This window comes from Colius striatus, chromosome Z (assembly GCF_028858725.1).
Source record: "Colius striatus isolate bColStr4 chromosome Z, bColStr4.1.hap1, whole genome shotgun sequence".
NCBI lineage: Eukaryota > Metazoa > Chordata > Aves > Coliiformes > Coliidae > Colius > Colius striatus.
Genome location: NC_084790.1, coordinates 80,306,142 through 80,378,230, shown reverse-complemented (window position 1 = coordinate 80,378,230; position 72,089 = coordinate 80,306,142).

Sequence of the window (72,089 nt, the reverse complement as noted above, 5' to 3'; positions counted from 1 at the left end):
ACTGCTGATTGATTATAAATAGATACAGAGAACGATGCTTTTAGGATTCCGTTCATAATCTGAAGTTCTATTGTACATATGCACATTCAATACAGTGAGAATGAATGGTAATTAATGCTAAATTACTTAGTTTAAATGCAAAAATTCAGAGGCTCACCCTGCATTAGGTTACATATATGGATATGTCTCTGCTGTGTCTTTTTTTTTATTGAGGGTTTTCTATGGTTATATTTAGCTTTGTATAACATTACTGGTATGTTGTGAAGAGGTAAGGACTGTAACTTGATACCTTGTGATCTATTATGGTCTTGAGACTGAGTGTCCACATTGTGTTTCTACTGTCCATGAGTTCTCTGACAGCTTCCAATCACACATGCTCCACACATACACACAGCTCACTTTTGGAGGACCTTACATGCATTCCCCTTGCAAATAGTGAGCTTCAGATGATGTCATGCTTCAGTTGCATTGAGAGGGAAACAATTTTGCCTGTGCCAGCAGAGCACTAGAGTTTGGTTCCATAAGACTCCCAGTATAGATGTAAGACAAATTCACATCAAGAATAACCTCTCCTTTGCACTAAATCACTAATGTAGTCATACCCAGTGAGTTTGCCTTCCCAGTCAAACTCTTCAGTAAAGTAGGATTCATCCAGCTACTGATATTTTCATTGTACATATGCAAAGATGAGAAAAACATCCAAAATTCATGTTATAGTCTGTGAAAGAAACCAAGTATTTTAAAATAGCATTATATCTTTTCTCCAGAAGAGGTATTTAACAGAAATCTGGTGAGTTATGTTCAAAGTGCCTATTTCTTATTGCCTGTGGAAAGAACTTAAAATGACTGCTTCTGATGGTGATGTCTACTTTGTAGGCATTGGAAATTAGATGCTATGAGCCCTTCTTTTCACTTCTGAGTTCTTTTTTCATCTTACTTGTATTTTCAGTTTCCTGCCATGTTTCTATCCATTCACATCTCTAGCTGTAAGAAATATTCTAGCTTTATTTAAGTAACTATTTGAACATAACACATGCCCTGAAACTTCTTCAGCGAGTCATTTCCCTGGTCACCCTTGCTGTTGTTTTGTCCATTGCTATTTCAGACACCGTTACCAGTTTTTCTTCCTTGTATATGCATTTAATGGCAGAAGAATGCCAAAAAACAGAATTTCCCCAGCAGAGATACATAAAAATGTGCAAACAAATAAACTCCTTAAAACAACAACCACAAAAAGCCTCACCTTTTTTTTTATGAGTCTTTGTCAATTTCCTTAAGCCTTGCCAGCTTTATTTTCTTAAGACTACTGTGCAGATTCAGTCCATTTTTAAGCTTACGGTTAAACTGAACACAAGCTTGTTGAGAAGGTGAGTTCTCCTTGAAGTTGCAAGGCTGTTGTCTACTGACTGCATACTGCCCAGACAGAGCTTTGCAAGCCAAAAACCCAGAGCAGCCAGACTGCCTGGCTATAGACAAAAAGGAACATTCACTTACCTGCAAGGATTTATTCTTTTCTCACCATGGAATAGGTTGAAGGTTTAACGTTTGATCTCTGTTGGTATTTGAATGCAATTTTTCTCTTCAAGAAGCCTGTGCAGCATCAAATCTGTTACTATGTCACTTTGTATACTGTCAACTTTTTCCATTTTTAAGGCAGTAAGACAGATCACAAGTGAACTTTTAACACCTTTAGGATGTTTGAAAAATAAGAAAACTGCAAAGAAATGGAATGAAGGAATCTTCCTAATTGCACTTTTTTGCTCTCAGTACAGATAATTTCTCTTCAAATTTTATTCAGTTGGAAACCTTCTATGGAAAGTTGAGAATAAAATTATATATCACAGAAACTAGCCTTTAAGTGTGGAGCTTTGTTTGGGTGCTGTCTCCAGGTTCTTACTGCTTTACCTACCCAGTGAAAGGAAGAAAAACAATTTTAATTGATCCCAAAGCAATCAAGGGATCAGTCAAGTACTGATACAAAAGGTGTTGTAACACTGGTGGTTCAATAGGCCTCCCCTAAAGTAATCTTATCTGTGAGAAAAAAAGTAAATAGTCAAAAAAACAATAAATTCTCTTATCCAAACAAATGCTGAGAGGTAGAGTGCTGACAAAAATACACAAAAATGAAATCAAAATATTAGAACAAGCAAACAAAAAATTGAACAAACAAATAAAAATAGTTAGACTAAAACTAATATCTTGTCTAATTATTATAAATTGGAAAACTCATCTATTAATTGACATATTTGCAAAAATGCATGCATTACATGAATGTGGAAAATTCTGTTGTATGGGACAAAAAAAAAAAATCTTTCCTTCAGGTCACTCTTTGCCTCATGCACCATCAAATCTTCATAAACATTGTAACTTCAGTGACACAGCAGAGAGATTTACCACTGAATTAACAAAGAACTAAACTTCCTCTTTCCTTCTATTCTAATTCTTTCCCAACTATTTTACTCCTTTTATGTGAGTTTTTCTTTGCTTTTCATCTGACTCTGAGAACTACTGTAGTGCACAGTTATCAGCATGATGAGAGCAGACAGCCTGTCTAGCTCTGCCCAATCTTAAAAAGATTGGTAAAGGGGTCTGCCTAGATAAGCCAGATGACATCCCAGACCTGGGAAGTGAGCCAGGGTCCAGCACAACATCTGCTGTGGCCAGGCTGCCAGCCCAAAGCATCCATCCGTGACTGACCAGTCGCCTTGGATCCTGAGAACGTCAACAAGCACTTTATTTCCCCTACCTTTACCATCCCCTCATCTTTTCCCCACTGCTGTCTAGTGTTTTGACAAAGGCATGGGAAATGACCATAGTTCACAACTCAGAATTAAATGCAAAAAACCAACCCTTTTCTCCTCACCGAGAAAAAGTATTTGACAAAATAAGAGACAGTAATACTGTCCTTTATTCTAAATAAAGGAATCTGGCACATTGTGAGTGTGTACTGTTTTCATATGCAATCAATTTTGTTATAAGGTTTGTTTTCATTCTTTATGTGCTGGTGGTTAATTCATCCTATTCAGGGACAGATGTAACATGGATAGAAATAAGGAGGTTGTCTCAATCTAGCTTTCAAACCAGTATTGCACTATAGGGGTACCATCTGCTATATTAAGCAGAACCGGTATAGGAGATCTAAAGTCTTGTTTTCTAATGGATAAATAAATACTTGCTATTCAGACTTTATCTAAAAGTCAGTATGAATTTTTTAACATATTTTTCATCAGTTGAAACCCATAAGTCATGCTTGACTGTTTCTGTGACAGAAGCATCTTAAGACATTTTTCTGTCTTGAGCTAATTTATTCTAGCTAAACTAGAAAAATATAGGAAGCCATGGCAAACTTCTTCTCTGTCATTTGTTCTCATGACAAAAATTCATAAGTTAGGTTTTATCCCTGGGGGAACATATGCAGAGAGTATGTGGGACAAAAAGGAAGATGGGATGTGAGTATAACTTTGTTATAAATTTGATCCACTGAGGACTTCCCTATATAACACCACATTTGGTTTAGAATCTCGTGCCTCATGTTCATTTTATTTTAGCTTGAACTCATGCTCAAAAGATATTTGGATGTACACTATCCCCCTCCCTGTTCATTTTTTTTTCAAGGAGAGAGATAAGTCATGGATGAAGTAACCCAACTCTTCGGTGTGGACAATGAGGGGAACAGGACTGTGGGACAAACCAGAAAGAGTGCTTGTACCAACGTGTGGATTCAGCTCTACAGTCTGGTCATCCTTTCTGCCAAGATAAGAAGGATCAGAGAGAGAAAACTGCCAGTTAAGTACAATCTCAGTCAAGAGATACCTTGTAAATAACCCAGGAAAGATGTGGATCCATTCCTGACAGTGCTTGAAAGTTTGATCCAAGTTACTCTGCCGCCAATATAAATACAGAAATTGTTTTCAAAGAGTGTTTGAAGTGATGTGAACTCATTACACTGAAATAAATGGATTGAATCAGATACAGGAACATGAAGGGTGAGAGGAAGGAATCCTAAGGACCTGAAAAGTGTTAAGAATAATCAAAAAGGAGGGGACAGGAGGGCAAGAGCTGGGTGGCAGATGTTTGCTTGCTCTAAAGAATAAAAGTAGCAATCATAAAAATCGATAGTGAGCCTTATTAAAGGTGAGCTAGGTGCCTTCACTCTGAGATTTTGTATGGTTATATTAGGCTTAGATACCTCACAGGTCAGGTATTTCAAACCCAGCATCTCTGGAGATCCCCTTCTTGTATTGTAAGGCATTCCCTCCAGAAATCTGCCACTGTTTCAAATGCACTTTCTAGTTCTAGTCAGAGGTGAAAAAGTCAGAAAAAAGGGAAAGAAAAGGGGAAAAGAAGTTCAAGAAAAGGAAAGAGAGAGAGAGAGAAGAGTTAAAGATGAAGAGGAAGAAGACAGGTAAGGAAGGAGGCAGGGAGGGAAGGAAGAGAGGAAAGAGAAGGCAGCAAGAGTCTCCTTGTTACATGGTAGTGTATGTCTTCTTATTTTCGATTTTTACTCTCAGACCATGTGCTCCTGAACAATCTGTACAATTTCCCTAAGGTGAAAACCTCTTCTTAGAGAGCTGTAGCAAATATTATCCCAGGGTCTCAAAAATGCCAATAAGAGAACACATAATATTTGTTCATAATAGTGTTCAGTGCAAACCATGACTGATTAGTGCAATGTGTGACATCAACAGAGACAGTAATCAAGGTTACTTTAGCATTGATTTTTTACAGAGGTGAAGCCTTTTTGATGTATTACTCCATCAACACCTTCAGAGCCAAACTTTGCACACAAAATTAATCCAAATTAATTAGAACGTTTGTAGATAGTGCTGGGCTCTTTTATGTTACAAAATAAATATTAATTCAATGGCATCTTTTTCACCTTGTGTGGCTAGGAAGCAAAAAAGAACCCTATTGATCAGTGAGCACACTGAAATATGTTAGAAAGTTTCAGGACTTGAGGTGGTCTGAGAGGCTGCTTGCCTGGAATCAGCTCAAGGCCTAATAGAGAAATTCAGGAAATTGGACGTGAATTGTATTGACTTTACTGGTATACATAGTTGTGGAAAAAATATTATTTCCAATATATGAAAGAGGTTAAAGTTACCCTTGAGCTTTTCTCAAAACATACATAAAATCATGCACTGTGTCACTGCCCTTCAGGGAAGATGTATCCTGAGGGCACTAATTCAAAGGTATCTTTGTAATTCAGACACATTTATTCAGGAACTTCTTCTAGTATTAGCAATTTTTTTCTAGTCACTGTAGTGAACAAATTCCCATGACTTATGTTGGGCTATCTTCAGCTGGTCTGCTCTGGAATTGGAAGAAGCCAAGTGGAGCACTACTACTTTTTCAGAAAATGACTCCAAATACTCTTTGCTTGTGCAGTACCATTTTCTTCTTATGCTCAGAGTCTGGGACTTTGGTTCCTAGAAGATTGTGGTATGGGACTGGGAGAAAAGGTAGACAAGGCAGAGAGGATTCTTATTGTTTACTACTTTAGACATTTAGTACCTAAATCCTGTTCTGGAACATGCTTCTTCATACTGAATATATGGGGAGACTTGACTGTGAAATTCTATGACAGTCTCAACTTACTTAGGCCCTTGAACTCACTACAGTCAGACAATACAAATATCAATCATGTCCTCAGATACAATCTCCTATCTCGATTCTTTAGGTGTGGAGAGGTAGCAAGAAAACTACATCAGTTTTTCAGCATGTGTTGCAGGTCAGAATCATGTTATAGTCACTTTCATTTTTCACTGAATTGAAAAATACAAAAAAAATCCCAAACTACTAGTTGAAAAGATTCAGCTTTAAACATCAAATAAGTTGTCAAAATCCTGCCTAGGAAAAGTTAACAATAAAGAGTCTCTAACTTGATTAGGCTCTTTGGAACCTCATCAAAGGATAAATAAAAGAGTACTTGCACTATTACAGTAATGCTTGGATGGCCATTTCCTCACCAAATTTAGTCATCATATAGCATTATCCCAGGAACAATAAACCCTGTTTTGCAGCCCATTATTCTCTGAAAAGAAAAATGTGAGACCATTCTATGCTCATATCCCAGTTTATGTTATCTGAGTGGCACCAGAGAGGTGAGTCATTGAAACATTGGTCCCATCCTGGGGAAGAAATGCAAAAAAGCAAAGTGGTGTAGAATAACAGGCTGCAAGAGAAGAGGGTTTCAAAGAGTCTGTGCTTCCTTCTAAATCAAGAAAGGAAAATCATCTGGGGAGTACATTCCCCTCAGCTTCAGTGAGTAGAGCATGTCCGTGTTGCTCTCTAGTGATGACTGTGGCAGGGGCTCAGCAGGAGCATGTGCTGCCGCAGGCACATAGTCAGGACTATTAGTATTAGCCTGAGGCAGCAGTAACTCCTACTGGAATATCAGTCACTTTGGGCCAAAAGTTGATTCTATATGTCAATCTAATTCTTAATGATGCCTCAGATGAATATGAAGGGTAGAACAACCTGGAAGCAACTCTAACATTACATTAATCTCCAGAAAATCATCTACATTTCTCATTTGTCATCCTGCTCTTTTAAGCAGTGGTTTGAGCCAACAGGTTTAGTAGGAGAGCAGAAGAAAGGACCTAGTCCTCTCTGCTCTATACCAGCTACTCATTCCTGAACACATGAAGAATAACCCAAGAAGAATATGAACTTGGATTCTTGCTCTTTGCCACAAAGTAGCACAACAGGAATGGAGCTTATTGTGCAAACTGTTGGAAACTACAGTGTGCACACACTGATTATGCATGTAATTTAGTCTTGTTAGAAAGATGGTGGATAGTCTGACTGTCCACCTTGTTTTCATGTATGAATGAATTCTTCCGGTAAAAGATTCTGAGTCTGGCTAGATGTGCATGCACTATGCAAAACAAAGAGGATCTATACATAACAAATAAGTTTCTGCTGATAATAAGTCAGCAGTTTTATACTGTGGAACTCTTGTTAATTTACATCTGATTCATCGTGGTGTAAACAAGAGGAGAAATACAGTCTATGCATCTATACAATGTTAGTATTTTGGGTGAATGCATGTCTTTGGATTTACATGTGAATATGAAATAATTCTATGCAAGTATGGGATGGGATTTAATTGTTTTCTCAAACAATGTATTCTTATCTTTCTAGAAGCAGTTCAGACCATGAAAGAATTGTTGCTGATGAACTCACTAATTAGTTTCCAATACTTAACCTTGTATTTCACTTCATTACTGGTGCTCTACTCCCTCTAGTTTTGCATTTCGTATCAGAAAGTTCATTTAGAATCCAGTCAATCTTCCAATGCCAGCTCTGCACTTGAAATTTTTCATTCAATAAGGACACAATGGGAATAATGTTTGTATCTGTCAAGGAGACATATGAAAACTTTTGCATTGCATTGTCTAGAGGAAAAATACTTCAAACAACGAAAAAACAAAACCCAGGAAGATGGGACTTAGGAAAGAATAGAATAGAATAAAGTCACCAAGGACTGACTGGCTATTATGGTAAAATAGGCAACCAATACTTTTATAAAAGTAGAAAGCCGAATTCCTTAGATTAAGATTTCATTTTAAAATGACACCATTAAATAATTGTTTTTATTATATTTCCTTTGATGCTTCATTGTTTGCATTTTTGTCTTAGAAATTAGTAGATAGATGTCTTCAAAAAGGAGAAAAGTGGCAATTTAGTGTTTGTCAGCATTTCATATGATGCCCATGCATGAGGTACAGGATATCTGGATCTCCTTCTGAGTCCTTCTGAGTGCCTGGTGGGCTTCTACTCTGCTCTATAAAAGAGGAAATGAAAACGTGTTTCAAATGGTCAGTCCTCTGCTGTCCGGTTTGTGTAACTTTTTGAAAACCAACTCACACAAGAAATAGGGTCTAATAGCACACAATGAGGCTAATTCATCAACAGAGCAGCATAAGGTTGAGGTCAATTCTCATTCAGTGGAGATCTTTAAATGAAGATTAGATATTTTCTGTTTTGGCTACAAGAAAGATGTGCTCTTGGATTTGGAACAGAATCAAAGTCAGGAAGTCTTCTAGACAGGAAATCTTCTCACTGCCCTTTCATTTTATGAATTCTTTTTTTTTTTTCTGCAGTGTGTATTAGTACATTGTAGATCTTCATGTACAAGGGCTACTGTTGTCAATGACATTAAGCCTTCATACCTCAGCAGTACTTCTGGTATAAACAGACCTTATCTCCACAAGGTGTCCTCTCACCACTTCTGGGATCTGGGAAAGGTTGTACATCTTGGCTGTGATTTGCTCCTTAGTGGGAACAAGACCTGAATTTGTCCCAGTGCTTTTACTCCCTTCCTTCTCTTCTGTACACTGATTTTCACAGAAGGAAAGCATATGTCCTGGTTTAGGCCCATCTAAGGACAAAAGAACACAATCAGCCTTAAGTACCATGAGCCTTGGAAAGTCCTAAGGACAGAGAGGGCTCTGTTACCATTTATGGTCCTGGACAAAACAGGACTTCTCAGTTTGGGGAAAAAAACAAAGCTTAGCTTAATCCAACTCTAACCAAAATGGAGCAAACAAAAATATCCAAAGGGGAAACAATACAGTGTAGGAAAAGCTATGAGAGTGCAAGGAGCTCTTTAAGATCCCCTTTCTCCCAATCCTCCTCTCTTCCTGGACTCTTCCCTCCTCCACACCATAAGTGGTGCTGGGGGCAGGGACTGGGGGGTGCAATCAGTCCTTTTTTGATGTCCCGTGCTTCTTATCATGTTCCTAAGGAGAAAGTCTCCTCACTAGTTCTCCCTCTCTGCAGTATGTGGTCCCCCACATGCCAGCAGCCCTATATGGGCTGCTCTGATGGGGCACTGCAACTCCAGCTCATCTCCTTTGAGTCAAGGTCCAACGTATTCTCCCCCTTTGACTCAGGATCTCCAACTGTCATGGACCCTCTCTCTTATCCTGTCACGGGGTCTCAGTTTCTCACTGCGGGCTGCAAGGGTGTCTCTTCTCTTCTCCTTTTCTTTTTTGGCTGCTGGGTCCACATGGCTGCCTCCATTTTGCCTTTCCTTTCCACCTCCTCCTATCCACTCCAAATTTCCCTTAGTGGTTGCAGAGGGGCCACATTGGCCTGGCCAAGCCAGAGGTGGGTCCAAACCCAGGGCTAGGGGAAAGTCCAAGAACCCTTTAGAAGGGCTGCACTACTCGCCTCTAGCCCTGTTACCAAGCAAAAGCGGCTCCTCAAAAATCAATGACAGTAGGCAATCCAGAAGGACTGAAATCATGGTGGGCCTGGTCAGCTTCCCAATCTGCATGATCAGGGAAATCAGGATCTCAAGGCACAACATTGGTTACATCACAGGTCATCTGAGATTTTTCTTCATCTAACATATTTTTCTATCTTGAATAGGTATCTATCACTCTGATTACCTTTCTTTAGAGTCATCCATTATTTTAGCTTCTAGAAGACAGAGATAGCTCCAGACTTCGCAGATCTGACTATGTAGGGCTTAATGCAAATGTGTGAGGAATGCCACAAAAGCATTTTCAGTATTGTGTGAGGCCTAGATGATTGAGTGAAGAAGTAAGATAACAGATGAATCAGGAGGAGTAAAAGAGTGGTGAGAGGGTATGTGATTCAGGGCCACGATGATAAGCTTCAACCTGAAGAAGTCATGAAGAAACTCCTGCTGACTTTGGTATTGAATGAGATAGTTTAGGTATAGTCAGTGTGTTTCTACTAATTTTTTTTTTCATACACAGATATAAAGGAGATACTGTTGTATCCTTGTTGAGTTCATTCTTACATATTATAAAAATGTACTATCAACATGATAATGATTCCCTAGGCAGTTCCTCCAGGGACTTTTCACAATTTACTAAAACCACTCATTGGACATGACTGCCTTTGGGACTTATTAATTGCTGATACTTTTCTGCTTTAGGGAAATTTTACGGTGGAACTTATTCTATCTTTTCAACCACACATAAAGTATTTCAATTGCTTAAATTATGTGTCTCAATATTTGTATGTTGTGAGCAAAGAGTCATCTTGTGATTGAATTCCTATCAACTTGTGAATTTCATAGATTGCATGCTACATTTTTACTACCTAGCAAAGATTATCAAAGATTCCACTACCGCTCAGATAGCCTAATATCTTTCTGGAGAAAGTAAAGAGGAGAAATCATTAACTACTTTTAAGGGTAGTTAATCTGCTGGGACAGAGATGATATCTAATTTCATCAGTGGTGCCTAAGCCATTCTCTTCATTTGCCGGGTTTGAAGACAGAGTTCCTTTAGACTTTCACAGTAAGTATGAAGTCATATATGTTTCAGTAGAACAAAAATATGTAGGTGAAAAGGTAATTTCCACTTTCTTCATTTTGCCTTGCTTTTTAAATGGATCAAAATTTGTGGACTCAAACTCCACAATAAGATAAATCCTGTTAGAGCCGTAAAACCAGGGGCAAGATCAGACACAGTTGTCACTGACGATCAAAATAAAAGACTCTAATCTAATGGAAGAATTGAAGAAATATCGTTTTGTCTTCACTTCTTTGAGCATTCAGATTTGATCTTTATTGGCCTGAATGCAAAAGCATAGTACAAATTTGAATGCTTGAAATTGCACAAAGTGAATTTCAAATTGCATATTAATTTAGAATAATCTGAATTTGCAAATCATGCTGTACTAGTTACTCCCACAGTTTACAGAAGGGAATGATATGGCAGGAGAGATGTAATTATCCAAAGCAAACAACCAAATGAACAATCTCACATTCAAAGTAAAAACAAATTACCGTGGACTCTGAAAAATCCTCATATAGAAACATAGAATCATAGAATAGTAGAGGTTGGAAGGGACCTTTAGAGATCATCTAGTCCAACCCCCTGCCAACTATTTGAAATAATAAAGCGAAAAAGGCCAAACTCAGTAGATTAGTTCTTTGGAATTAGATTTTATTTACAGTTTTATTCTATTATCTTACAGTTTCCCACCACATGCTGCCTGTAATCATCAGCTAGGACTGTTTATTGTTGTCTAATGAACCACTTCTGTCCATGAAAAATAGTCTCACTAATTCTGAGATAACTTAGCTATTTCTTTCCCCTTCAAAGATTTTGTATTTTACATGTTTGAGAGAGTCTTGTTTAACTTTAAAACTGTCCAGGAGTCTTACTTCTGTCAAGAGGTTTTGTTCCAGTGCTTAACTGTATTTGAAACATAGTGGCCAAGAAATTTTTGTAATTGATATTATATTGATATTATATTAGGACTTTTTCAACGAGAGAGTTGCTAAATATTAGAACGGGCAGCCCAGGGAGTTACTCTCTCTGGATATATTTAAAAGATGTATAGATGAGGTTCTGAGAGATATGGTTTAGTTTAGTGATAGACTTGGCAGTGAGAGGTTAGTGATTGGACTTAATGAGCTTAAAGGTCTTTTCCAACTGAAATAATTCCGTGATTCTATCATGATTTCTTATATGCTATGAATGCCTAAGTTAACCTGAAAAAAGTGTGCTATGTCAGTAAAGTCTAGAGCTGTAATCACACTCACTGCAATCAGCCTTCGGAGACAGAGTGGACTGTCCCTGGGCAGTCAGCAGAGTGGCAGAACCAATGCTGAGGGGTTCATTTTTCTGAGGCGGGGCTACATGTGGCTACACAGGAATCCTTGCAAGGGAGATAGGGCCAGATGTTGAGGGTACTGTCGCAGCTATAGTGGGGGATTTAAATGCTTCAAGAGCACCGGGATCCACGATCCCTGGGTATAGAATAAACTCGAGTACAGGGGCATGGCTGGTGAGTCATCTGGGAGGGAGGAGTCACTGTGAGCAGCTGGTGGTGTGGACAACTATGGTAGTAACCCAGGCAAAACATGCTTTTCAAAGAAATTTGGTGACCCAGACAGAGATTCCATGTAAATCTGCAGATCTTCAGGTCTCTGGCTGCAGGGAGTGTCAGAGCCTGGCACTACTAATGGATGACATAAAAGACAACACTTGTGTTCAGTGTGATCAGGTTAATAATCTGCTTAGCCTAGTGGCTGAATTGAAGGAGGAGGGGGAAAGGCTCAGGAGTGTCAGTAAGTGTGAGAGAGAGACATATTGGTGGACTGAGTATCTGTGATCCCTGAGGTGTAAGCAAGTTGAGGCTTCACAAGAAGTACTGGATCTCCTAGCCAGGTTAAAAGAGGGGACCTAAGAAAAGAAAGGAAATAGATACAAATCCCTTCTCAGGGAGGCAAGCAAATCCCTTCCCAGTGTCCCATGCCTCCCTAGTTGCCATTGCATAACAGGTATGGGACTTTGGAAGTTGGGGACTGGGCAGTGAAATATGAAGATGTAGGTCCACTTGCAGAGTTACACAGGGAGAGTCAGTCACCAACATGACTCAGGATTGCCTCAATTAAAAATAAAAGGATGGCTATAGTAGTAGATGATTCATTTTGAAGGGAACTGAAGACTCCATATGTAAACTGGAGAATGCTAGATGGCTTGGGAGCACAAGTAGTGTTCTCTTCTATCCCTCTCATGGAAGGGAGGAACATTGAACGAATAAAGAAAACCCACCTGACTAACAGGTGAATCAGACACTGGTGTCACCAACAGAACTTTGGATTTTCCTACCATGGCGAAATTTTCATGATGCCAGATCTAGTGACAGATGAAGTTAATTTGTCACAGAATCATAAAATCACAGAACTCAAGGGCTGAAAGGGACTTTGAAAGATCATGCAGTCCAAATCCCCTACCAGAGCAGGACCACCTAGAGAAGGTCACACAGGAACTCATCCAGGTAGGTTTTGAATGTCTCTGGAGGAGACTCAATAACCCATCTGAGAAGCCTGTTCCAGTGCTCCCTCACCTGAATAGTAAAGACATTTTTCCCTGTGTTTCTCTGGAACCTCTTATGTTGCAGCTTATACCCATTGCCTCTTGTCCTATCATTGGACACCACTGAGAACAGCCTCGCTTCATCCTCCTGACACCCTTTATGTATTTGTAAACATTAATGAGGTCACCCCTCAGTCTTCTCCAAGCTAAAGAGCCCCAGCTTCCTCAGCTTTTCATCATAAGGGAGATGCTTCACTCCTTCATTGTCTTGATGGCCCTGCACTGAACTCTCTCCAGCAGCACCCTGTCCTTCTTGAACTGAGGTGCCCAGAACTGGACGCAAGATTCTAGATGCAGTCTCACGAGGGCAGAGTAGAGGGGGAGGAGAACCTCTCTTGAGAAGAAGAGAATGAGGAATGACTTCTTTAATGTTTAGAAATATATAAAGTGTGGGTGTAAGGAGGATGGAGCCAGTCTTTTCTCAGTGATGTACAATCACTGTGAGGAGACAAGACGCAATGGGTATAAGCTGCAACATAAGAGGTTCCAGAGAAACACGGGGAAAAATTTCTTTAATATTTCTTCCCTGTTCAGATAAGGGAGCACTGAAACAGGCTGACCAGAGAGGTTGTGGCGTTTCTTTTGCTGGAGACATTCAAAACCCACCTGCACAAGTCCCTGATTGACCTGCTCTAGGTGATGCTGATCTGGCAAAGGGGTTTGGACTAGACAAACTTTCAAAGTCCCTTCCAACCCTGGAGATTCTGTGATTCTTTGATCTATGTATATAAAAACATATTCTGTTTACCTACCTATTCAGTATAGATCATCCAGTTAGCTCTAGATTTATTAGTTCACTGTCACAGTACTTACCAGAGAAAATGAAGGGAAGCCCCTTTTGGTTCAGTTAGTGTGTACACTGTTTAGCTTATTGATAAATGGTTTGTAAGAAGAGTTTAACAGTGAAAATATTTTGGATGATACTTAAAAAATCCCAAATCAGGTGTGTCAGATTTGAAACTGCCTCTGAGGAACTGTAGGAAGATCTCCAGTGTTTGCCAGATGGGTAGTGAACTAGCAGATCAAATTCAGTAGTAATTAGTGCTCAGTGGTAGGACCAGGCTCTTGGGATCAGCCGTACATGAGTACTTGGGCACCTCATTCCCATTGACTCCTGAGGTTGTAGATCACCAAATCCTTTGAGAATCTTGGTTAAAGTAGATTATCCAAAGTAATGTAAAAAAGCTTGTGGCAAAGTGAAATACTCAACCAAGTTTTACTGAGGCCTCCTACAATGACTTTAAGCATAAGCTTAAGCATAAAGTTGACCTGCTGCAGAGCAGCTCTGTGGTAAAGGACCTGAGAGTTCTGGTGGCCAACAAACTAAACATGAGCTGTGTGACTTGATCTAGCGGTCCTTCTTTACCCAGAGTGCTGGACTGGGAGATCTCTAAAGAACCTTTCCAAAGTCTATCATTCTGGGATTCTATGGTTCTAAAAGGTTATCTTTATTGTCCTTCAACAGGCTTAAGATTGGGGTACTTTTCCAATTATTCATAGACATCAATAAAATTCCATGATAGATAGCATTAAAGAAAATCTATTTATCCTTATTCCAAATAAAGTAAAATATCTCCCAGAGCTTTATTCTTGCTGGCAGGGCTCTCCCAAACTCCTCTCAGCTGCACATTGCAGACTCAGTATTTAATACTAGTGATTCAGTTGCATTTCCATAATTCAGCTGTTCAATCAAGGTCCTTCACCTTTTTAAATGTGTAAGTCATAAATATGAAAAAAAGAAAAAAATACTGTGTGCAATCTCTGCTGACTGAATTAAAAGTCTTAAAGAAACTTTCCATGCTATGAGGACTGTGAAGGATTTGGCAGAAACGGTGCTAACAATTAAAGCAGCCAGAGACAGATTAAATTTGCTGATGACAGCTCATTTCTGAGATGGTTACAGCAAAAGTCTGATAAAAGCTTATCTGAAATTCACAGTTTTGATGAGGCTTCTGCTTGTACCAGAAGAAAATGAAACACTTTAAATAGCATGTGATCTTAGGAAAAGGTCTGCTTGGGATTGCAGAAGGAAGCTAGGCATTCCTGCTGCAGTTAAGATTGTGAAGTATTATTATCCTTTGTTTTCACAGCAGGAAAAATAAGTCTAAACTGTATCTCATAAGCAAAACAAAGGGCAACTTTAATCTTCATAAAAAATTTTCAGTATTTGAAAAAAGGGGAAAAAAAAAAGGAAAGGAGATATATTTGAATGAATAGGAAAATAAATGAGAGGTTTTCAATACATTTACTGAGAGAAAGAATCAGCCATCTCTGTGTTGTGAATTCCTTTATAGACAACCATCATAACATACTGAGTGGAATAGCCCTGGTACTACTACTGTCTGATATATACCTGTACATGTGAAGCATCACAGGAAAACCTGCTGAACCTGGAAGTGTGTACTCAACTTGTACGTGTCTATGTGATTCCTACAAGAGAGTCCTGTACAACCAGCTCTGTAACTCTCTGTATAACACTGCACTGGAAAGTTTAGCAGAAAAATGAAAACACTGTGTCTGATGTATTGGGCTAAACATAAATATGAGGTTTAAATCAACTACTGTTGTTTTTTATCATACCTTTCACAGGTGAAATGCTAGTATGCCATACAGCAGAATCATTTAGCAGAAAAATCTAAATATAGGCAGACAGGTGTTATTCCAGGCAGTAATCACAACCATAGAGATATTAAATGAAACAGAGCTAACTAAAAATAAAATGATGAAAAAACCACTTTTGCACACATGGTACAAATAGACAATAGCATTCATTGTCATGGGACCAAGGATTTATGAACAGTTCTTGAAATTACTAGCTACTTTAACGGATAACATATCCTCTAGAGGATATTTCTAAAGGATTGTCAGAAAATATTAAACATTGGTTACAAAAATTAGTAGGGAATATCCTCCCTACTTATTTAGTAGGGAGATTATTTTTTCAAGTCAGAGCAATGTCTAACTTAGAGATAATATCTATAGAAAAAAACTCAAGTGTTCTACTTTGTCTACAAAGGGTGTTTTTGCACCTTTGACTCATAGAATCATAGAATGGTAGGTTTAGAAGGGATCTTTAGAGATCATCTAGTACAACTCCCCTGCAGAAGCAGATAAACCTAGATCAAGTCGCATAGGAAAATATGTACAACTCTTGAAGACCTCCAAGGAAGGAGACTTCACAACTTCCCTGGGCAGCCTGTTCCACTGCTCCCTCACCCTCACAGTGAAATTATTTTTTTCCTCTATTTAAATTGAAATTTTTGTGTTCCAGCGTCATCCCATTACTCCTTGTCCTGTTGCTAGCTACTATAGAAAAGGGATGCCCTAACCTCCTGATACCCACCATTTAGATACTTGTAAATATTAACAAGATCTCCCCTCAGTCTCTAGACTAAACAGCCCCAGTTTCTGTAGCCTTTCCTTATATGAAAGATGTTCCGGTCCCCTGATCATCTTGGTGGCCCTGTGCCGGACTCTCTTCAGAAGTTCTCTGTCCCTCTTGAGCTGAGGAGCCCAGAACTGGACACAGGACTGCAGATGAGGCCTCACCAGGGCAGAGTAGAGGGGGAGCAGAACCTCCCTTGACCTGCTGTCCACACTCTTCTTGATGCATCCCAGGATGCCACTGGAGTTCTTGGTCACAAGAGTATATTGCTGGCTCACGTTCAGTTTAGTATTCTGTCAGATTAGTTACATTTCTGAACCAGAAAGGCAAAGCTTGTCCCTATTATATTCTGTCTAAAGGATTTAAGAAAAAGGGAGATGGGGAAAGAAGAATATGAAGAAGAGAAGGAGGTAATAATCTTTTTGAAAGGAAAACACAGTTAGTTAAAGCTGTAGCACATAGATAACTTTCTCATAGAATATTTTTATATTTCTTTACTCACACAGGAATTTTAACAAGAAACATATCTTTTATTAAAATCATATAAACAAAAATATGTCCTTTTGCCCTCCAGTATGTTTACAGATGCATTTATTTATTTTACAATATTCTATTTAATTAAAGATCTGCTGTTAGAGGGATAAAACTTCCTGAGATTCTTATACCTTTAAGATAAAACCAGGCAGGTTTGCAGCATCACAAGTGACAACTAAAACCACTGTCTGCACTTTTGATTTGTGCAGAAGTTAACTGTCACACCATTATGTTGTCAACTCAACAGGGACTTACAAAGTCAGCATTCAGTAAATTTAAATATCTCAGTGGCTGTATCTCGAAAGCTCCTTCTCAGTGGAAACAGAGATTTTTATTTGTGGGAAGCACTTAATTTTAATCAGTGTAGCTCAGTCAGAAATGCAAGAGCAAAAATTCATATGTGGATGTGAATTTTGGTTTATTTGGCCTTCTAGAGGAAAAATGAGCAAAAAAAAATTGAATGAGTCACACTTTGTGAGAGCTTCAGACATCAAGCTTTTTTGACTTTGCTCAAGGGCTACTTTCAATTAAAAAGTTGACTTGCCCATGACAAAGAGCTTTTACCCACATTTTATTGGCCATTTACTACTCTGCAATTCTGATGACTCTGCATCAGTCTGATAGCTCCAGATAAGGAGTTAATACACTTTTCAAATACACAAAATGCTTCATGTTTCCTACAAATTTATTGTGGTTGACTGACCAATTCAGATTTTCCTATGAAAGAAAGGTGATTTTCACTTGTGACATTGTAATTAGATCTTTTTTGATAATAACCAGATTTTTGTCATAAGTGTATGTAGGTCTTAGATTTTTACTTGGAGCTGGTCTATTTTAGATGACTCCCAAAATTTTTCTTTGGGATATTTTATGATTACAAAAATACATGGAGAATGTAAGGATTTAGTCTTCTGTGCAACAGAATAACCCCTTGCTATACGTATGGACATTATTTACAATATAATTATCGTATTCATGTTTCTGACTTGTAATTCATCTTTGAAATTCTCAATAATCTGTCTTTCTGTGAAGTAATAGCAAGAATACAATTCAAGTACTAAAAATGTAAAAAAATAGAATGAATGCTTCCTATATAACCACTTTAATGTCCTCTTGAATGGTCTATATTAAATAATATTTATTTACCTGTTTTTTTTTTCAGGTTTTTCTTTGTTTTTTTTTTAAATTATGTGGGAAGCCTTGAATAAAGGATGCCGCTTTCTCCATTTTGTTTCCCCCAACTAGGTAAAAACTTAAATTCTGAAAAATTCATGGAAAAATATAAGAAAGAGGAAATCAATCTAAGTAAAAAGAAATATGTTAAAACAGGCTTATAAAATTTTAAAACCAACAAAATCCCAGAATTTAAACTTTTAATATACAATTATTAATTCAATTGGAATGATAAGATTATATTATGATGTTGTAATATAAATTTGGAAAACATGTCATGGCCTGTCCAGGAAATTTTCCAGAAGAGCATAAATTACTAGTTTAACTTTCCCCATATATTTTCTATTAAACATCTAAAACTCATAAATAATAAATTGTATTTGCAAACTGAATTCGTTTACAGAGAAGTTCAGATAAAGGTTCATTTACCTTTTTTCTTTATTTACCTTCTATTTTCCCTTTTTCACTGGGGAAAGGAAACAAAAAAACAAAACAGAAACCAAAATTAAAAAAAAGAGAAATTTCTGACAAGTTTATTTATATTTCACAACAAAAAAAGAGGAGTAACAAAGAAGAGTATTATTATATCTCAGAATGTGAATTTTTCTGTATTTTACTACACCTGTACACAAATACATGAGAATAGAAATATGCAAAGGCAGAGTCATTGTGCTTACAGAAGAAAAATGCTGTACTCATCACATGATGGGCATGCTTTTCTCGTTGTAGCTTTTGTGTATCAACAATGACTTGTTTCTATAAGTAGAGAAGTCAAGCAAATCCGTGTACTTGTGAAAAAATGCAATAACTTCATATTTTTAAAAAGTAATTGACCTTGTTGCATCAGAATGTTTTCAGTCTCTTTATCTGCTGTTATTTATGAATGGACAGAGAGTAGCTCAACAGCCAAGTGATCAGACAAATACATATGAATGAAATAACAGTAATCAGTGTTAGCTGCTGAAATAAATATTTGCATCAGGTTGCTGACAGGCAAGTGCTATAAAAATAAATTATAGCTAAAACTTTATTTTCCACTCAGGTTTTCAATTTAGGGATTGTTATCACAGTAGATTTAGTAGAGTTAATAACATCCCAAAATTTTAGAGTTAAAATTTACCCTAAGTATATGATGCTATGATTAGAATAGTCCTCTTATTCATTATAAAGAATTAGTACGATAGCAGTGGAAACTTACTGACAACAAGGTACAAATAAAAAAACCCCTCCCTAAAGGGCTCATAGTCTAACTGTCATCAAACTCATTACAAATATTCTGTTTACTTGATGTTATGGAATTTTATGCACACAAAAAGATTTTTTTCTGAATTTTTTAACTTTTAATGAACATTTTACTTTTTTTTTCTCTTGAAAGAGTCTTACAGACTGAAGAGATCTGCACCTCGTGTATTTTAACATCATCTCTGTGTCTTTGAAAAATGCACATATATTACTTGGTTTTTTATGCTTTCCAAAAATTATTGATAGATACATCAAGTTCAATTTGGTTTTCAAAAGTTCCTCATATTGAAAAATAGAATTACTAAAAAGAAATGCCTGTATGATGTTATTCTATGCTATTTTACTCTCTTATTTTTTTAAAAAAAAGAGTATTTACCTTTTAGTTAAAGCAGCTATAATGTCACATCATAGGATATCCACACCTCCAGTTTCCCATATATTGTACTTAGTTTGAAACTTTATTTTCCCTTTTTCAATTTCTCTTTATTTCCCCTCTTTATTTAAGTGTTTGTCTTTAACATTTTAATACTTTATCAGTTTCTCATTTCTTTCCAATTTCAAAAAGGTTAATGTAAAGATGTATAAGGATTTTGACACTTCATTACTTTCTGAACACAGAAGAGATTTTGCAGGTATCAAGACACTGTATTTTAGATTGGGTTTACTACTCTACTATTCTTCTAAAACTGGAGAAATTTTAAGACACTAAGAGTAGTAAAGATGAGGAAAACAGGAAAATATCACAAAATCTGTAACTTTAACTCTTTTAATATACTCTGATTTTTTTTTAAAAAAGAGGTTTAATAGGAAGCAAATGATATCATTATCTAGGATTTCTTCTTTCTAATAAGTATAAAATGAAGGTAAACATTTGTTTTAAATAGAACTATGTGAATGTCATTTAACATTTAATCTGTAGCTCCAAGGTAATAAAGAACAAAGAGGTGAGTATATCAATCTGAAGAGTTCCTAGGGAGTAGAAGTGGAACTCTGCATTTGCTGTGTCCATGCAAAGAGGGGTAGGTAGGGATCTTTGTGTATGTATTAGGTGGGGTAGGAAGTGAAAGACTTATAGTATTTTGTAAAGTACTATACAATATACCTACTAATGAGTAACAAAACTGCACTGAAATTACTTTATATTACTTTACATTGTAAATTCACATCTCATTTGCTGCTCTAACAAAACCCTTTTCAGACCTTTCCAGGGTTTTGTGGTATCAGTTACTGACATACTATTATATAACTTAATTGAATTGTTATTATTTTTTTAAACAGATAGTTTAATATGTAGCAAATCTCATGTAGATTCCATTCTTCTCATACTCTGGTACGTTCGGTCTTGTTTATACTGTATTATTCTAAAATACTGTTAAAGGAGGAAGAATATGCAAACTTCTACCCACAATGCTAACTGGACATTGAAAATAAATATGCATGTAAAATTTGGTTTATTTTCTTTACATATTTTAGTGGGATAATTTCTTTCCCCTGTCAAGCTATCTCCATAGTTTTTCTGTACTACTGCAAAATATGGCTTTGCAGTTCTTCTTTATCGGCATTAGCAACATTTTCCTGGCATAACAGCACTTCTGTGCTAACAGACAATTTGTTAAGACCCATAGAGTTTTTCGACACTGTCTCTTTCTCAAGCACCTATGGGGTTTTGTTTGCTTGTTTGTTTGTGAGTTGTGGGGTTTTCTTTTTGCTATGTACAGAGCACACAAAAGTATGGAAAGTCAATATTATATCTATAATAATAAATAATTCCAATTCTCAGAAGCTTTACAAGGCTTTGATCTGTTAGTGGGTTGTACCTCATTTGGAGGATTGACAGCAAATATTACCCTTCTCTTGATTTTCACAGCTGATACAATAGAAGACCAGAGCTCATATAATACCTGATTTCCCAAGCTCCCAACCTTATGGATAATTGTTGCCCAGAGGGGAAATTTCTTCCCAGGCTACATCAGCAAATGGTAGGTTTCTATCACAAAACATGAGGATTTATGCTCCAATCTATTCCATGGCACTATCAAAGTCGAAAACCTTCATTTGAGGAACAGAGTTAATGTGCAGTTAGCAGTTTTGCTCTATCTCACCTATTTGTCCTGAATTTAGTGAGATATCCTAAAAATATAAGTAGGACTGCAGGAAACAGACATTCAACCTTACTGAACTCGAGCAAAGGAGAAGTTACAAAAGCAGTATAGGATCTTATCAGGAGTGCTTCTCATATCCTCAGGAGATCTATCTGTCAGTTGCTGGTCATCTTAACAGTGTGGATCAATATATATTAAAAATAAGTGAGTAAAAACCTTGCGAACTTTATTTCCTTTTTTTTTTTCTGATGTGGGGGTTATGGAAAGAAGACTTGTTCAGCGGAATGTTAGTAGTAAATTTGTTATGCCACTAAGACTGGCATGAGGGCACACATTTCTGATGGTTATGTAAGGTCAAAGTAGGAGATACACTTTCTTGTTCAGGCTGAGTAAGAAAAGCAGCACAGATGTGTTTGTGAGCCTGCCACAAATGCTCCTTTGTATCTCTAGCAGCCTTTAAACTGCTACTGAAATGACTTCAGAGACTGGTCTGGTGCAATAAAGAGTGGTCTGTGGCAACTTTATCAAATCGTAATTAAACAAGAATCGTCTGTACTTTGTTTAGCAATTTAAAAGCAAAGTGTCTGGTCTGAAACAGTCATGTGTACTACTTATAGATCAATGGAAAGACACAAGCAATTCATCCCATCCTAAACAGAGAATGGGACAACTGATCCTTTTAGGGAGTATCTGTGTCTTTCCATTTGCTACGGAGTGACCAGGTAAAAATAGATAATTAATTTCTAGTGAAATTTAAATAAGATGTATCCTTATACATCAAATATATTCTCTTGCACTAACTGGATGAAAATATTTGCTTATATACCAGATATTTCCAGATATTTCATTGCATTCTGCAATACATCTTACTATCTAACAGAACTGGAAATACAGAAGTCTAATCTCTGATGCACACAACAGCTTTAAGCTTATCTTCTTTGATATTTGCCTTTAACAATAGCAAAGTCAATCTGATTTTGTTCACTTTTTTTCACTTCATCCATGCTGAGGATGGCATCCAGCCATCTGTGATACTACTGAGATGGAAAGCAACAAATTCAAGGCCAACAGAACAAGATAGATCCAGTAAGAAGACACTGCAGAAGGATTTTTTGCCACCTTTTGAGCTTTTCTGGCCTCACAGTCTCTGATCTCCCCATAGAACACAGAATGGAAGAAAAGATGCTAAAACAAGATGACCATTTGTCTGTAAAGATTACACTATTTGTAAGACATTGTCTGATCTATGTTGGTCCATGTGTCTGAAAGAATTCTGAAGGTGAACTATGACCTTCTCTGGTAGGACAAAATCCAGTCACCAGAAAAATTCAATGTTCTAAAGATCTGGTTATTATTTTTGAAAGCTAGTGTCAGAGTCAAAGTTAAGCATATGATCAGTACTTTAGTTCAAAAAGTTCTCTTGTCAAAAACACCTCCTAAATGACATTGAATTCCAATTCATTGCACAGGTTTCCTCATTATGGCTGCTTCAGTGTGGTAACTTTCTATGAACTGTGATTTTAACTACTTTTTAATCTAAATTCCACTGCAAACCAGCATGCCAATCCTGTACAGACCATTTAGACAGTTGCAGTGACACTAGTTTCCTTGGAGTACCAGTTCATTTCACCATCTCTGATTTGGAAAGGAGGAGGTCATCTTCATTTAAGAAAACCAGGTTGAAATGTAAGAGACTGCATCCCAGAGGATTTTCTCCATCTATTAATAATATCCAGTTACCCATTGTAAATGTATATTGAAACAACATATGTGCCAATTTACTTTCCTTTTTTCTCTTGGCAACTCTACTTGCCTCACAAACTGCTGATATACCCAAACAAACCAGATTGATAAGTGATTGCTGCTTGATTGTCATCAGTGGTGCTATGCAGAAGAATCTCTATTGAATCCAGTGTAGCATTGAAGACATCAAGTTTATTTTCCGTAACAGATGAATTCTCACATAACAATAACAAAAAAAAAAAAAAGGTGGGAAAAGAAAGTCAATAACCTTCTGTGTCTTCACACATAAATGCTGTTGGGTCTTCAAAATTAATGGCTGCCACTGTACCTGCTTCAAAGACAAAATGGTCATGGTCTAGATGGGGTAGTTCTAATTGCAGTTTACAACAAACCAGAGTCTTCAGATTACTGCATGCAGAAGCAACCAGAAACATCTCTGATCAGCCCTTGAAATGCACTGTATTTGTCACTGCCCTGTAGAACTTGCAGTTCATGCAAAGGAAGATGATTTACATCTCTGTGTTACAGAGAACTGCTGAGGCAATGGAGTGAACTTCTCATAAGTAATGCATAGTAGAGAAGGCTTCCCTGCTTTCACTCACCTCTGATCTCATGTGCCCTAAGTGTGAGTAAAGGAAGCTAACAAATACCAGTTCATCTCTTATCTGTTACTAATTATTGTTAACTAAAAACTAGCAGGGCTGTGAAAACCAGTTATCAGAAAGGAACAGTCAGAAAGTTTATCTCTAAGAGGGAAGAGCAATTTTAACTTCTGCTCAGTAATTCAGTTTCCACAAAAAAAAAAAAAGTTAAATGATAGGCAAGGTAACTAATATGAAATTTGCAGTCTGTACACAGACTTATTTAAAAGGAGTACATTGAGAAAGATCTTCTTCTCTCCTCATAGAAGGCTATCAGGTTGGTCAAACAGGATTTCCCCTTGGTGAATGCACGGAGACTCCCTCTCATAACCATCTTTTCCTTCATATGTTTAGTGACGACATTCAGGACGAGTTGTTCCATAACTTTTCCAGGGATGGAAGTGAGTCTGGCCTGCCTGTAGTTTCCTGGGTCATATTTCCTGCCTTTTTTTGTAGACTGGCGTGACATTGCCCTTTCTCCAGTTCTCAGGTACCTCGCCTGTCCTCCATGATTGTTCAAAAACAATGGAGAGCAGCTTAGCAATTGTATTAGCAGCTCCCTCAGCACTCTTGAATCCATCCCATCAGGTCCCATTGACTTATGAGCCTTAAGCTTGGCCAACATGTTTTTAACCTCTTCCACCCAGGGCAAGTCCTCTGCTGTCCGAATCGTTCTACTCTCCTCACTGGACTGGGCTTCCCAAGGGCTGGCCTTGGTTGTAAACACAGAAGCAAAGAAGACATTCATTAGCTTGGCCTTCTCTGCATCCTCTGTCACCTGGGCACCCTCTGTGTTCAGCAGTGTTTGTCTTTGTAACTTTGAGCAGCAGAACACAGTAGTATCATGGACCACATTCACATCCTTTTTTTAGTAAAAATTAGTTGTTTCAGGACAAATGCCCTACTATCCAAATCTAGCTTGAATCTAGCTTTCTTTCTTCTGATCTTTCTTAAATTATTCCTTTCCCCAAGGAAATTATGAAAGTTTCCCATGTATAGTGCTGCCTTGGAAGCTTTCTGGCATTCCACTTTGGTTAATCAATTGCCTGCTTGGAGTCAGAAGGAAGATAAAATGTTTTTTTTTAAATAGGAAGAAAAAAGAAATGGGCTCTTTAGGCAAGAGTACTCATTTTCTATATAACCTTTTGACACTCACAGTCCTTATTTGAACAGAATACTAATATTTTGAAGGCAGGTACAGAAAAGAAAGACATATTCCTGATTCCTTTTCCATACATGTTGGCTGCTGTAGATGCTTTTGTTCTGGGAGTAGACGCAGTCTCTTTCAAGATAGTTTATTCCCTGGAGGCTCATTTATGCTAGATAATTATGCTTACAGTTATTTTAAGCTAAAGTTCATCATGGAATACTATCTGCTTGTAAATCTGCAGTGACACCTTCATTATCTCAAACCTCACAAAGACATTCAGAAGATCTTCACAAGCACTGATGGGGATCTAGTGATAGACTTTCAATAAAAATGTCTAATTTCCATCTGTATGTTTTGGAATTTTTGTTAAAAAAAAATAAAATTTCCAGAGCTATGAAGCAGAAAATAAGGAAAGCAAACTCTTTGCTCTCAGATATTACACAGATTGTTCTTTCTATTGCTTTGAGCTACAGATAGATCATGGTCATCTATTACTTTTATAATTAAGTACTTAGTAAATGTGTGATTCATTTATAATATCCCAGTTGTACCATACTTGTTAGTAGAGAAACACATGAACAGAGACAGTAGATATAAGCTTTTTATCTTTAACATATATTTTGGAGATCTGGAACACAGGATTTTGTTGTTGTGGTTGTTGTTACTGATTCTGTCAGACCTTCTAAATGACCTTGAACAAGTCACTTCACCTTTTGCGCCTCAATTTCCATCATGCTAAATGAAGAAGATAATGACAAAAGGAAGGAATTATGAGGATAAATTTGAACAGACATATAAACTGCATACACACTGGGGCACTGAGTACTGTGGAGTGACTGTACAGAGAGAAATAAAAAGCATCCAATGGCAAAGGCATAGTTAACTGCTGTTTCTATGGTAGGGGAGGAAGAATATGATGACTACCACATTTTTCAGAGTATGTATGGTGTTACATATAGTAGTATACAGTGGCAATGCCTCTTTTTTGTTTTATTTTGTTTGGAGACAGCATAGATGCATTGTTTAGAAGGAGTCTACTAATGCTTGGATAAGGTTGAATCTCTTTGTTATTACACAACTGAGATCACGTAAATTATACCATCATGAAAGATGTTTCTGTTGTACAGCATTTCCTTGTTCTGATCTGTGACAGGAAAAACAAAGGAGGATAAACTATTATTAAACAAAGAAGTTATCCTATTGGCTCAGTTTAAAAAAAAAAACACATCTGAATTCAGCAAAGTCAGAATTTGTTCCCACTGATACCTGTTGAGATTATTTACTGCTTCAGACAATGCTGAAAACAAAGGGATGAGGACGCTGGTCAGCAGCATGCAAGAGATGGGATGAAACAATGAATAGAATTTGAATACTCTAGGTAAACACCTGGAGGCAAACTGTGATTTTAGTAATCCAGTTCACCTTACTACACCTCATTTCAATTTACCTCACCAAGACTGAGTCTCTTCCCCACAGTCCTCCTCACTTCTTAACATTGTGGTGCAGGAATCACAGTCTGGATACTTAATAGGAACATATCTGACATGACTGCATGCAATCTATCTATAAAACATGGTAGTATTATTTTTATTTCGATTATTGCTGTTTGTTGTTGCTGTTGCAGTCCAAATGCACCATGTGAACATGAGTGAAATATATGAACACTTAAAAGTATAGCAAACCTTTCCCCTTGCTCAAAGTACTGGTAAGAGCTGCTTTTTTATTAGATTTCTGATCCTTCTGGTTGACATAAAAATCCCACAATAAGAGCTTTTCTCAGGATATCTCAGTCATTTCTTTTCTGCCATGGCTAGAACCAAAGGATGCAATAAAATAGAAAACAACTGAGAAAAATAAAAGGTAACTGAATATTTCACAACCCTTAAAGGTGTTCATTCAAAGCTAGGTACTTCAGAACACGATAAAGGCTCTAAGGGAAAGGGACGCTGCTTGTATACTTGTGCTCTCTATATTCGTATAAATTGCCTTGGAAATGGCTGACTTTACTAATGCTTCTATTGCTTGTTTTACATGACTGTCACTTGCATTGTGAGGTCACTAATGCAGCTAACAGATGGTGCAGCAGGACTAGCAGCCATGAGGGATAGTTTACTAACAAAAGAGGAAATGATTTTCAGGATTTCCCTTGCATATTGCAGGCTTTTTCTTTCTGGACAGCCCTCATCTTCTTGGTCTCTGCTTCACGGCATTTTGTTTGTGGATGAAGATAAGTCCAATACTAGCAACAAATCTGTTTTATTTTCTCCCACTGGACTATATTAGGGTTATAGCTTTGGAAAGCAAGTAACACCAGCTGGGTTATCTCTGTTGCCTGTACCTTGAGTGGCTCAGGGTGTTGTTATGGCAAGACATTTACAGATCTCTGAATTGTTGTCAGTCTTAGCTCCTGACCAAACACCATCTTGTTGTTTTATTTAGCAGGTGTTGCTGGAACACAACAAAAGGTCTCTAAAAGGTATTGGTACATGGAATACTGGGTCTTATGGCAAAATACTGCAGTGAGCTTCCAAAGGCCTTGATGCTGGTAGCATAAGGACGTGGTAAAGCAGGCTACTGGACCAGCCATTTTGTATCTAATATTAGCTCAAAATCCGCTTTGACTGTAAGAATCTCTTTGTCAAAGGATGTCTTAAAAAAAAGGTGTGTTGAGACTTTATGATTTCCTCTTACATTGCAACTACAGAAACTTTATCCAGGCCCAAATCTCTGTAGCCTGTATTAAACAAGCAAGAGTTTGTGCATATGCCTGAGTTTTAATGTTACAAAATCAATAAGATGCTGAGCAATGTACCACGAAACAATGAAGCTGATAATTAAATAACAGAGAATTTATGCATATAGGGAAATTCATTACTGAAGTGAGATGTCAGAATTATTAACTGTGGTCTTCCCCAAGGTTTTCTAATTCAGTATCCCTCTTCATTTCTTAAAAAAAAAAAATCCAGGAGGTGAAATTAAGCCTTGTCATACTATACTGATGTCTACATGTCAACAACTACACGCAATCCAGATTTGTATTATGTTTGCATTAGCATATGAATGCATGACTTCATAAGTTATGCAGATTAATCACTGAGTCACTCCAGTAATGCCTCTGTAAGGAACTTTGTAACTCATCTGTTCATAAAGCAGCAAAAAAATTTCCAATGTACACTTCAAGATGTACACTGTCAGAAGGAATTCACTTTGTATGGAAGATTCCATCTAAATATAATTTGATGCATCCAGAGTCAATTCTCATTGCCATGTTATTTATTATACCAAGTTCAGCCACTATTATAGATGATGTCTAACCTCATCACAGGTCCTCAGAGATGACAGTGTGTTGTTTCATATAGCTATAACTGTAAATGGAAGTTAAAGAGTTATAAAAAGTACTTCCTGAGAAGTAAATGCATGTTTTGCCTGATAGCACTGTCAAAAAAGTTAAGGTAATATTACTGATCAGAAAAGTGGGAGCAAATTCTCAGGGTCTGGAACACTAGATTTTAACAATATGTTTCTGTGAACCCTTGACTAGGTAAGTAGATTTGACTGCCTCTCTGTCTAGCAAAAAAAAGAGTGAAACATTTCATTTCATGAAGGACTGGGAGACCCAGCTCAGGAACTTCTCTCTCAGCCTTTACCCAAATAGGATGATGACAAGGGAATAATAGGAAAAAAAAAAAAAAAACCCACAATTTTTTTTCCCCCCTAGTAAAGGAGTTTACATTTTAGTTCAAACCATCATTATGCTGAATACCCCCAGGCAAATCTTTCATAAAATATGTGCATGTGAAGAACTTGCAATGATACGAGCAATGTCTGAACATGTTCCAAATTGCATTGTAATTAAGTTTTGTGCCAGGAGCCTAGTGTTTCAGAGCACCAGTACTCTCAGCGTCACCCACAAAAGCCAGAAAATATCTACTGACTTTTTGACTTACCTAGCTGCCATTTCACTCTCAGGTGTATTTTACCTAGGAAACAATATGTCAGCAGCTCAGCAGTTTTAGTGTGGAAGATGTTATAAGTTGCCACTTACAATGGAGACAAAGAATTCTCAGATCGTTATGAGTACAATAAGAACACTACTACACCATAGAGCCAGGTATCATTCCGAAGGGGGGAAAAATAAATACTTAAGAGTATTCTGTCTTTTTTGTCTTTTCTTATGACCTATCCAACAGCAACATTCAGGAACATCACAAATATCCAAAAGCTCAGATATCCCCAAAACTCCTGATTAATCACTCCACATGTAGAGGGCAAGATTATGGTTTTAGAAAAATCTCAAAATATCCGTTTAATTTTAAATTGTAGTGATATTATGATTATTGTGGTGACTTTTCTAGAAAGCAAAAACACAAAGGAAAAGCATACTAGATGAAAAAACAAAACTTTAAAGTAGATGTGATTACTTCGTATCTTTTCTTTCTGTTTTGTTTGTTTCCACTGACCCATAAGAAAATTCAGACAAGCATTTCCTATCAAAGAATCTGAGACCTCAGACGTTTAAAAAATGTTTTGATGAAAAATTTTAAAACAGATGAAGAATCACTTATACTTTTAGTGATATATTTAGTACTTTCATATCTTCTCCCTAAAAAGATATTTTTTTGTTCCAATCTATATGCACAAGTATGAATTACAAATTAAATAACATGTCCATACTTAATCGAAAGTATTATTTGACAGTATTCCCAGGTATGTACTATCAAGTGATAGCAGTCAGACCCTAGTACAGTCTTAGTTGAGATTAAGTCTTCTCTGTCACTGTGTGGGACCTGACCTGACCTCACACAGCTTCTGCACTCCCTGAGCACCTTCTTCCCTTTGCAATGCTGCTATCCTCTCCAGAACTTAACCAGTAACTGTATTCCCACATGCATGATCTATTTAAACTACTGTGTATCATCTTGTACATACTCCACTTTGCTGATGTTGATTACTAATTTGTTCAATGAGTGTAAACCCAAATCTTTACTGAAGTTACACATTGGCTTATTTTAGAAGGAATCTATTCCTCTCTATTTTCAGGAGGAAGTTTCATTAATATTAATATTTTAACTTTGCCGCCTCATACATTAGTTCAACCAATTTGTGTTCAAATGAAACCTGAAATGAAACCCTAATAATTTTTAAGTGCTTATCAACAGGACTATAAAAACAGTTTTTGTCCTGGATAGGCCTTTGAACCCCTCTCTGAGATGGTATCAGCATTCAGGACAGGACTGAGCTGTAAAATATTCAATTGCATAAAACTTTTCAAACTTAATCTTGAATGAATTTCAGAAAATTGGTAACGGCAGACTATATTTTTTGCATCAGTACATTGGCAAAGTTCGGTCTCTGTAGGGTGTCTCTATTTCAGCCAAAACTATCAAAAGCCTCAGAAAATAAACTCACTTTTAAAGTCAAGAGTGTAAAATTAGAGGTTATATCCTAGCTACACATTCTTATGTGGGCTTTTAGTGTTTGATCCTCAGTATAAGGTCAAACACTGGACTTCATAGACAGGTGGTTAATATCCAAATCTTGTCAATATTTAAGACGCATGTCAATAACACACTTTAACTTGGTCAGCCCTGAATTTGTCAGACAGTCAGGCTAGATGATCACTATAGGACCCTTCCAACTAAAATTATTCTATTCTATTCTATTCTAGTCTAGTCTAGTCTAGTCTAGTCTAGTCTATAATGGCATTGTGGTACTTTGAAGTTATAGATGAAGTATATATGATGAACATGCAGTTTTCATCTTGCTTCTTATTTCTAGCTCCAAAATGAGACCACATTCCTTTCTGACTGTTTCTGCTGCTGTTACTGTTAACATTTGTTTTCGTCAAACAACATCAAGGAATGTCTGGAAAATCAATGTTTAATAAGTTACAGTAATGTTTTCCATTTCCTGTCATCTGCTTTAATGTACATGTGTACCCTGTCATTTCTTGTCACTTTCTAAATCCATCTTGTTATCAGCAAGGTATAACTTAATGTACAGCTAACTCTTTCCTAGGTGACCTTAAAGCATACACTAGTGGGGATGCTTTAGAGAAAAGTCATTCCTTCTTTGCAGTGAAGGTGACAGAGGGAACAGCTTGGAAGCAACAGCACAAAACTCCAGTAAGGACTTTCACACTTTGATAAATGTCCTGAAAGAAAAAAAGAAAGAAAGAAAAGAAAAAAGAAGGATAAAAAAGATTCTAGGCATTGAAGAAATTAATTATATCTGCAAACATGTGAGAACTATGTATCAAAAAAAACTTATTCCTTGCTTTTCTCTGACAAAAGCAGAGTCCTAAGCCGAGGATCAGACTAGGTCTCAAAGCACTCTGAGGTTCCCACCCTAGACATTCATGACCATTTTGTTATACCTTTTTCTCTGCAGTGACCAAATTGATTAACAGAAAATATGAAGAAATAAGTCTATGATGATTTATCTCAAAGATTACTGTCCCACAAATACAGTGCTTTTAGAAGTTGTTCAGTGTAACAAAAGGTAGAGGAAGGATACAATAGGAGGTGCAAGACTGCATTCCTGTATCCAAAAGAGAAAGAAGGAGAGTAGTAGGAAAGACAATAAATTAAGTGGAATTTCGTTGTCCTGAGGAGATTAATCCAGTCATCTCTCCACATCCAAACAGTTCAATGAATCCTATTTAGATATCACTATTCTGTCAATTCCCTTAGACCAGTGCAAGTTTGCTGTGGAGCATAACTCTAAAAATCGAACGAGTAATGTAGGACTGCAGACCTCTTGAACAAGAGTCCTTGGCTCAAGCCTACACCGTTTGAATATTTCATAGGTCAGTCATTGCAAGTCATTAAATCTCAACAGACCCAGTAGGATAGCCTATAAAAAAGAATGGGGGCACCTAAATGATGGTGCTGGTACTCAGCCCACAGTCCTATTTTTCTAGTGATTCTACCAGACACTTGTTACTCTTGGTAGTGAATCCCTTTCTTTTTTTCTTGTTCTTTTTAACAGCTTTAAATATAAATGCTGGAGCATGCAAATGTCTCCCTACCCAGATGCGTTAAAGTCTTAGGTCAGCTTTTTTGCATGCATAAAACTCTCCAGACTCAGATTTAGTGAAGACTTGGGAGATGGAAGAGGCAGCAAAGAAGTGAATCCGGGAACAAGGGCCAACCCACTCATCCCAATCCTGAAGACACTGAAAAGACTGTGAACTCCCACATAGATTTCTGCATTCAATTCATTACCAGTTGGTACTTAGAGATAACATTATGGAAGTTTTTGTTTCTCCACTTGTCTTTAATTGCCTTCCTTATTAGGATTTATCTTTTTGATATGGCAAAATATTATTTCAATAGATGTGCAACGTTATGCAAAAGGAGTTGAAAATTATTTTCCATAGAACATTATTAATGAATGTTTACGAATTTCAATGCAAGCAATTTAAAGGGCTGGGAAGATACCTTTCTTGAGAGCTCAATTCAACTCGATAGACGTTTGGTTTAAAATAAACTAAGCTTCATGTTTGGGGTTTTCTTTTTTTCTTCCTCCTCTTTTTTTTTTTTTTTAATTTTTAATTTTCCTTTTCCGCTGGAATATATGAAACTGTTCTTCAAATGCTAACTAACCAATTTTTGTATTGAATCATGAATGCATTTTAATTCACTATTCAAACTGTTGTAGCAATGAATATTTCTGCATCCCTAGCAATATGTTAAAAGAGGGCTTTTTGTTGCTTTTTTCTTAAAAAAAAAGAAACAAAAAACTTTTGCAATTTCTTTATACGATCTGATTAAAATCCAATTAATTACAAACACAATTAAACCTTTCTACAACAGTTTGCAGAAGAGGACTGCTGGAAGTAAAGTTGTCAATCAAAGAACCTATAGGGAGTAGTAACTTGTCATCTCCATAACTTGTAGACAGTAAAAATGTGAAGCTTAAAACTGACATTAACAGTGTATTGCCATATGCAAGTTTATTAGGATATATCTCACTTCTTTGATTGTTCTGCTTATCATTAGATCAATACAACTTTGTTTATATGGCACCTTTCCTGACAAAGTCATCCCAAGGCATTTCACAATAATAAATATACATATAATAAAAAAGCAGTTAAAAATACAATGAAAGGAAATTAAACATTAATGTACAATCCAATTGTATTGCAAAATCCATGCTGCAAAAGAACACTTTGGTGGCACCCAAAGTTATACAAAAATCTGGTTTTATTGGTATTTTGAAATTTTATAAAAGCAATAAAATGCATAAGCATAATAAATAACAAATAGAGAACATGCACAAAATACATCAGAGCTTCTCCCAGTCCAGATTGTCAATTGATATAAATCAGCATTGCCTTCTTGTCTTCCATGAGGGTGTAATAAATAACATTTACTGGGGATTGTGTCCATTACACATTAAAAAGGGAAAAAGAAGGGAATGGGAAGAAACTCTCTGCCTTCTCTACTGGAGGTATGCTGACAGAAGCATTAAAGAGACAACAGAAACTTAGTCTGAGGTACTGCATCATCACCATCATCAAAGTAATGCATGTACTTTCTCAAATGATGAAGGCATATATACATTACTGTTGTAGAATCCTAGAACCATTTTAGTTGGAAAAGATCCTCACGATCATTGACTGTAACTAACCTCACACTGCCAAACCTACTACTATCCATGTCCCTTAGCACCTCATTTACACAGCTTTTAAATATTTCCTGGGATCGTAACTCCATCACCTTTCTGACAACTTGTGCCAGTGCTTAACAACTCTCTCAGCATCTTAACCTGCCTTGCGTGCATGCAGCCTGCTCCCCCCAGAATGTCCCAGCTGAAATAATAATAAACATAAAGTAGGTGCACCTTCACCTACTGTCAGTGGACTGCTACAACAGACTGATACAGCAGAGATCTTCAAAATAACCATTCAGTTCTACCTGGAACTCAATGTAGTAGCCAGAATTCTTTTGTGCTATCTTTAGGTCTGCCTCAGGTTGCCAAATTGTTGTAGCCATCTCAGATTTAAAACAGGTGAAGCCCAGGTGATTCCACAGACTTAATCCTATTATGAGAGTTGAAGTGTAACATCAGCAAAGTAGCTGGGCTAGATACTGTTATCTCCAAAGACAAATATGCTTGGACAAGGATAGGGTGTACAAACTACTCTTGTGATCTTCTGAATGTAAATCTTTTGACTGGCAAGGCACACATGAAGAAGTTAGAAGTGTTATTTCTGACTGTCACTACTAAAAATGTTCAATCCATATCTCAGGATGGGATGATCCAGCTGTTTCTGTGCAAACTCTGTATCCCAGAATAGGTATATTTCTGGTAGTAATATAACTAAGAGTCTGGATCACTGGGACATTAAAGTAATAACTTTTTTCAGAAGCAGTGTACTAGAAGGAGTAGCTAATAATTGGGTTATTGTAAATTTGTTATTCTTGTGGGTTAGCAATCAGCTAACTCTACACAGTCACTCATCCTAGTAGGAAGCAGTGAATCAGAAGGGCAAAAGTGAGAAAACTCATGGGTTGTACCCACATATTTTTGCCGTGGCTGTTCCTGTGTGAGCCATGTACAGATGTATTCCTGCACATTCATCCACTACTTCTTATCATCAGGTAGACATTTAATAATTTTCAGGAAAACAGGGCTCCATCACTGCTAACTGTCACTTGGGAAGACCAATGCCTATCTGTGAATGTCCTGTCTTTCTCCTTTTACCTTGAGCTTTTATTACTGAGTATGATGTCATCTATGGTCAGCTGGGATTGACTATCCCAGATATGTCCGTTCCTAGCTCCTTATGCATTCCCAGTCCACTCACTGGCAGGGTAGAGTTAGAAAAAGAAACCCTTGTGTAAACATTGCTCAGAGACAGCTGAAACATGTGTGCCACCCCCTACTGTTTCAGTCACAAAACCAAACCTTAGCACCATAGGAGCTACTGTGCAGAAAATTAGCTCCATCCTAGACAAAACCTGTACAGCCAGAAACCTAGCAAAGCCAACAGAAGATTGATGATAGGGTTGAAAATGACATGATAGAAAGGCTGGGCAGAGGAAGAGGGAATGGCCATACCAATATCACATCCCAGCTGTGTGATCCATGGACTGCAAGTAGTCCACCTGTGCAGCTCTGCTCTGCCCTTTCAGGGGCATAAATTCATCCTGAGGATAAACTGTTTACATATCCCATCTGCTCTTACTACAACAATTTGGAGATGATTCAAGGAAAGAACCTCAGTCACTATATCTGCTTTAAATTGGTCATTGTAATATCCAGCTGGAACAGACAGAGACTGGCAGACCTAATGCACAGTAGTGTACACTCTAAAGAGCACTTTGAAAGGAAAGACTCAGCTGGGAATTTTCCTGGGCATCCAGGTTATATTTCTGTAGATTGACCCTAAGATGTCTCAGGACGAAGCTTTGTTCTCAAGTTTTCCCTCTGGTTTCTTTTACACAAGGATTTGTCAAAGACAAATTCACCAACACACCCATTGTTCTTTTTTCTCATACTGACTTCATACTCGCTACTGCAAGTTGTTCCCTGCCATCTCTGAAACTACTTACTCCCCTGCTTGTTTTGTTTCATCCTTATCCCTATTCCAACATTCTGTCTCTTTGGAAGATGAGACTACAGTAGAAGCAACACAATTAAACCCAGTTCATCCCACAGAAGACTAAAGCTTGTCATCTGCTCTGAAACCATCAAGAATGACAGCTCAGCATAGCAAAAAAACTCATCAGAACAGTTAGAGCAATGACAGTCTTAGGCGATGTCTGCTGCATGAGATTTCTGTAGGCTGCTGGCACCTAGAAGATTTGATTGCTTGAATATGTGTTGAAGGCCCTTTGTGCTAGTTACTGGCAAAAGAATGGGACATAGTCATATAAGGGCACCCAGGAATATAGTCTCTGTTTCATAAAACAGGAAAATTGTAGCCTGAAAGCTGCTTTTAAAAGAATAAATTAGGTTTTAATATCTTTTTAGCATATTCATATGCTTGTCTCTGAATTCAAGTGCACCTTAGTGGTAATTATACTTCTGAATATTTTTCTTAATACTGATAATCTTAAGCATATATTTACACTTTTCCTAAATGACTGGTCTTTGTCACTCGTGGTCATATCCAAAGCCAACAGAAGACAACAGCGAGATTCATTTTATCAAATTTTAGTCTTCAACATCTGATTTAGTGCATGAGACACGCTGTGTAGTTAATGGAATAAAACAGGGTATGATTTGTTTGATTTGTCTCAGAGAGCTGTTTTAGGATGAGGTGAAGCTTATCTTTAGGAGTTCCTGTTTTTTCCACACTATAAACGGAACCTATAAGGACTATAATGGGAATCTAATACAATTGACTTATATTTAGATGTTTACTTTTAGTCAGTATTCTTAACTTGTAGTGTCTAAAGATGGGCAAGAATCAATATTCTAGTCTAACATATAGATTTCTATCCAGAAATTCCTCTGGTCCAATTCTTAGGCCATCTCCTTTCCCCATGGTTTTTAAACAAAAGCATGTCACTTTTCACTAGTGGCTAATTCAGTTGTAAGGCAAAGAGACTGACTGGGAAGGGTGTAGTAATTACAGCACAATGTGATGATTCTCTAGTGTATTCCCTGAAGAAGTATGATCTCAGAGAATTTCTGCTAGGCCCTCTTCAAGTAATTACTGTCAATTCATGCTTATCTGCCAGCTCTCTCACCAGGTTTTCTTTTTCTTGCCTTCCTTAGTGAAGATACCGATTCTGACAAAAGGAACCATTTGTCAAGGAGCTGGAATGCCAATGTTTCTTTCCTTTGCTAAAATTATGCAAGAGATTACAGTCCAGTCTGAACCAATATGTACTTTATCATGTAAATAATAGCACACATAATAATCAATGTCAAATGGACATTGGTGGTAGCAGATACAGCTATGTCACTCATCAAAGGGCTGCTTGCCACAACCACTTCTGGACATCTTCATTTTAAACACATGAAATCAGAGATCACCAAGGCTGATTAAGTAATTGCAAAGTCTATCATGGTAACAAATCTCAAAAAGGTTTTTGAATGTAGATTCTACTTCCTAGATACCCTGTTGGAAGTCAGGAGACCCTTTAAAATCATAGAATGGTAGGGGTTGGAAGAGACCTTTAGAGATCACCTAGTCCAACCCCCCTGAAGAAGCAGGGTCATCTAGATCAGGTCACAAAAATAACAATCAAAAGCTGAATGTTACTTATCTGTAAGACAGCCAAGGATATGTTTCCTTGAGTTTTCACAGTGATGATCCTGACTGTAGCCTGACCTGGGAAGGAGTGATAATTACAGATTGCTTCTTGGATTGGTCTCCCAGGATTTGGACAAGAGACCTTCTACCTACATTTTGTGTACAACCCTGGTTTCAGAAAAAAACAAATTAAAAACCTCAAATGACTAAGTACAGATGAATTAATCACTATGTTAGTTAATTTTAAGTTCTTGAAAGGAAAATGGAATTGGCTCAGATGTCCTTTGAGGGTAGCAAAAGGGACAGCTATTTAGTTTTTACCATCCAGTACTGCAAACAGTAAATCTGAAGGAGTCAAGAAAAATCATCTGCATGATCCACATCCTTTCAACAAAATCACCAGAGTCATGTAACAATTTATTTGAACTAAAATTCCCATCTTCCTTTCTTAGACTGAAAAGCAAACATGAAACTGCTAAATTCTCTGAATGTCTACTTGATCTGAGATCCTGAACTCAAATTTCATCATACTTACTGTGGTGGTTTGGCCTGATGTCCACCGAGTCATAAAATCACTCCCTTCCTAAACTGAACAGGAGAGAAAGAAATATGACAAACAGCTTGTGAGTTGAGATAAGGACAGAGAGATCACTCAGCAATTAGTGTCATGGTCAAAACAGATTCAACTTAAGGAGAAAAATGTTTGATTTATTAAAGAAACAATAAGACCAGGGAAATGAGAAACAAAACCATCTTAAGAACACTTCCTTTCACCACTCATCTTCCCGGGACTCCCTTCCCTCCCAGCAGTGCAGGGGACGGGGGTTACAGTCAGTTCATTACAAATGGACTTTGCTGCTGCTTCTCAGGGGGAGGCCTCCTCACACTTCTCGCTGCTACACTGTGGGATCCCTCTCATGGGAGACAGTCCCTCACAAACTTCTCCACTGTGGGTCCTTCCCATGGGCTGCAGCTTCTCACAAACTGCTCCAGCATGGGGCCTCTCATGAGGGCAGCTCCTCACACCCTGCCCCTGTGTGGGTCATGCACTCACTGGGAGAACGGTCCTTCAGGGACAGACTGCTCCAGCCTGGATCCCTCAGGGGATCACAAGGCCTGACAGCAAACCTGCTCTGGTGTGGACACCTCCCCCGTGAACTCCTAGGTCCTGCCAGGAACTTGCTGCAGGATAAACTTCTTATGGAGTCACAGCCTCCTTCAGGCATCCACCTGCCCCGGCGTAGGCTACTCCACAAGCTGCGAGTGGATGTCTGCTTCCCGGTGGTCCTCCATCGACTGGAAGGGGAAAACCTGCTTCTCCATGCTTCTCATCACATATCACAGGGGAGCCTTTTCAGGGCCTAAGCACCTTCCTCCCCCTCCTTTTCCACTGACCTTTGTGTCTGCAGAGATGTTTTCACATTCTCACTCCCTATTGCTTTTGCAGTTCAGCAACTGTGCAACAATATCTTCTCCTTCTCAAATAGGTTATTCACAGAGGGATGACCTTAGTCACTAATTGGCCAGGCCTGGGTCAGGTGCAGAGTCCATCTTAGAATTAACTGTCCCTAACCCTGTGAGCTACACAAAAAGCTTCTGGCAACTCTTTTTGTTTAAAGAAGCCACTTGGTAGCCCTCCTGCTACCAACAAAACCTGGCCCAGGCAAAACCACTACACTTACTTTTCCATTTCAATGTGAGCACGCCCTAAGAATCAAGCGAACTTCAAAGATTATCTATCATTTTGGTAATCTTCCAGCTGCTATGGTGCAGAACACAAGAGTAAACCTCCTTGATAAGCCAACCTCTCACACACACCTGTACCAAAGGGTTGTACTCAGGTGTTTGTATGTCATTTATCAAAAAATTACTTTACTTTCCTGTAATGCAATATTCCACTTTTGTTGTCAGGTCAGCCTTCACTACATAGGAGAGACAATGACAGTCACCTGAAGAAATATGTAGTGTGTAACTTTTACCTTTTTTCATGTAGTAAGAATAACTTGTACTTTAAAGGCTATCCATACAACACACAAAGGGTAAATTAAGAATGAAATAGGAGAAAGGTAGAGCTGTTTACCCCAACAATTTGAAGCAGGTGCTTTAGCTTTCTTGGATGCTAGCATTTGCCTCAGGTTTTGGGCTTACTATGAGCTTGATCTGGCTGTCAACAAACTGAGTGGAAACAACTGTCTTCCCCATACAAGTTCCTCTAAGCTGTGTAGTCTCTCTGGAGGACAGGTCCCTTTTAGTTTGTTTTTTTTTCTTCGCTCTCTTTTTCCCTTTACACCGTTGGTAGTTCACCAAATAACTTATTTGCTACCACATCTTTTAATTTCCTAGTCTTTTGGTGGCTGAAGAAATTCAGCAATGCCCTCTAAGGACTTACACAAACATGTCACTTCTTTGCAAAACATCCCCTGATTTTGTCAGTTGCATGAGCTAATGCCAGTGAAACTCCAATGCTTTGGAAGAAAATCCAGGGGCACCTTGAGGGTTTTATTTTTTTATTTTTTTGTAAAGTTCAAGATGATTAATTATATGGGACTCAAGATATGTAAAAGTTATCCAAGTTTTCACCATTAATCACATAAATGAACAGAAAATAATTAGCTCGTAGTGACTTTCTGGCTTATTATAATCAGCCCAACTCAAATCGACTTAGCCCAGAGAGCCAAATATAGCAAGGAAAAAACCTTGAGGCATTTTTTCACTATGTGTTGCCTGTTATCACACAGTGAGGTTTCTGTTCAAATGATGTGCCTTATTAAGGCAGGCGAAACCCATTTAAACAATGTATCAGAAATGCAGACAAGCTGCAGAAAAATACATGTATAAAGGCTATATTTTTCTTGAAATTTATTGATGGCTAAGCCTGCTAAGACTTTAGAAAATGTGTTTTCTAAAGCACTGACATTATGTCTTTCTAGTAATACAATTGGCTTTTTTTTAATTTATTTTTTCAGTCATTCTTTTCTCTTACTTCCCCTTGTAGTGGATTTGAAGAATGACAATTATTGCCCTTAATTTTACTGGCTTAAACCATGTGCTTATTAGAATAAATGTTATCATTACCCTTTTTATTTTATGATTATTAATTTTTTATTTGATTGCCAATACTTTTACTATAGGCTTAAACTCTTGAATATTACATGTGATGGAACAATAATAAAATGGAAATATTTGGATATGATTCTTTCTTTCTCTTAATAAATACAACTTTAATTCTTAGAGATGCATTATAAAAATAGGTACTCCAAACTACATTTAATTGGCCTGTTATTTCTGAGAATTTGAGACCTCACTGTCTTTGTTATTTTGACTGTTTGCATTATAACAAATTATACTAGAAGTTTGTATTTGAAAGTTTGGACATCACTTTGTTGGCAGAATACTGAGACAAACATCTTGTCAGATAGGTTTCACAGCCAATATGCTAAAGTGAAGTGGTAAACTTGGGAGTACATAGGAGAGTTGTCTATATCACACGTCACCAAAATTGTGATGCTGAGTTAGGAAGGATATGAAATTGGGAACAACCAAGATAGAGTCTCAAGACTTCTTCTGGCATCAATAATGAAAAAGCAAGGCTTATGAGAATATCAGACACTCCTCCTAATAGCTTTTTTTCCAGGTAACTTCACTTGATGATGCAGTAAACAAAATCCCTCTTTCTTGGAAGCTCACTGGAATGATAGCATGCAATTGACCAATTAAAATTAAGAAGCATTTCTCTAAAGGTAACATCATAGCTCAAAGGCAGAGGTGAAATTTGGTCACAGTCATCTTCTAAGGAAAAAAGCAGGATCAATGCATGTAGACTTTAGCTATAAAAAATAATAAAGCTGAGAAATGGAGGTGTTCTGAAGCTTCCGCTACACTCTCTATATAAAATTGGCAAATACGAATTTTGCAGCAACAGATTAACCTGTACATTATTACAGAAGCAAGCCTGTAAACAAGATGATTAGATGTCTCAGCCTTCTTAAAATTGTCTACCTCTGTTTGAGAAAGGTTTTTAAATTTTCTGTACTTGTAAAAGAGATGTCAGTTTTTTCAGCATGGATTTTAAAACAAAGAGCAGGGAGCTACCTAAAGACAGTGAGATGAACAGATAGCACCTTTGCAGCTATTGAAGAAAGGATGAAGACAGCACGTTCAGTCTTACCTTTCCCTATCTTGATTTTGACACTTTCATCCCTTAGGCTTCAGAGTACTGTCTTTCAAAAAAAATAAAACCAGCCCTCTATGCTTTCAAATTATCACTGGTAGAAAGATGTCATCACATTCGTGAAAGCTCAGTTTTACTGGAATGTAAGGACTGACAGTATGTGTTTCAGAAAGTAGGTGCTTAGAAGAAAGGAACACGTAGGATGAAGAACAATAGAACTCTAGACACAGTCAGTGCTATTCCAACAATTGCAAGATTTAGGGATATCTGAAAATGAAAGTTGCATCTCAGCTTTGATAGACAATCATTAATGAAAGAGTCATGACTGAATGAAAAATTCTCTGGCAAACCAGGTAGAAAGATTTACAAAACCACACTCAAATCAAGAATGATTTCTTAAAAGGGAGACTTGTAACAATTTCCAAGAGAGATAGTCTTATCTGAAATCTATAATTCAATTTCTCAGCCCACATCCTAACATCTCATAAAGATTTGTAACACTCTGAGTATGAGTGTAGACAGAGAATTACAGGATGCAAGTGAAGATTCTGAGTTCTGCTACCAACCCATGTAGCCTTGGCTTGCTCATTTTGCTTTTCTGTTTTGCTATTCACATTCGTCTTTTCAGAATAAACACTTGGCAATGCAAACCTGTTATTATATTTGCACAATCCCTAGTACAAAAACAACTAGAAAACAGCTGGAGCCTCTAACTACCAATAATGTAAATAATAATAGGCTTCTTTTTTTCTGAACAGCAATGCACATGCATCAAACAAGGTCATAACATAAAGATTTGCAATAAAAATAATAATAAAAAATTGAAATACTGTTGCTAATAAAACACTGCTTCAAGTTTCCTCTTTTACATTACACGTGCATGTCTTTTGGTGAATGTGTCTCAGACAAAACAAATTAAATTTTGCATATTATATCAAAACAAGTGCAATCACAGTAACCATTTATTTTTCAATATTTTCATTTCTTTTTTTAAAATGAACTTTCCCTGAGGACATTCTCACAATTGAACATTTATTTATTATAAGTAACAAAAGAAATTTTTATTGTTCCAGCTGTGGCAAAGAAATACACTTTGATAAGCATACAGTACCACAGATGAAAAAAAACACCACCAGTAAGTAATTAAAAGCTCTGGAATTTATGGATGAAATTTTGTCCTGACATTTCTCTGTAGAATTTGATGTAGTTATGGTAGAGAATTGGGGCCTCGGAAAAAGGAAGCTTGAGAATATTAGACCTTATTTTCCCCATTTCTCTAGAAGAGTTTCATTTCTTCCATCTTTGACAAAAAGGAGTCTTACTAATATAACATTTCAGCCTACTTGGTTTGGAAGACTGAAAATATATGAATATGAATTATGTAAAAAAAAGAGTTATATTTGGTTTTATATTAATACACACTGTGGGAAGTAAAGGAACAGTGTCATACTGCACGGTCCCACAGAGACAGTCTACAATAGGTACAAGATCATCCATTTTTTTCTGGATGAGGACACACATGCAAGTTGCCTGGAGAAAAAAAGGTTCCTATGCCCCAGTTTAATATTGATTGTTTTATTTATGTTTTCACCTCATTGTGACTTCAGGGTTTATGCGTCTTGTGTGTGTCTCCAAGTTTTATGTATCTTGTATGTATCTTCAAGGTTTATGTATCTTTAACCTGTGGTAGAAAAGGATAATCTATTTTACACATACAAGTAGGATAGGAAGGAAGTATTATAGCACATTGTGCTTTTAAGCAGCACTTTATATGGAAGTATCAGTCCATGAACTATTTGATGGTATGTTACACCATTGAAATAAAATCCTTTTTCATAGTATTGACAAAAATGTTTACAGTTTAAAAACACTTTTCAATTGCTTGTGTGTATTGGATTTCTTAAAAAACATTGTGATTACATTGTGTATGAAGATTCATGTCTTAAAATTTCATAGACCATTAACAGTTAACAGCTTACCTCTGAAAAAAAAAAGAAAGTCTTTTTAGGTGTTTTTTATTCTTCTTTGTAAGAATCACAGTTGTTTGGGTTTTTTTTACCCTGGAAGTCAAATGATACGGAATGGAAGACAGCATGGCAGGACCTAAAAGCACTCATGAGAAGTGATTAAGATGACTTCATAGTGATGCAACTTGTTTGAGGCTTTTTTTTCCTGTAATTTCTTAAAATATCTTTTCTGTTCAGTTAATAATCAAACAAACTGAGCATCCTTTACGTACACTGTGGCAATATCTGTGTATTATCATCAAATTTGTCAGGAGATCACTGCAGTTTCAGGAACATCACTGGATGAGAAAGATTCAGGTGTTGATTGAGAAATATTTCTCCTCCCTCAGCAAAAAAAAAGGGAAGGCGAAATAGCATTTTTAAGAAAATTCAGGTGTGTTAAGGCTGTTATTTCTAGCAAATAAAATGCAAGTAATATTACAGCTCCATGAGTGAAATGGAGTAGATGGCAGAAGGCCTGGGTGTTTGAGGCAATGAATTTGTGTTCAAAATGACAAAAGTGCTAGTAAGTCTTATTTGCAGCACTTTGTTGTGAAGAGAGTAGCAGCAGTCAATGTGAAATTATATGAAAATGTATGTGAGAATTTTTAGTAAAGTCTTTGGGGCATTTACTCAAGTTTAGTTACAGCTCAAAATCTTTACTCCCGCCTTATTAGTTTAAAGCTGTGATGGAAACTCGAAGTGACAGCGCTGTCAACACGCTGAGACATAATGCCACAGAACACTGTGCTTCCGGGCCAGTAAACAAAACATCAACTTCCAAATGAAAAGGCATCAAAATAGGGGAAAAAAAAGCAACTCTATGTAGTGTATCATCACCATATAATGCTATAAAGTAGAACAGAACAATTACTAAGGAATGTAGGGGCAAGAATGCGGGGGCAGGAATACATGTATATGGAGATTCTGTTCATAGTAGTGCCATAAACAGGACCTTAACTTATCTCTATTTGCATGATGATGACGGGATTGAGTAGTGGTAGTAGCCTGCTATTAGTCTGAACGTTTGATTAAAACAAAAAAATAATTTCCTTCCCTCCTTTACACATACATGAACAAAATAAAGTGAGAAAACCATAAGGGGAAGATTTCTTACATGCAAAGAGTAAGGTGAGAAGAAAAGGTTTTGAAATTATATTAATACCATGGCACCTCTATTTCCTCACAGGAACTCCATTAAATTCAACAATTGAGAGGATAAAAATAAGTTTCCTCTGTTTTCTGCCCAAATTCAGACGTCTCACTCCTTTCCAGGGATGCTATTAGGAATTAGCATGTAGATTTACTTTCAGAGAAGCAGAACCTTTGGCTGCATTGCTTCATGTGAAAGCTCAGGAGGAAACTGAAAAAAAAATTGAATAGGACTGTGGAAAATGTCGTGTTTCCTCCTTCCACCTTCTCCAGTGAAGCTCTTCAGAAACCTCCACTTGCAAGTCTTGATGAGGGGAAGGATGGAACCAGTAAAGAAATTACAGAGAAGTATAGCTCATCTAACTTCATGGCTGTGGTCAAATGCTATGGCTTTAGAACTCACACAGGTGCAATTCCCATGGACAATGATAGTAAAGCTGCATGACCTAAGTCAGAGCAGGTTGCAGACTTTATATACAGAAATCATGATTTGGTTAGATTTAGAGAATGACAGTGAGTCAAGACAATCTTTATGACCCAAATATATAAAGAGATAACATTTTTCCTCTTTGACACAGGAAAGCTTGTTAGCTTAAGTGATGCAAGACATAGCATCTAGGAGGCAATTATCTAGAAACAGAAAGAAAGACTAAGTTGAAAAATTTCTGTGAATTTTGTAAAAGATCAATTAAAACCCCAAAACTAGTTTTATACCCACACACACATATGGACACAAAAAGTCTTAATTGACAATTTAGTATCATAACATTTCCATGTTACTGCCATTAATCTGTTACCATTATGAATCACTTTCTATTTTTAACAATTGTGCAACAGAGTCTTTTAAAAAACCAAGATACGGAAGTACCAATACCTCCCCACAAAACAACACAGAGGAGGAGACCTCAATTATAAAGCTTTAAGCTTAAATGGAAGTGCTGATCTAGGTATTTGGAAAAAATAAAGCCATAGAATAGGTTGTCATACAAAACACTAAACATGCCAAGTCTCTGGTGTTACAGAAGTACTAGTGTGTGATATCTACAGTCTCCTGGTGAGACGCCAAAAGGAAAACATGAGCATTTTGTTTATTTCTTACACCACCTCTCTCAATGACAAAAGCTAAGGCAACAAAACCACTTTGTTGGCATCATTATGTCTGCTACAAACATCTTTCAGCAGTAGTGTCAATAAGGTGATGTGATCTTTTCCTACACCCCTCTGACACAAATACATTATCCAACAGTGGAGATCAAACTTTGGAGACTGTGATATGTACATTCTAAAAAATCCTAACTTTTCTTTCTATGAAGGAAGAAAAACAAGCAGTATGCTGAGATCCTACCGAGGATGTTATATGAATGTTTCCCCCAAACAATGTTTGTCCCTCACTAGTAAGTGAAGGGTGAAAAATTCTACAGATACAGCTTATGTACACAAACAGAATAGATCAAGGTTTTATTAAAAAAAAAAAAAAAGAAATGTTATGCTGTATGCTTTTTAAGAGAAAATGTAGCCAAATAGCACCATATCAGATAGTTTTCCAAAACTGAGTCAATTCTTTTGTCTCTGAGGCATTTACAAAGTCTTGATGAGTTTATGTACTGTAATGACGAATGAGACCCAGTAGACCATCTGCAACTCAATTGCTACAGTGCCAGGGACTATTTGCCATAGTTTGTGATCAAAACATTTAGCTACGTTATGTGACACAAGACTTTTGCTTGTAACTGCACGTTACACTTTTCCTGCATCCATGTTTTATGTTCTTTCTGTAATTTTCCACAGCTGACTGGTTAAACATAAAGGAAACAGTTTTAGAACTGAACTACACTGTGAAATCAAAGTCTGAAAAAGTTGAATTTAATCTCTAAGTTTTCTCATTGCTTCTTTGTTCACGGCTCACATTGAAGTTGTTATTTGAGACACAAGCTTCTCTACAAATTCTAACACTTTCCTTGTTCCAAAGGTCAGTTTAAACATGGCCTATAGATCTTTATACTAGACATTCAGATAACATCCATTAGCAGAGATAAGATATCCTCAGAGTTTCACTGGTTCATGCAAATTAAAAATATAGTCCTACAATTTATGAAGCGAGATATCTGCAGATTAGTTTAATGAGAGTTATAACTAAATAGTGTCATGGAGTCTCCAGTATTTTAATAAGACCATTCAATGCCACTTCAAGACTTGATTGTCACTGGTTTACTTGGAAAATTTTTGGACTATACGATACTGCTCTTCTTTATGTGGATTGTATATGTCTAAAATAACACAATAAAAATATAAGTATCATCTATCAATAACTGAAATTTATAAAACTGCATAAAATTTAAAACACTTAAAAGACTTTAGGGTTTCTGCTTGATACTGACCTTACACTCTTTTTCATACATCCTCTAAATATTTCTCAGCATTTTAAGATGAAATTCACCTCACTAAAGCACAAATGTACCAAAATCAGATGTTTAAAATAATAAATCAGGCTCACTGCATGAAGGCACGGCCACTTTCAAAAGGAGTTGAGACATTTTATAGTGATTTGCCATTAGGAAGTGGACTTACCCCTCACCATTGGCTGAGGAGGAAGTTTAGCGTACCAGCTTAGACTCAGCACTGAATTTTCATCATGATATACCTTGATTAATAAACTCCATTCATTCAATTTACAAGGATTTACAGGAACATAAACGTTTTCCTTTTTCTTTTTTTCCCACATTCAGCAAGAGTCATGTTACTACCTCCAGTGCTTTAGAAGAAAATATACTTTGACACAAAAGATGCAGAGCCTTTGAACTTCTGTGCCATAGCAAGAGGGAGGTTGATCTCAAAAGCTCTCCTGATGTCCTACGATCCTGCAATAGCACATTATTTGTTAGCTGATGTTAAGAGGTAAACTTCATCCCACATTAGAGAGGAGAGGAGAAATAACTACAGTGTGTGCTGAACTGACCTGAGGGAAAGTTCCTATTAGCAGGATATAAAATCAAGAAGTCTAGTTGTATTTATAAAACCAGAGCAATACAACTTGTTCCAGGGACACTGTTTGTACATACAGCTCATAGGGTAGTGGGGACTTATTCTTCGTTGTGATATCATAGCTGTAACGCAAATAAGAAATAGATATAATAAAAACAACACAAAAAGCAGATAATATCACCTTTTTTAAAACCCATCAGATTAAAAATGCAAAGAAAGGAAATTAAGGAGTTAAAACAAAATTTTGCAAGCTCTGATGCAGAAAATACTTTGTGTGATCCCCACAGTAGTTTTGTTTGAGTAAGGAATGTTGGGCTCGGATCGTGAGTGGATAATGACTGTCTGTTATATATCTTGCAAGATTTAAAGCACAAAACAACTACCAGTGGGGAGAAGGGATAGAGGGAAAGAAAAATGGTACTCTGGAGTCTGTATCCCCAGGACAAACCTGGATCCCTGGTAGTTAAAATGTGGGAGACAACAGATGGAGGACAGATAGAAATAACATGGAATCTGTGACAACTTGTGAGAGGAATGCAGACTACACAACATTATTGTGTACTGTAAAGGATATGTACAGTAACTGTCAATGTGTAAAAATGGTACCATCTATCTTAAAGCTTTTCAGTATTTAAGATACAAATTTTATGAGCCCTGGATAACTTCTGGTGTTTTACTCTCTACCCAAGCTGGGACAGCAGCATTACTCTACGGTAGCATCACTGCTACTTTAGCAGAACTTTAGGAGACTTATCAAATTCTGTGGAAAAAAAAAAAAAAAAGAGACTTGTTTCATATGACCACTTGGACTTCAAAAGTGATTACACTCGCATTGCAGAACTGAGAGCTTCATGCAAGCCCGTTCATCATATATGTTACATGCTGAACCTAGTTTGTCTTGTTTCTTAGCAAAGTCTCTTAGGAAGGTTTAGGCTCAGCATTTTATTAACATAACTATGAAGCCTGTTGACTGGAGCAATATTGTGTCTGTACAGTTCAGCATGTACCTCGTTACATGAACAAGAGTGTTTCTAAACACCTAAAACACATTTGTTGTACATTGAGTACAAATACGCTGAGTTGGATCTGGCTCTAAATAGATAGCTCAAGGTTACATACTAAGCCAAAACTGAGAATTGTCTTCCCCCTCTCCATGTCCAGCCCTAGGCTATGCTCTGATCTGTTAGTGGATTATGCATATTCATGTTTTCATAGCCTCAGGAACCAGGACCTCGTACAAGGCCTCAGACATTGACACAAGTCTTCTGTTGGTGGAAAGCAACACAAAATGATAGAGCAGAAAGACAGGCCATATGCTAAAAAGAGGATGAAGCCAAGAGATGCACCAAGACATTTCTCAAGGACCCTCAGTGAGCTTGAAAACTGTTTCTTCTGCAGATCTTCTTGCCTGCAGTTATGCTGTTTGCCCTTTGAAGGATGAATTCTCCCTCAAGCATAGAAAGCCTGATGGTATGGGGAAGGTATGACTTTCCTTTCTCCTTTCAGCATCTTTCAATCTGTCATCTAGTGGGGTTATGCCCCTATCAGCTTATGAAATTCCCTTGCTAGGAAATTGCACAGGGATTCTGAAAGAGCCATACTTCTGTGAAAAACATCTCTCTTGAGCATATATTGAAGTACCAGGTACAAATGCTAAGCTCTACATACACGTAACCCCACAGTCTTAACGTAACATCCAACTCAGTTTACTAATTTCCCTCCCTTCTCCTCTTCTCTGCAGATATTTATTCTTTCCTTGGGATTTTTCATAAAAGTGTAAGAGCATGAAGCACAACATGGTGGGTTTATTACCCTGGCCACCAATACAAATTTCATCCATCAAAACACCAGGTTCAGACTACAGGTTCTATCTTGATAAATTAATGGAGGTGTCATTCAACCTTACTATTGTTGTGATGATAAAACAGGAGATGTGTATGCTTTAAAAATTAAAGTATACATTCCTATCCATAGTAAAACCTTCCTGGATATAGGCTACAATATGCAAACAGAAAATTATTATTCAAACCTTTCCAAAAAAAGAGGTGAAGGGATTTCTCCTTTTCCCTCAATACATTATTTTGACGAAAGAAAAAATTTTTGGTTCCAAAAGCTTTCCAAGCACACATGTATGGATAAAAGCAGACCATGTACACATCTGACAGTCAAAACTGAATTTCTCAGTTTAATTTCTGCACCAAAAAGGAGGGTAATATCCTAAATGTCTTTTGCAGAGCCTGAATGGATTTTCATGAAGCTTGCCAAGTCTTGGTATATAGACTTTCAGCCAGAGATGCCTAATTAGGAGTCAGTTTTGTAAATCTTTTTAAGTAGGACTGATTCTGTGCTGGAAGAAGTTGTAAAAGTGATGATGATCTATGACAGAAACAATATCTTCAGTGACTTTGTACCCTTCTCATTAGAGAGTAGTCAACACCTACAGGTAACAGATCCAATTCATAAACTATCACCAGCTTTTTTGTTTTGATACCACAAACATACTCTGACAGCTCTCATGCAATGCTAGAATCTGGCAGAACAAATTCTGAAGGAAGTAGCTTTAAAACAGAAACAACCTCCTATTTTTCATCCTAGTCCTGCAGTTTATCTAGCAGATTATTCACACAATTGTCCAGTTGTCATGGTTTAGGCCCATCAGGGAACAAAAGACCATGATTAGCCACAAGGATCAAAGATCTGAAGACTGTCAAAGGGCAGGGAAAGCTTAATTACCACTTAAGGTCCAGGACAAAACAGACCAGGCTACTCGGCTTGGGGAAGAAAACAGAAAATAATTTAATGCAACATCAACTAAAAGATAACCATAAAACCCCAAAACATAATCAAAATAAAACAACACAGAGTGGTATAACAATGAAGAGTCCCACCAGCCCTTTAAGACCACTTTCTCCCCACTCCTCCCCTCTTCTCGGGCTCAGAGCCCTGATCCCTGTATTTTTACCTCTTACGGGTCTGAATACCCCAGCAGGGCAGGGAGTGGAGGTTTCAGTCAGTCTGTTCCTAATAGTTTCTGCCATTTGCCTCTCCTCAGGGCAGGTGGGCTAGCTACCAGTCCTCCCTGCAAGTCCTTGGAGTACCTCACACACACGGCAGACCTGCACAGGCTGCTCCGACGTGCATTTATCCCAAAGGCTGCAGCTCCTTCCTCTCTGCCTCTCGTGTGGGGCTGCTCTGCGGCGCGCAGGCTCCAGCACTGCCTGTGCTATGGCCGCCTCCCCACATAGTACCTCGCCACCCGGGCTCACTCACATGGAGCTGCTGGTAACTCTCAGCCCTGCCATGGGTCTCCATAGGTTTCAGGGGCACAGCTTGCATTCTCGCCACGGCTTACAGAGGAGTCTCTGGTCTATTGCTTCTCCTTCCTTCCTCCTTCTCTGACTGAAGAGTCTGTGTGGTTGCCTCCATCTTGTTTCACTCTTACATCTCCTACCAGCACATCAAATTCCCGTCCCTAAATAGTGATGGCAGAGGCATCAGATTGGCCCAGCCGGGCCGGAGCTGGATGTGAACCCAGGAGCTGGGGGAAGACTCCACACACTCTTTATCGATTCTTCACTGCAACCTGCTCCCCCTGTTACTAAGCAAAAGCAGCTCCTTGCTAAACCATGACACTAGTACTTTCACACTGACCATAATTCACAGTTTCTGATGACTATAAAGAAAATGAATCCAAGGAATATCTACTAATACTGATTCATGTGAGGGAAACAGTATCTATTATACAAATGTACTTGATGTGTGTCCATTTCATTGTCTTTGTTGACTTCAGTTTCCTTATTTGATTGAACAGTCCTCTCGACAGAGGTTCTTTCTATTCTTGTTTTTGTACAAGACCTAACCCAATCCATTAAAATACTTGAGTATTTTGCAAGCTGAAGCAACATCGGTTGCAAGTCAACACAGGTAAAATAAAAGTCGCACTCCTCTCCTGAGATAATTGCAAGAATCTTAGCCCCAGAGAGACAGAAATGATTTTTCAGGACGAGAATCTGTAAACAGAAATTGAAGAAAAAATTGAGCTGCACAGTTGCTTTTTGTTACAGAGAATTGTTGTTATCTGTAGAAACAAATCCCATCCAGAGTAGATTAAGGAAATCCATTAATTGCTTTTTTTCATTTTAGGGATCAAGCGACTTGAGAATGAGGGAATTCTGTTTTCTCTCTTGAGTGCTACCATCTCCCTAGGCCCTAGGGATGTTGCTCACAGGGAGAATGAAAGCCTGTATTAGTGCCTTGAACAATGCATCCCATTTATATGCTCCAAATCACAAAGACTCTAATTTCCCTCCTCCAAGCATCGTGAAGTTATGGCTGCAGAATAGTACTGACTGTTGAATGTGGAAAGAGTTAATATTTATCCCTGAAGGAAATATCTAGCTATCTTACTAAAGCCACAAGAATGAAACAGTCTTTATTCTCACTGTGACCCCGCATTGCCACCTGCAAGCTTTTCACAGGCACAGGTTATTGCATGGCACTTGAGAAATACTGTATCTCCCCTCCATTATTCTGATGAGGGTTTTTGTATTTTCTTTTCCCAGAGCACTGTATCTTTTCCTGGGAACAAGTCATCAGGAGGGAGCTTTTTAATCTGTCACTCAGGGGCTCATATAAACAAGTACCTGTATAACAGGGTTTGTGGGGTCTGGGGAAGATTGAGTTCTTCAGACAAGACTTGAAGGTGTGACCTCCTGATTTAGAAGACAGAGTGGTACTTCTGGAGTTTACCGTTTCCACCACCCTCCCCATCTGTTTTTGTCAAGCTCAAGAATTGTGCTGCCAGTGGAAAAAGCTGCAGTTCTTAATGAAATCAGAAGTGTTGGGAATTAAATCTGTGGTTTCTGAAAGATCATCAGCACTCTGTTTTAACCCCTTTTTCTTTCCTTTTTCAGATTCAGATATTTTGTTGTTAAAAACTTCCAGACATTTGCTTTTTTTTTTTCTTCTTTTTGCAATTAATTTGTAATATTTGTTTACAAGGATGATCATTAACATTTGAAGATATTTTTTTAATTAGTGTTCTTTGTTATAATGTCAGACAGAAGTGTAAATAGGAAAGCAGGAAGATATATAGCTCAGAAAAAAAAAAACAAAACAAAACAGTAAAACCACAAGAGAGAATTATGGACCAAAGATATAAATACTGCATTCCAGTACCTAAAAGGACCTACAAGAAAGCTTGAGAGGGATTTTTTTCAAAGAGGGTCTTCAAAACCCACCTGGGCGCGTTCCTCTGTGATCTGGTCTAGGTGGACCTGCTTCTGCAGGGAGGTTGGACTAGATGATCTCTAAAGGCCCCTCCCAGCCCCTACTATTTTATGATTCTATGATTCTGTGATATTTACAAGGGTATGTAGTGATAGGACAAGGGATAATAACTTTAACAATGAAAGAAGGTAGATTAAGATTAGATATATGGAAGAAATTCTTCATTATGAGGATTGCGAGGCACTGACACAGATTACCCAGAGAGCCTCTGCTACTGCATCCCTGAAAGTGTTCCAGCCCAGGTTGGATGGGGCTGGGAGCAAACTAGGCTAGTGGAATGTCTCTCTACCCATGGCAGGGAGGCTGTAACTAGATGATAGGTAATATTTTTTCCAATCCTAACCATTCTATGATTCTACAAAATTTGGAAACAAATTTGTGGTAGTAAATGGATCAAGTTTCAGCTGATGAAGATGGGTTTCATTCCATAGCAAAGGATTCACTATTCAATTTACTCTAGGTTTCCTTCCATCTGAAATACCAATCTGAAAACTGGAGACCCTAGACATTGGAACTGAGAGTAGCAACAGCCCTATCCTCAACAGACACCAGCTATTATGGAATTACACTTTACTGAATATGAAGCATTTGGTATTGTTCTTCATTAAGGCAGTTAAAGATCCTTCCTAAAGATATTTGCCTTTCTGATTTCTGCTTTTTCTTTTTGTGTGTTTGCTTGCTTTGGTTTTATTTTTATTTTTTTTTTTATCCTTAGTTAAGAAAACACGGATAAAAACAGAACTGCAACCAATATTAAAGAGGCAGAGTTCTCATCCTGTGGACAGAGCACAGGAAGGATCTTTCACAATCGTTCTCTGTGTGGCTTCAGGTATGTAGCCCCCTTATCATTCAGTTCCTCCATCTCCAAAATAATAGATGATCCTGAGCATCTTTGTAAGATTTATTGCTATCGAGATTTATTGTGAATAAGATCATTGTTGTCCTCATTATTGTTAATACTTATCACTAATATTATTGTTATTGTTATGCCTCTTTTGTTATGGTAAAAACAACTGAAAGCATATACCACCATGCTGGGATCTAAAATTAACAATAGAAAAACTATCCTGAAAGATAACCGTGCCACTAACAAGGTAAAAATCAGAGAACCAAACAACTCTATAGCTTGCTTCATTGATAACAAGTCTTTCAAATATCCTGAGCCAGAATCTGTTCTCAGCAAAATGAGTGTCAATCTGAAGGGTCCTGCTGAGGTCTGTAGGACTATAGGGAAATTACTGAAGATCAGAATTTGGCCCAGTGGTACTTAAAGTAAATGTGCTGACTCCAAAGGGCCTGATTCATATTGGTGCTCAGTGTGCTACACAGAGAAGGAAAAACAACAGAGACAAATATATGCTGATTAAAACTGCAGATGTGACTTGGTGGCTAGATTAAATAACACTTCTGGAAAGAGGGAGAGCTGCCAGGTACAAAAGCAGAAAGCTTCTCAATTAAGTGACTTAAAGGGCTGTTGCTGATCTAATTTCTCAAAAGCCAAAGTGATAGCCCTCTCTTTCTGGCTGATGTCTGTCAATCAAATGTTCACTTATACCTCCCTATTGTGCTCCCTAGTGCAGTTTGATTTTTCTCCACACAGTTTACCTAGGAACTCAGGTGGATTTTTAGCAACAACTCTTAAACCCTGTTATTTTAGCCTATTTGGGTAGAAAAAAGAATAGATAGGGCACACTTGGGACTGAGGCTACCAGAACTGCTTAATTTCAGCTCTTTTTAGTTACAACATGAGTATGCAAAGCCTAAGTAATAGATAGGACAACACTCAACAATGTAAATGGAAAATACATGGGTCAAGGATATGCATGCTAATGCCAGCTCTTGACAGTGCTTTTAATCTTACCGGCAAAGTCAGTGCTATTTCCACTGGACCTGGGTAGCTGGCTTGCAACAGAATTGCACTGCCACAAAACATGCAGGAAACTTATCTTTTGGATTAGGTGAAACTCTGAGAATTTTAAAAATCCACCTCATTCTTAGAGAAGAAAAAATACTACACACAAAAATACCTTACAAATCAAGACCTGAAAATAAAGTGAAGCCTCTCAGACTTCTTTATTGTCGCTGAAGACAATGTCTGCTGTGCTTGCTATTCCTACAACAGCTGCTATGTGGCATTGCTCCCCTTCAGATGAAAAGAAGCTGTGTGCAATGCCAGTGAGTCATCAGCGCTTGCTGTAGTGCTTTTCTTGAAGACAGTCCTATTCCCCATCCTCGTAACAAACTGTTCTAATTGTTATGTTGACTGTTATGGCTAAAATTGCAATGCTTTGCTGTTCACAAATTTTTGTCTATATTCCCATTGAGCTACAGGGAGCAAAAAAAGTACCTTTACAAATTATTATTTAACAAAAAAGAATCTCACAAAAAAACCAAAACAGAAATGCCTTGAAAAATAATCTGCTGGCTATTAAATCTATTATGAAATATATTTCAATTAAAAGGCTACATAATTTATATACATAAGGTTTTTCTCTGTCAAGTTTATATTTTTGTTGTCTTGTCATAATGCCCTGAAGTAAGCACTTTTGAATTTTAAACTTTAGCATTTATCTTAGCAATCATGCTGTGAAGATAAATATCCCTTGAGGAAGATACACAATTGGATCTTGTATAGTAGTAACTCAGACTTTGTACAGGTTATTACTGCACTAGGAAGCATGGGGGTTTAATAACAACAATTAGCATTTAGAGATACACTGTTTATGTTCAGTGTATTGTACATGCATCAGTTAATTAAAGCCACACAATGTTTGTGATTCTGAAGCTCAGTTCTGAGATCCTTGGAAACATTTGGATGGCATAAAAGGGTCATAAACCAGTTGTGAAATCTTCATTAATAAATTCTTTCAGTGCTAAACTTTCTGTAGGAGCTACTCTTCTCATGTCTCTTCTAGCACAGTGGGCCTGGAAATAGTATGGCTGAGAACTGTTATGGTGAAGCAATACTTTAGAGCAACAGCAGCAACTCCTCAAGTGAAGAGCACTGTTCAGCTTTTCATCAGTTTAAACAGTTCCTGCACACTTTTGCATAGTCAGCATGAACCAGAAGGGTGAACTGGAAAATTACCATTTTTTTGTAAATAGGCTACTTTTTAGCTGGCTCAGTTCCTTGATTCACTTTACTGAGTGGTCATGTAAAAATGCTCGGGGCCAGCACAACCTCGGGAACAGCTTGGGAAGAAAATATCTTGGAACAACAGAATCGTGAATTACATAAGAGACAATTCAGCTGTCACACACCTAAGTTTCAGGATGCTAATTAGGATAGGTGTTTAACTTAAATCAGAATGTCTGTTACAACAGGAGAGCTATCCTCTGTGCTACAGCACTAACACTCAGACAGCCCTGTGGTTATTACTGAAAAAAAACCACAAAAAAAGATTAGCAAAAGCATTAATACTGACGTGGGGAGGGAGTGTAACACACAGCAACAGAGTGAAATACATGTTCATTCCTCCTTGATACCTATGTAGACTTAGATTAGCTGAAACTACTGGTGAAACAGCAGCTATAGACTTGTTCTGCACTGGTCTTTGAAGATTCTCTTTCACTTTGTTGGTCACAGAAAAAAAAAAAAAAATCCACTAGACCATTAAGGTAGACCTTAAGTAATCTTTAAAATAAAAATAAGAAGTCATATGGGCCTCTACACTAATACACAGAGTCCTAGAAATAAAAGTACAGCACGTACTTCCTGTCATTCTCTAAAAGAAGACTCTCTGTTAAGAATGGTCCTAATGCTTCTTTGACTTCACAGAATCACAGAATCTTAAGGGTTGGAAGGGACTTTGAAAATCATCCAGTCCAACCTCCCCACCAGAGCAGGGCCACCTATAATAGGTCACAAAAGAACTCGTCCAGGTGGGTTTTGAATGTCTCCAGAGAAGGAGACTCAACAGCCTACCTGGGCAGCCTGTTCCAGTCCTCCCTCAACACTGAAGAAATTCTTCCTTATATTTCTTTTGAACTTCTTGTGTTCCAGTTTGTACCCACTGCCCCTTGTCCTATCATTGGACATCACTGAGAACTGCCTGGCTACATCCTCCTGACACCCTTTATGTATTTGTAAACATTAATGAGGTCAGCCTTTCATCATAAGGGAGATGCTTCACTCCATCATCTTGGTGGCCCTGCATTGAACCCTTTCCAGCTATTCCCTGTCCTTCTTGAACTGAGATGCCCAGAACTGGACACAAGATTCCAGGTGCAGACTCACAAGGACAGAGTAGAGAGGGAGGAGAGTCTCTCTTGACCTACTGCCCACAGCCTTTCTCATACACCCCAGGATGCCATTGGCCTTCTTGACCAGGAGGGCACATTGCCGGCTGATGCTCATCCTGCTGCCCACCAAGACCCCCAGGTCCCTTTCCCCTACACTACTCTATAAGAGTTCATTCCCTAACCTGTACTGGTACGTTGGATGATTCTTTCCCAGATGCAAGACTTGCCATTGTTGAATTTCATCAGCTTTCTCCCTGCCCAACTCTCCTGCCTGTCCAGTTCTCACTGAATTGCAGCACAACCTTCTGGTGTGTCAGTCACTCCCTCCAGGTTAGTGTCATCAGCAAACTTGCTGACAGTGCCCTCTGTTCCCTCATCAAGGTCATTAATTAATATATTGAACAATATTGGTCCCAGCACTGACCCTGGAGGTACTCTGCTAGACACAGGCTTCCAACTAGACCATGGGAACAATCTATTCTGCTTCCAACAGAAAACCTATGACTACTCAATGAGGAAGCAGGAGAGCCAGGAGCTGGTCCCAGTCTCTCCTTGTTGGCTGCTCTCCCTACCAAGCTGTCTGCAAGAAGCTACTGCAGTGCTTATTTGTATCTACAATGAGGACTTGCTCTCAACTGTAGTCTTCTCTATTTCAGTGCTGGCTATAGCACTTGTTTTGTAACCTGAACAATCTACACTCTTCCCTGACAAGTAGCATGAAATCTGAGAGGAAATTAGGAACCTGTAACATTTCAGACAGTACTACAGTCTTTGTCCTCTGCTGTTATTGCTTTCAGACTTCATAAGAGCTTCTAGATCTATGATTCTTATGTTTGCCAATATATTTTCAAGAGATTTTTTTTTTTTGGTGCTGTTTTTTGACTTCCTATGGAAACAAGACCTTTGTGAACACGATCATTCTATCTGCCTCTAATTCCCCTCTACCTGCCAAAGTTTTAGAGCTCTAAGCAAGTTTCAATTATCTCTAGTAGATGCAAATTCATATTCAAGAATTTTTATGGAAAGTGATTGTTTCTTAGGAGATCAGTTCCCAAAACAGCATGTCCATGAAAGGATTGTCTGCCTGGAAGAATGCTTGATCAGTTGTTATCAGGTGTTATAGTCCAGCAGTCATTAAGCACAAAGCTCAGGATCAACTTCTACATATGGTGATCTTACACTCTTTTGTAGGGACACTTAGGAGCAAGAGGGCAGCAGGAGTATTCTGGGACATTATGGGAACTTGTAGGGTAACGAGTCAGGTACTAAAAAACAGGCTACTGTATTTTTTTTTTTTCTAATAGTTGTTGGATTTATTTCCTTTCTTACCCCTGTTGACTGCTACCCTGACAATCTTGTCTTGATATAATGAATCTAGAGCTAGGTCTCAGTCAGTTATTCGATTCACTGGGAGAAATTGGAAAAACTGTCTGTCCTCGGCATATGATACCATCTTTTCCTCTCTTCATGCAAGCCTGAGAAAATAGAAAAAGACCTTAAGACTTACCAGAATTGTGCTTCATCTGCCTCTGGTGCTTGGATAAGCTGGTGCGTATGAGTGTTTTGAGCTAAGACTGTGTTTTGCAGCTGACCAATTGCTCAACTCAGACTAATCAGAGAAAATTTCCTGAAACCATGGAGGTAACTAGAAAATAACCTCCTAGTAAAGTTTATATATACACATATATTCAGGTACATAAGGTTTGAGACTCTCTTCCTGAAGGTAAGACAATGTTGCCCAGATCAATTTAGATTGAGAGTTTAGGTGATCTTACTTGCTAATGTTATCTTGTCATCTATTTTTAATTACAAGCATTAGTGGGAATTCTTAAAGACATTTACTAAGTACATTTCTTTTAGAGCTTTTCTGTGCCAGTCCAGCTTTTGATGTCTCCCTCTTATTGTGGCATTCCCCAAACAGACTAGGCTGACATTTGTGATCACTGTTACTATCTTTTTGCCTTTATATTATTGTCTTTAGCAATTCTAGGGCTGGATTTCAGGCCAGCGTGCTTTCTATTGCATCTCACCAGTCTCTCGGTGTGATATACAGAACAGATTCCCCCTCCTCCCAGGAGAGTAAGGGTACACATTGTACCATCACCCCACTGTTCCTTACCAGGACATTGGTCTTGCCCTGAACTCATTCATGCACTGGAGCAGAAAATAAGAACCAAAATGATTTTGAAATACAAAAATACACACACACACACACACAAAGACTAATATACAGTGTAAATCAAACAAATCCTACTCAAGTCAGTATGGATATGCTGATATTTACTAGACGAGGGTTCAGCTTAAAATTTTGAGTAGTAGAAACAGTTGTCTTTCAGCATTACCTGCAGCTTTCTCAAAGTACCAGTATTTTAAGCATGCAACAAAACAGCAAACCACAGTGTAGCCATTGCTTCGTTGTAGCTGGCTGCTTATTTTAGACAGGAATAAATCTGTTCCTTTCGAAACATAATGGAAAAGATTGCTAACCGCCAAATATATAGCAGCTGGAGATGCCAGTTTGAATGCAGTACACACATTGAAACATAAACATTTTTAACAGGTTCTAGTGCCCAACCAAAAAATAAAATAAAATAAGGAAACTGTATATAGACAGCAATGCACTTGTTCTATCCATACTCTCTGCTTCTAAGTGTTTTGATCATTTAAGGATATATGTATTTTTAAAAAATCTGATGAATGCATAAAAAGAAAAGGTTTCATTTTGCAATTGTAACTTGATCAGCTTCAAATCTCTGCAGGTTGTAGGGCATACCACTGAGCTGAAGTCATGTTGAAGAAACAGCTTAAAATGACTCACAGTCCCTTGTTTCTGGGAAGATTAGGTATTTGGAAGGAGAGGGAGAAGGGGGAGGTGTTTGGTACTTCTGTCATTTTTTCCTCAAAACAGAAAGAAATAGCTTCAAATGCCACAAGCAGGCTGTTTGGAAAGGTGACTTCAGAGTGCAGGACTACCTGGATACATTTTCACAGAAGTGAAAGTTAGTACTACATGGGCTGCATGACCTCTAGACAGTTGTGCTCTCTCTTTCTGAAATGCTTTGAGATTTACGATTACAAACCACTGGTGCAAACGAAAATTCCTAGTAAAATTAAGATAGAGAAATAACTTTTCTATAGGATTTTTAAGCCAATCCAAACAATTCTATTTGCAGGGTTATTATTCTCCCTTCAGATTTATCATTTGATGTGAACATTCTACAGAAGGGGTAGCATCTTTTATTAAATTAGGTAACTATTTAGAGTAATTTCTATAGAATCCAATTTAATTTCCATAAATCCCCGTAGATGTCAAACCTTTTCCATTCTTTAGGATTTCTCCATAGGGACAGTTATTAGTGCCTGCAGGATTTGATTCACAGCAAAATTGTTTTGTAGAAAGGAAAAATGGCTTCACTATGAAAGATTTCAGTGTAAAGCAGGGTATGCTTTGCAGGCAACAGCCCTTAGCTGATGCAACTCCTTCTGAAAAACTCTGGTTGGATATACTCATGATGGTGACAGAAAGCTGTATAAAGGTTTAGTGACACCTTGCACAAGTGACATTTTGAGGGTTCAGCCTCCCAGCAGTTCACTTTTTATTCTTTCTTTTTTTTTCTATAATTTTTGAGGTAGCCTTACACAGCCATCAGCTGAATGGGAAATCAGACTGCTTTTGTAGCAAGTAACTCGGGTATAAAAGCAGATTCTTTCAGGGGGAAATGGCTCCTTAATATGCCACTTGGCAGAAACTGGTAGTTTCTCAGCACCAGGTTACATCCTATCAATCTACTGCGATCATGCAGCTCTTATTGTCCTCCCCATTACTCGACTGCTTGCGAAATATTTGAGGCTGCATTTTATGAGGCAGTAATACATACAGTCTCTGCCAAAGCCGTCTCAGGACAATGTGGAGAAGCAACTCAGTCAGAAGTGATAGTTCCCCTACCCCTGCTCAAATGACTAGCTAGATAGAAAAATCGGATTCACGATCTCTCTTAAACACTGACTCACACTCTTGTGCCTAAAGTACTTTGCAAACACATGTTCTCTGTTGCCTTCCCAGCACACTGTGGCCCTTTGAATCTTCACGAAGCGGCGCAGACCGAGGGTTTCATTTTGCCGTCAGCCTGTAGCATTAAGAGCATGTAAGTTGTGCACACCTTAAGTTTTAATGGTTACCATGGCAATGAAAGGAGGCATTACAAAATGCACAAGCTGTTGAACATGTTGCCAGAGCTGAGAGGAAGAGCTAAGAATAAACTTTTTGGCTAATTCTCTGTAACGGCACACTCCTAGCAGCTGCTGCTCGGCCAACATTGCACCCCAGTCAAGCAGCTTGTTAATAGGAGGCAGATTGGAGCTGGAGGGTGTCACTCGCCAAGTGCTCCTGGGGTCTGGTGCCTCACGGCCGCACTTGCAATTCCAGCACAGTGGCTGCAAACGGAGGTTTCTAAAGAAAGAAAGGGCTAATTTTATTATGATGATGATTATTGCTATTTAATTCCTCATTTCCGTAGGGTTGACAGATAAGATCCGACCAGCTGCCTGTGTATGAATAGCCTTTCTTTAATAATAACTGCAAAAGTCCCCTCATGACAAAGGCTTTAGTGCTCAGCTGGAACAATAGAAAAGGTGTCAGCCTGTCTCTGCTGAGAAACAGGAGTTGGAGTTTTGAAAGAAAGGGGAGGATGAATGTCATCCTTCAACACTTTTGTGGCCATATGTGTGCACTCCTGCCCGGGCTTGCTGAAGGGGAAACATATCAGGGATTCTGGCTCCTAACACAGGGACAAAGAAAGCTGATAGGGGTTTTAGCAGAGTATTGCTACGTCTCAAAGCATGCCGTCACACAGACAGAGGATCTACATGAGGCTGAGAAAGCAGGTAAATACTCCATTTGGTCTCTCAGATTGCTGGCCAAAGAGACACTTTTTCCTTTTCCGTTTCCCTCAAACGCACGTCTCTGCACTTGCTGACTTGAAACAGAATGTTCTGAGCGGCCGTGGAGAGGAAACCGGTTTTTCTGCTTGATAAATGCCCACTAGATGGCAACATCGCTCACTCCCGCCTTCCCTCTCCGAACGCCGCAGGAGCTGGGTCCCTGTGGGCGCAGGAGGCGGGTGTGTGTGCAGGGCGGGTGGCAGATGAGACACGGGCATCTTGGATGCCATCGTGCACTGAGGTTTCCTAAGCACAAAGGAAAAACAGATCAGGAGAATATTCATTACTAAGCTTTAGAAAGAAATTTAACCAATAAAAACAGAATGTGCATTATCTGTATCTGTTGAGGTCATACAGAGGTGTTTCTGAACACTTGCCCAGAAACAATTTCCAGTCTTGTAACTCAAGTAAACCTATCTATTAAGGATATCAAGAATTTAGTTGCCAATGTAATTTTATCTCCATACTCCTTGCCCTCTCCTAGGTTTTCTCTGCTGCCTTCTCTTTCCCTCAAGCATCGTCTTAAACTAGTTTTGATTAGAAGCATTTTTGTGTGTGTCTGTTTATATATCTTTAAAGTGTTCATCATACTTGGAGTATGTTGTATAAAAATAATGGTAAACTATCCAGGTTTCCTTGTGCACAAAACTTATGCAGGGCCTATTCCCTCAGTCTCAAATCTACATCCATATATTCTCTTGCATGTATTCACGTACTTGGAGACACTAGAAATGCACACAGAGAAATAAAACTTCTTGCAGAAACAACACACTGAAGAAAAGATGGGATGGAACTTGAAAGAAGAGAAAAAAGTGGATATATATTTCCACAGTGTGCTATAGTGATCCAGTATTAAAGGGGTTTTAGTGGGCTAATGTCACCATCTGATGTGACAGCTTATCATGAAGTAGAAAAGGTCAAGTTTTGAGTGTCTCTTGTAGGTCAATGTGACACGTTTCTCAAAGGTATTACCCCAGCTCTACCACAGGCACCTGGTAATGATGTCCTGGGTGATGAGGTATCTCTGATAAAATGCAGAGAGCCAAGTGTTCAATCCTATGCCACCCCCAGAGTGAATCCTCCTTGACAAACTGGTACCCTTCAATCTTCAGGTTTTATCCACTTTTTTAGTTTCAAAGGCAGGACAAAGGTCCTCTTGTGAGAGTAGTAGTCTAACAGTATGTTTTAAATTTTGTTTGCTTGATTCTCTTTCCTTCTACCTTTGAAATACCTGATACAGACTCATTTTAATACTACAGTTACTTCCTCCAATTTACTTCCTGCAACATGAGTAAACCTGCGGTTCAAAGCAAACTAAACTGTTTAAATGGCAATACAGGGAGGGAGCTTGGGAAAAGAGTGTCACAACCATCTCTACAAAAACAGACTGAGAATGAAAAAGATGTGAAAAACTATATAATTTAATCTATTGGATTTTATCTTTAAATAAGGTCCTGCTAGAAAACATGACATTCCCCCTGCACCCCCCTAAAACAATGGAAAGGGGGTAGATGAGGGATTTCCTCATGGTGAACTAGAGTGTGACTGGCACAGAAATGTGTGTAACTAGATTGCCTGGAGCACTGTAGTGTGAGGAAGACCAACTACACGGCAGATAAAACCCAGAGGAAATATCCACAAGGCAACAAATACTGGAACCATACATTTGTAATGACTAAAGCTAATGCAATAAGAAGGCCCTTAGCCTCTGTAACTCATCTGTAACTCTGTGCTGTAGTTCCCTGCAGGTCTTACAAGACGCAAGAGACTGGTGATGTCTTACCTTGTACTGACCACTCCCATCTTTAATCAGCAGATGAAATCTGTGCCATGGCAAATCATAAACTTACAAGAGCACTGGACACTTTGGCAATGGATTCAGTTCATTTTTCTCAAGCTATTTAAGAATGGTCACTTAGGACAAATGTACTCTGAATGGCGAGGGAAATTAACACTGCCACATATTGGTTATCCACACCTATGCCTGAAACGAACATGTTTCCAATTAAAAGTGAAAGAGACAATTGTTGAAGTCAGTTTGGCAGTGAGAACTCTCCAGCTGCCTCTAGATTCCTGAATAAGTGAAATGTTTGACACAGAAGCATATGTTTTTGGCAACGTTGTTTAATCCATGTTTTAAAGAGAAAATTGAAATTCTACAAGGTGTGAGAAAAAAGATCACTGGAACATTTTTTTGTTTGGAGTGACAGAGACCATGTCACCCTTGTATTTCTGTTCTCTGTAGACTTTCATTTTGCAAAGGATTGCCTTACAAATGAACAAGACAGGGAACATGCAGGATAGGCACATATCAAGAGAAAGTGAAAGTAGCTCTAGCCTGACATAATAGAGTTCTTCTCTGTAAAGTAATGGAATGGGCCTTGGAAGAAGAAATACAAGCTGAATTTAAAAAATCAGTGAAATCTCTTACAAGATTAATCCACATATTTAAAAATATGGTCTTTCCATTCAGTGTTAAAACATGTATGAGTGGACCATACTCTAAATACAAGCTGGTGTTGAGTTACGATTTACAAACATCCCACAACTCAGCCAAAGATCTTACGTCTCCCATCCCAGTATCTAAATCTAAAATGCTTCTCTCTTTAGCAAACTTGAAACTTGGCTACTACCATCTGGGTCATTTAATATCATGTACTGCTATCAACAGGAAGCCTCTAACTGGAAAAGGACCTACAACACTGTGACTACTGCACTTGCATCCATAGTGCAATATCACAGAATTTGGTTCTAGAAACCAACACTTGGCTAACATACTTTTTAAAATTTACCTTTACTTTATTAATATGTAAGCATTTTTCCATCTCTCAAATACAGCACAAATGGATAACTTCAATTTTGTGCCAGAAGAAATCCCTACAAAGTATTTCCTCAATTAGCAACCAATAAGAGTAGGACAAAAGAAAAACAGAAATACACCAAAACTGTAAAAACTGAGCACATATCAAGTGCTCCTGCCAAGTCCTACTTATAATGAAGCATTTATTCCCCTTCTTTGTGTTCTGTTTCTTAGCCAGTCTTTACTCCATTATAATGTGTTTTCCTTCATATTCCATGACGGCTTAGTTTCCTTAACAGCTTTTTGTAAGAGAATTTCTCAAAGGCTTCTTGAAAGTCCTAATAGATTATGTCAGCTAGTTCTCCTTTATCCAATATTTATTTGACACTTTCAAAGAATTCTAGTAAATTAAAGAAGCTTGATTTTCCTTTACACAACACACATTTCTTTGTCTGTAGTACATCATGCTTATCTAAGGGGTTTTTTTTTTTGTAATCCTACTTTTAATTATCATTGCAGTCCATTTGCTGAAGTAAGGATCACTGGTGTGTGATTCCCAGGATCATCTCTAATGTCTTTTTAAAAGACAGGTGAAACATCTCCAGTGGATGATGTTAATGAGAGATTGTACATTTCTTTTAGCAACCTAGCCACTTCGTCCTTAAGTCCCCTCAGTGTCTCATCCAGGTGGCTTGTTACCCAGGTTGGAATCTAGCCAGGACACAGGAGTTAACACCTCTACCCACAAGGAAAGTGCTTTGAAATCGTTAATGGCAGATATATCGAGAACATCAGCCTCTATGTATCTTGTGATGTTCAGCTTTTCCAAGAGCCTGGAGCCTCCTGCTGGGAAAGTATCATGGCTTTCATTTGCGGACTGAAAGGGCAGGATTTTCTTGCAGTTTTATAGACGACAAACCTGATAGAACCATTTCAACCATTTGTATACAAATATGCAGCAATTAGAGTGAATGAATGAAGCTCATTCCATAATTCCACTGAGCACTATAGTATCATGTAATCAGTTTATTCTACCTGCAACATAAAATTCTACTTAGTTACACAAGAGTACATTTTATCAATTATTGATTTATGAACATCTAAGGCTTTCTTCAGTCACCATTTATGCTCTTGGTTTTATCATCTCTGCTGTGCTGAGAGCAGTGTCATACAGTGGCATAGTCTATACTACTTAAAATTCCACATACTTCAGTAGATTACCCCATTAACCATTATGTTTTCCAGGCTGTATAGATTAAAGTAATTAAACTTGTCCTCAAAGACCTAGCTCTTTGATTATGGGATCATTCTACCGCCTGCAGCACATTTGAGGTGATTTGCAGTAATATTGTCTTTGGGAATTTAGTGACCATATTATACTGACAGCAGTGAGAGCTGGTGACATTCGCAAAAAAACCAAATTTCATCCATGCCCCTTAGAAAATACCTCTCAGAAGCATGTTGTGGCAAAGCAGCAGTGTTATGGAGAGTTGGATGGCTTTGGGAGACTGACACAGGCCTATGTAGCTCCCTAAATCCAGATTTGCTGTTTCAGAGTAATGAACTTGCAACTGTGTTCTGGCCGAAGTGACTGAAAGAGGTTTTCAGAAGACTACACTGGCCCATGTGAAATGAGTTGGATAGCATCAGCAAAGAGAACAGGTGCCCATATTATACTTAAACCAAAGTATCCCACTCAGCTCTCAGGATAACAGTTTCAGTATCAAGGCCAAGGATAAAATGCGAACGGTGACTAAACTGCTTTGCCTTCCCATAAAGGTGTCCCTTCAGGTCAAATAAAAGCATGTTGGCTAGAAAATGTGAGGAAACCTGCATATTTTCTCACTGTGCTTTATCTTTTCTATGGATAAAAGGGAGATTTAAGAATGTCAATCCTACATCTTTCACTGGCTTGAAATTTGCTAAAAATGTGTAAAGGAAGCAAAAAAAATGATGCTTGCAGACAGGCTGCTGATCCATTGTGGAGAAATTTTCAAAACCATTCCCTTTAGAAATGATTCATCTTCTGTGTCATATATTTTCTCCTTTTCTCTGTACTTTTTCCTTCTTACAAAGGACTGGAAAACAGGATCCTTGCTGCTTAAGAGTTAATCTGCTTTGGCTACCTATTCCTCACCTGCAGTCAATATTGTCCCTCTGTGACAACCATAGCTATGAATTTATTTATACAGCAACAGTGCCCAGGGGCCCTAGAAGGGATCAGCATTTCATTTATAAGGTGTAGCAAAACATAGCACTGTCTCATGTGACCTTTTTTCTTATTAAACAAAGCATAAAAGAATGTAAGCAGTTACTCCCATTTTACAGATGGAGAACTGAAAATCAAAGAGATTAAAAGGCAGATGCAGAAAAGGATTTAGACGATGTACCGACTGCCACTTAGTCTGCATCCCATACACTCATTACCCTGACTCGTGGCCATCTGCTCTTGGGATGATATATATATTTCATGGATTCTTAGGTTTTTGACTAAATTTCCCTTGATACATGTATTTCTGTCATAATATAACCTAAATCTGGAGCTCCTCAGCCTCCATTTGAAAACAAAACTCCCAAGGGGATTCAAAACCTAGGTTTTCTTTTCTTAACTCATCACTGTGACTACTGGATTGAGCTTTTCATAAAATAATGATGATAGACCTCTTTTACATAAGAACCTAAAAGACATTAAGAATTCAAATGACCAGTACTTGGTTTTCTTTTTTTTTACTCCATGATTTTGTGTTAAATCCAGAATCCAAATCTGGATATAGGCTTGTGTCCAATTTCACCACTTTAGATGCATGGACACAGTTCCCATGGTCCAAAGGCCTGCTTTTATTCAGATACTCTCTTGAGTAATAAACTTCAGATATAAGGTTGGAAGCAAACAGATAAAGTATTGCTTTAAACAGAGTTTGGCTCCTTTAGCACTGTTGCTCCAACACTGTAGTGTAAGTTTACCTGAAACAAGACCTAGGTGTTTTGAACTAGTACAAATCATACTTCAGCAAGATCATTAGAAACTAATTCTAACAGCTTCAACAGAAGATATTTAAAAGGATTGTGCAAGGAGATATGTCTGACTGCTTCATCTCATTTTACTATTCTAGCTTTTCTCCCATGAAGCTGAGTGTATAAACTCTAACAGTATATTCTAACAGAATATTCCTGAATTGCTGTCTCACTCTGGCTGCAGTTTTGAACTTACTGTCCTGCTGTACAATATCCACAAAGCAACAAAAACAGGTTCTCAGTAATTCTATAGTTCATAACAGTGAAGAATATTCCAGTCTAGTCTGAGACATATCTTTAATTTCCAAGTTCCTCTTCTCAGCAGTTACTTGGTGATTGTCTTCTCTGGTAGAAAGAACAATTTAAGATGCTATCTATGATAATAAATTAATCTGTGATCGGGAATGTTGCCAGGTGTCAGAGGTCAAAACTATGAAAGAGTATCTGCTACAGTCAATACATGAGAAAATTACTCATTCCCAGAATTCTTGGGGCTATTTAGGACTACTTAAGTATTAGAGGCATTCCCAGATAGCAGCTTAGTTTTTCATATCCATTCTTGGAGGCTAAATAATTAAACATTATGGAGATAAGCCATTTTTTGTCACTTGGCTTCAGCACCAGAAAATAGTTCCAGTACTAATATTAGTATATTAGTTGGGACTAATGACGTGGCTCTGCCAGTCAGATTGGGAATGAGACTTTTATTTTCCTTTATATCTAGAAGTTCTTTTCTTTACATAGCCGTGTATCATAATAAAGGACAAAATTTACGCTCTTTTCTTGTATAAAGAATACCAATCTCTGAGCTACAGTAAATTTGCATACTTTTACTGAAATTCACAGGACCATGATTAAATTTGAACTACCAATTAAATCTTTTGCTCAATTATCACCCAGGTTCTTGGTGCTTTGCAAGATCAAGCTGTAATGGTCTGACCTAATTATCTTTGGTAAAGGAAGGTTGACTTTGACTATGTGTTGCAGGATAAGTAACTGTGTATCATGATTACAGAGTCATTATAATGAAACCCACCTTGTACTGCAATTATGCTGAGAACTTTCCAAAAGACATTTGATAAATGTTGTAGTCTTGAGAGGTGCCAGATTGATGATTCTGAAACTTGAAGGGTTTCATCTCACCTAACAACAGACAAAGGGTAAGAAGCTGCAACATACACTTTCTCAAAGCTACAACAAATTGGCAGCCCTCACTTTTGAGACTCAGAGTTTTGTTATGACATCGCTATGTTCTTCTTGAGAGAAAATTTCTCCAAATCAGGTCAGGAAAACAGGCTGAGAGAATGGTCCATCAGCAGTCTCAACTGAGTCCCAAATGTGTGCAGTAATGCAAGTTGATTTTCTGCTTTCACTCTTTAATTTCTTTGTTTTATTCCTTTCCTCCCTAACTTTTCCTCTCTCCTATGAGAGAGAGCTTTCACCTTCTGTTTAATAAGTCTGACTTTGACAGATAAGATAATTTATTTCACAAAACTGTTGTGATGTGGTGACCAAAAAGGCAGCTAAAACAGCATCTGAAACAGCCTAACATACATACAAGGTCTTGGAAAGCTAATAGGAGTGTGTGCTCTGATTACCTTTCTCCAGGTTAGAAATTAGAGCCAGCATCAGAAAGAGAGGATGAATTTCATACATTGTAAGTTTGCTGTGTTTTTTTCTGATTATGGAGGTTTTTGGGGTTTTTTTTTTGATCTTTTCTCATTCCCCCGATTTCCACGTTTGTTTCACTTTCCCTGAAAGGAAGCAAATTAGCAACAGTAGTAATCCTGGTCCTTCTCAGATAATTTCTGTGGGGATGTTTTTTTGCTTTTTTGAACATCTATTACTATGTCTAACACAATGTTTCAGTGTGTTAAAATAGCATATTCTCTCCAGAGGTTCTTTTTTTTCCCTAAAGGAGTAATAAAGGATATAGTTAAAACTTCACTTAATAGTTTAAATTTTCATGTTTCAGCTTTTTTTCTTCATTCCCAAAAGACTAAGCAGATTAACTCACTGGTGCTAGACTGGGAGAAGCAGTGATATTTAACATTGCTCAGAATAAAAATCTGAAATTGCTACTAGAGCAGGAACCAGACTTCAAGTCTCTTGCCTGTCTGACAAATCCTCTGTCACTAAGGTACCTGAACCAAAGTCCATCATTGCTACTGCCCACACACTCCATTGCAGTAAGCAGATCATGTATTGTTGTATATATTCCTGAGACTGATGTGAGACTGAAATTCCTGTGTCAAAGACTGGATCCACTACACCCTAGACTGAAGATGGCCATCTGTGAGAGTCCATAATCTATGAGCTATGGAAGGAATGAAACAAAAAATAAGAAAGTTGTAGTATTTAAAAGGTTTTAAATCTTCCTGATTCCATTTATTTTTCCTGAAAACTTCTAACGTCTGCTGCCAGAACAAGAGTATCAAACTAAATTGAGAAGAGCTTCAACTCTGAAGTCACATAGACAGAGAGCTGGAACGTATTATGCAATTATGCATGACAGAGCACACCTAATGCAGTTATGTATGAGACAGCTATTGTCTTCCTCAAAACTATAACTCCAAATTCATGTTAAACTGTAAGAAGAATAATAGAGACCTACAGGACTAGGTAAGATCCAAGCAGACGTGTGCAAACTGTATTTATATGTAAGAAAATTTGCATTTGGGTGCAGAAATCATGGCATGCTGCTTCAAGAAAAAGTATTTATTTCATTCTTCAGAGGGATATTTTACTCACATTGAAACCATATATACATTAGCAATACAATAGTGTACGTGCCTAACAATGGAAATCTTTCGTGCACTTCAATCATGTACTTTCAATTTATGGCCAAGCAATTGAATATATATCTTCTATGATCCTTGGATTCCTTTTTAACTCTATGGGATGGAATCTATCACTTTCTACCATTTTCAAGTGCGAGAATTTGAAAGGTTTATTCTGATCATTAATCAGCCCCTCCAATTAAGCACAATTACACCCTATAATGATAGTTATAATTATTGATTGATTAATCTTTCAACTATTAATTAAGAATCTTAATTAAAGGAGTTTTTTCATGTTATTTAAACTGAAACATGACTAATTATTTTATAATTTACCCAGTATATGCAAAAACTGCATTAGTTCTGTTATGTTTTCTCTCTTTCACTGCTGTACTTAAAAATCTGGAGCTAGATTTTAAAAAATAGCCAATACCTCTGTTTTTGTACATCCAAGCTGAGACACCATTGTCCAGTCAGTTTTTCAAAAAGGACTAAAGCTGGAATGACTCTTACAATAGCAGCTACAAACTGAAATCATGAGATCAAATGGTTAATTTGAAAATCTCACATTGTATCTAAAAACTGTCTTGAATGCTTGAATTATTCTTAGAGACAATTTCAATATGTCTCACAAAGTTGAAGCTGAAGAAGTCTTTTGGATTTGGGTATGAACGTAAGCTGCAATTGAAGTTGTATTACATGAGGTATGATGTAAAGTTCTAGCCTCTAAAAAATTGATGTCGCTAGCATATTAATAAATATGGCTATCAAAAACCTTAAGTACAACTGCAGAGAATGGATGCATAAAGACAATAGAGACACTTTCAACAGATGATGAGACACTTAGCTATACCCATAGGCACAAATCCTCTTATATGGAAGAATATATGTGTCAATCATATGACGAACTTATAAGAGAAACATTTTGAAGACTGCTTTTCACTGTTTATCTTAGTCTTCCACTTCTGCTTCAGTAGACTGAACTCTACATTTCAGTACCACAAAAATAATTTGAAAGAATCTTTTAGTTAAAAGTTTTGGTTTTATTTTCTAACACACAGCCTCTGTGGTTTATACTGTGGACATGATAATTCTGAATTTCTTTAAAAGTGATGGATACAAGAACAAGTTTTTAAAAACATATCATTAAAATTTTAGGTGTCTACAATTAAATTAGCCACTCCCTGAACAATTATTACATAGAAAAAAATATTTAGGCTGTGATTCATTTCATACTTAAATAGATTCTCAAAATGTCAGGTAAATGGCTCTCTCATACAGCTTATTTTTCTCTTACTTTTCTTATTGACTATAAAGAGAGGCAAAGATGACTTGTTCAGCTCTGTAACTCTAAAATTAAGTAAGATTTGCCTCTCTCAGTGTGTCCAACTATTTGCACATAATATTTAAATGTTAATTTCAGCCTTTGTAAAAAGCTTCCTATGCTGAAACGGACATTCTGAGAATATTCATTCTAACAGTTGTCATGTTGAATATATAATAAGATTATTTGTGAGAACATAAATAAAGGTGCAAAAATCATATTATGTAGTCCATTAATACAACTGAATTCAGTAGAACAGAGTGCAAAGACATATGTATCTTTTATTAAGAAATTAATCAACAGGAGACATTGATTTACAAACTAATAG